The following is a 72,089-nucleotide window of genomic DNA, read 5'->3' as shown; positions in this document are numbered from 1 at the left end:
TTCAACTTGGAGGCATTCAGAGAAATGGTTTGTTTAACCCGCTGAGTAAACTTAGTGGAATTTCTGGATGAATAATCTTTTAGAATTTTGTAGAAGCTTTCTTGGGATACCTATAGTACAGAAAAAAAAAATGTCTTGTTGAATCTTTCGTGGAATTCCTGGTAGATTCTCTCGCAGATATATTGTTGGTTTTCCTTTAAAAAATCTTGTGGTATTTTTTTCATTTGAATAATTCCCAGGAGAAATTTCTAATAACCCTGAAAAAATTCTAAGAAGAGAAACCCTAGTAAAACATTGATTTTTTTCTGGTAGAACTTCTGACGACACGCTGGTAAATTTTTGTGGTGGAAATTTTGGCGAAACTCTGGTGATATTACCAGTGTTAACTCTGGTAAAACTTCTGGGGAAATTACTTTAAAAACTCTTAAATTACTGGTGAAATATTTATAGCAAGACGGGGTTGGTGGTCTGATGGCTACCGCTTCTGCTTCATATGCAGAAGGTCATGGGTTCAATCCCAGGCCCGTTCCTTTCCTCGTACTTTGTAGTTGTATATCTCTCACTTGCTTCTGTCTTCCATTCTAAATCTATCACACTCAAACTATTCGTTCATAGCAAACGCTAGAACTAGAGACGGACAAGAAACCGTTTCCTTAGCGCTTCCTACTTCCACGCACACGCCTTTCTTACGCCTGATACATAGGCAGTCTGCTAACCACAAAAGCAAACCTTTCTGCCATGCCTTTCCCCCAATCCATACACTCCCGCATGAACTGGCGTAGATGCAGTGGAATATACGGTCTACGTGGGAACCAGTTCAATGCATCATCAATTCCTCCCCCTTCCCCTCATTGGTCTGCATTCTGACGTGGCAGGTGCCATTGTTGCCTAAAAATAGAAGATCACCAGCACTTATACACTGAGGATGCCTGTTAGTCCCAAACAGTCATTCGGTTGGTTCCTTGTGTAAGTGCAGCTGATCTGGTGATACTGGAGTAGCTCAAGCTCAAGCTCTTAAATTACTGGTGAAATATTTATAGGAAATTGTGATCGAAAACTTCGAGAAATTCGTTGTAGGATCCTTGGATAATAATTTGACAGAATCCTTGGAATTTTTTTTCATGAATATTTTAGAAGAAGATATTTTGAATTTCCAGGAAAATTACCGGAAAAATATTGATGGAGTTTCTGAAATATATTCCAGTGGGAATATCAGCAGAAAACCTTGGAGGTTTTCATGATGGAAATCCTGGAGAATACTCTGAGCGAATTCTAGATGAAATCCATGGAGGACCCTCTTGTGAAATTCTTAGAGAAATCCTTGGAGGATTTATGTAGAGAGTTTGTAGTTGGAATCCTTAGAGAAATCCTAGCGAAGTTTTTGAAGGAATTCCTGGTGGAGTTACCGAAAGAATTCTTGGAGGAATCCCTGAAGGAATTCCTTTTTTATATCCCATGAGGAACCCCTGTTAAAGTCACTGGAGGGTATAAGAGTGGATTCCCTAATTACTGGCAAAATCTCAATAAGAAATCGCTCTTAAAATCCCTAGAGTAATTCCTGATAACCTTTAAAAATCCCTGGAGATATTCCACGAAAAATTCCAGGAGGAATTCATAGATGACTTCCGCGAGAAATCCTTTGAAAAATTCGGAAGGAATTTCTTGAAGAATTCCGGAGGCGAAACCCTTATTAGAAGGAGAAACAAAAAAGTAGATTGGAGTACCTTGTATCTACCAATTCCGCCCCAATTGCTTCTCTTTGACAGAAACGAGTATTTCGACTACTATTTACATTCGTTTTCAGTGTCAGTTACTCATATCCAATGCAATACAATCAAGGTAAGCAATCAGGGCGGAATTAAATATTACAAGGTACTCCAATCTACTGTCTATTGAGATTCTGCTCAGAATATTAAAATATTTTAAAAAGACTCCTTATAAGAAATATTCTAGTAAAATCCCTGGAGGAGTTCCTTATAACCCTCGAGAATCCTTAAAGATATTCCGGAAGGAATTCTGAGAGGAATTCCTGTATAAATTTTGAGATTATTTGGGATGAATGCCTTAAGAAATTCCGGAAGGACTACCTTAAAGAATTTCTGGAAGAATCTTTTGTAGAGTTCACTAGAGGGACTCTGGAAGAAAAATCTGGTAGAGTCCCAAAATAAATTTCGTGAGTAATTCATGAAAATATGCCTGGCGGAACTCTCTTATAAAATCCCAAGAAGAAACCCTGATGGAATCCCTTGAGGAACCCCTGATATAACTCTAGAGAAATCCCTGAATCTCTGAAGGAACTTGTGGGCTTCGTGGCCGTGCGGTAAGTGTTACCAAGCATTAAACCGCGTTGTGTCAAGGGGTGTGGGTTCGATACCCGCTTCATTCCGGAAATTTTTTTCGTCAGGAATATACTTCGACTGAGCCACTGGGCGTTGCATGCTAGTCCGTTGTCTAGTGCGGTGCTTCCTTCAAAGGGAAAATCGCCCACTGGAAGCATTAACGTGTTGTGTCTTTAACTTTTGATGCAATCCCTGGAGGAACTCCTGTTGTAATCTCAGGAAGAACTTCTGTTGTAAACACTAGAAGAACTTCTGATGTAATTCATGAAGGAGTTCCAGGCGGAAATACTTAGAAGAATTTCTGATGGTATCGCTATAAGAACCCCTATTGAATGAAATCTCTGAAGGAACTCTTGATCGAATCCTTCGAGAAGCTGCTGATAGAATTCCCTAAAGATAATCTTGAAGGAACTCCTGATGTAGTCTATTGAAGAACTTTTGATATAATCTTTGGAGGAATTCCAGGTGGATTTTCCGAAAAAACTCCTGATGGAACTCCTAGAGGAACTTCTGACAAAACCTCTTTGGAATTTCCAGGTGAAATCTCTGAAGGAACTCCTGATGGAATCCCTATAAGAATTATGTAATCCCTGTAGTGATTTACCAACGTGAAAAATAATCATATTCGTGTCACCAAAAAATAGAATGAAAGCGAGAACGACGAAATGAGCACTTTAATAAATATTTTTTTTTCTTTATTAGTATCATTCCAAACATTACATTCATTTCTTATATCTAGGTGTTCTGTGTTATTAGACAACACTGTCATCCTAATTTGGTAAAACAAATTCAAGATTTTATTAACATTTTGTAAACAACATATTACATTTCATTTGCGGTAGCAGTTCAGATTTTTTACAGGTGAGTTGATTTCACCTGCTTATAAGAGAAAAAAAAATAACGTTTTTAATTCACTTGACCTAAACATATAACGCATTAATCGTGGCAGTAGAAGATTGCAACGATTTTTGCCTGAAATTATTAATGGACATTTGTTTCAATGTTTCAACATTGGATATTCTATATAACTCATTGGTACTATACCAGGGAGGAAGCTTCAGAATCATTTTCAAAATTTTATTTTGAATTCTCTGCAGAGCTTTCTTCCTGGTATTACAACAGCTAGTCCATATTGGCACAGCATACAACATGGCTGGCCTGAACATTTGTTTGAATATCGAAAGCTTGTTCTTAAGACAAAATTCTGATTTTCTATTAATAAGGGGATAGAGACATTTTACATATTTATTACATTTGGCTTGAATGCCCTCAATGTGATTTTTGAAAGTTAAATTCTTATCTAGCATGAGCCCTAGATACTTAACTTCATCTGACCAATTTATTGGAACCCCTCTCATCGTGACAACATGTCTACTTGAAGGTTTCAAATAAAGAGCTTTTGGTTTATGTGGGAATATTATTAGTTGAGTTTTGGAAGCATTAGGAGAAATCTTCCATTTTTGCAAGTATGAAGAAAAAATATCCAAACTTTTTTTGCAATCGACTACAGATGACACGCAGGCTTCGTCCTTTGGTGGAGAGGGCTGTTTCATCCGCAAACAAGGATTTTTGACATCCCTGAGGTAACTCAGATAAGTCAGATGTGAAAATATTGTATAATATTGGTCCCAAAATGCTGCCTTGGGGAACACCAGCTCTTACAGGAAGTCTTTCAGATCTGGAGTTCTGATTATTAACCTGAAGTGTACGATTTGACAGATAACTTTGAATTATTCTAACAATGTATGTTGGAAAATTAAAGTTTTTTGATTTTACGATCAAACCTTCATGCCAAACACTGTCGAATGCTTTTTCTATGTCTAGAAGAGCAAGATCAGTAGAATAGCCATCAGATTTGTTTGAACGGATCAAATTTGTTACACGTAAAAGTTGATGAGTGGTCGAATGCCCATGGCGGAACTGTTCAAAAATTGAATTTTCGTTGATGTGGGTCATCATTCTGTTCAAAATGACCTTTTCAAAAAGTTTACTGATGAAAGAAAGCAAACTAATTGGACGATAGCTAGAAGCTTCTGCAGGATTTATGTCTGGTTTTAAAATTGGAGCAACCTTAGCAATTTCCATTTGTCAGGAAATATGCTAATTGAAGACATTTGTTGAATATATCAACTAAAAATGATAAGCTACTTTCTGGAAGTTTCTTGATGAGGATGTTGAAAATTCCATCATCGCCAGTAGCTTTCATATTTTTGAATTTTTTAATAATAGTTCTCACTTCTTCCAAATCAGTCTCCCAGGCATTTTCGAAAACGTTCTCTTGATTGAGAATATTTTCGAACTCCTGAGTAACTTGATTTTCAATTGGACTAGTAAGTCCTAAATTAAAATTGTGCGCGCTTTCAAACTGCATAGCAAGCTTTTGAGCTTTTTCGCAATTAGTTAGTAATAATTTGTTTTCCTCTTTCAATGCCGTTATTGGCTTCTGAGATTTTTTCAAAATTTTAGATAATTTCCAAAAGGGCTTAGAGCCATGGTCCAATTGAGAAATCTTATTTTCAAAATTTTTGTTTCTTAATTGTGCAAAACGTTTCTTGATTTCTTTCTGCAAATCCTGCCATATAATTTTCATAGCAGGATCGCGAGTGCGTTGAAATTGCCTTCTCCTCACGTTTTTAAGACGGATCAAGAGTTTAAGATCATCATATAATCACGGATTCAAATTTTACTTCACATTTTGGAATTGCAATGCTCCTGGCTTCAACAATGGAATTTGTAAAGTTTCAAGAGCATTGTCAATATCAAGTTGAGTTTCTAAAGAAATGTTAACATCAAGATTAGAGTAAACATACGTTTCATATATATTCCAGTCGGCTCGAAAATAATTGAAAGCGGAGCTGATAGGATTGAGAATCGCTTCATGGGATATTTGAAATGTAACAGGGACATGATCAGAATCAAAATCAGCATGAGTAACTAATTGGCTACAAAGCTGACTAGAGTCGGTTAAGACCAAATCAATCGTTGATGGATTTCTAGAAGAGGAAATATACGTAGGGCTATCAGGATATTGAATTGAGAAATATCCTGAAGAGCACTCATCAAATAAAATTCTGCCATTGGAATTACTTTGAGAATTATTCCATGACCGATGTTTGGCATTGAAGTCACCAATGACAAAAATTTTTGACTTATTGCGAGTCAATTTTCGCAGGTCAGTTTGGAGCAAATTAACTTGCTGTCCAGAGATTGAAAAGGAAAATAGGCAGCTATGAAAGTATATTTACCAGACTGTGTTTCAACAGAAACACCTAAAGTTTCAAAAACTTTAGTTTCAAATGACGAAAACAGTTGATGTTTTATACGCCTATGAATGATGATTGCAACTCCCCCACATGCCCCATCAAGTCGATCATTACGATAAACAAAAAAGTTAGGATCTCTTTTGAGTTTAGATCCAGGTTTTAAATACGTTTCGGTAATAACTGCTATATGCATGTTATTAACTGTAAGAAAATTAAACAGCTCGTCCTCTTTACCATTTAAAGAACGAGCATTCCAATTTAAAATATTTAAATTATTATTTGGATCCATTAGAAAAACGTAATCCAATAACAATTTGATTAGTAAATTTTACACCAACTTGGACTGCTTCAGTCATAGTGGTGGCTTTGAACATTTCATCAATCATTAGATTCAATTGTTCAGTTAGAAAATTAAAATCAGAGGCAGACATATCACTTGAAGTGGGTACATTTGATGATTTTCCGTTAGAATTTGCGGTAGACGAAGAGGCGGAGTAGGAGTTACCTGTGGCAGCAGGGCTTTTTTCATTTGATTTGAAACAAGTAGAATGGGTACTCATAGTACGAATAGGGGAGGAGTTCAAATTACCTGCTACGATATCGGACGCCTACCCGACGGATTAAAATTAGGCTGTAAATGAGCATGATTATGATCTTCCTGATGGGTATGAGTCCTAATCAAGCGATCGTTAACTGAAAAATGAGTATTGTTCGATACTCTACCAGGCAAATTCCGGAAACGATCGTTATCGTAACGGATATTATCTTTCCTCTGCCTGGCATGAGCCTCGAAGACTCCCTTTCGCAAAGGGCAGGCCCAAAAAATTAACTTATGATTGTTCCTGCATTTTGAGCATATAAACTTGGTGGTATCTTCCTTCACTGGACAGACGTCCTTAGCATGAGAAGAACCTCCGCAAATCATGCATTTAGCATCCATGCGACAATTTTTTGTACCATGACCCCACTTTTGGCACCGACGGCACTGAGTGGGGTTCTGGTAATTTCCTCCAGGTTTCTGGAAATGTTGACATGGGAACATCGAACAAAAGTTTTGCTTTTTCTAAAGCTTTAATATTATTGAGTAATTCTCGCTGAAACCAGGCCGCCATCGGCACCCATCGTTAGAATTCCAATTTTATGTCACTGATCGCTAGTTTTCGATAAAACTTAATGGTGGTCCTTTCGGTTTTCTCAATTTGGTGGACCCTTCGTACGCCAGCTAGCTAAACAGTTTGCAAAAAAGCGCATTTTTTGATAAATCTTTGGTATTTCTTCACGTGATATGTCTCATATTTCGCTAGGAACACATAGCAAACTTAATGACATCGTATAGAAAAAGGATATAGCTTTCATTTAAACTTTAAAAAAATTTGGCAGTCATTTTGAATTTGGCCGCCACCATTTTTTCACCATTAGCGAACCGCTAGTTTTGAATTCTGAGAAAAAAATCTGAGATCTGAGGAAAAATTGCGTAATATAGGCTACAGAAACTAGGTCAGCAATGGTATTTACCCTATGAAATGAACGATTTTCTAAATCATGTTCTACGATTTTGACGTATATGGCGAGTGCAATCAATGCAAACATTATATTTTGTACAACATAGAAACAAGTTTTTTATCGTGAAATGTTATTTTAAACATGATGCTAAATAAAACTGCCATAATGGTGTTTATTAAATGAGTGAATGTTAGTTGGGAGATGTTCTCCACAGTTTTGCGTATTATGCAAAAAGGGAGGAGAGGTTGTATTTTTGCGTAATGTTCGTGAATGAACTTTCAAGGACGGAAATCCTGGATACGCACGTGCTGTCCGACGCACAGTGGCGGGCTTTCATACAAAGGTCGGACAAAACCTCAAATACGTACCAAATCGCTTGAAAATGGCAATCTATTAACTATCTTGGATACCTGATATCATCCCGTTGGAAAAAAATACCAAATTGAAAATTCGATTTTCTAGTGAAATTTGTCCAAATTATGTTTTGTCATCAAATCGATTAAAAAGTCTATTATTACAAATAAAAATAGTTGTAATTCAGAAATTTGTGTATAAACCTTAACTAGAGATACATATTTGAGTTCCTTGTAGTAATTTCAGTAAAGTTTCAAACGAGTTATGACACATTATACAGATTTAAATGATTAAATAGATAAATTATAATGAAAAATGAAAATGGAATTTTCACCTCTAGGGGCAAAGAGGGGCAAGAAAAATTATTGCACTTCAGAAAGTATGGATGGTTTGCTGCTTCATAGTGAGTGACTCATTTTTTCAAAACACTTCACATAAAACGGACTAAGTTATAAAAACTTATCAAAATTCTGGAGAAGGATCGCAAAAAACATTTTTTGCTACAACTTACAATTCAATGTGTTGATATTTATGTTATTATGGCCAAATCAAAGGCTTAAGTCTACGCTTTCAAATGAAGCCTATTTAGCTTAAATCGGTTATGATTTCATTGAGATACGGATGTTTAAAGTTTGCTAGGCGAACCATAGTTGATAAATTTTTAGCAGTTCAATTTTGCTGACTTTCGCGCACTTACGATGTTGCCAAAAATCGAAAACAAAACAGATCAATCTCAAATTTTGATAAATCGCCACTCAATAGTATAGAAGTCTATAGAAAATATTAACAAGCGATTTTGAGAACATGAATCTTTCAGGTTTTGTCCGGCCATGCGCCACTGTGCGACGGTTGTCCGACGCTGTCTTCTCCTAGGCTATAATCACTTGTGTCCGAAAAACACGTGAATCCGATAAGTACCAGAAATTCTTTCACATATTCCATTAGACTTCTCTTTCGTGGATGATTTTCCATTTGTTTGAATATTTCTTCCAATTTACGACTTGCAATATTCGGATAAAGTTTGTATAGAAATTCTACTACTACAAAATGCTCATTTATATGAGCAATTCTTAATGCTTCGAGTACTTGATCATTGGAAATGTGTCCATTGACATCGTTTTCACATAAAATTCGAACTGCTTCTTTGTGCCCCATACTCGCCGCCATATAAATCGGAACTTCACCCCATTTTGCCGTTGAATTGAGAAGTGCGCCTTTCCTTATCAAAGCCATTATTATGTCCAAATCTCCATTTTCACACGCAAAGTGAAGTGCAGTAAATTTATCATCATCTGACGAGTTGACATCAATACCTTTGTCAATCAATAATTCAACCAAAGCAACGCTATGAAACTCAACTGCAAAATGCACTGCTAGCCGTCCTTTCCTACTTTTATTCTCCAGAAGAGCACCTTTATTTAGCAGCAGTTGCACCATATGTACATGTTTATATATAACGGCTATATGCAATGGAGTTAAGTTATAATCGAACTTGTGATTCACATCTACTGGAACTTTATCAATTAAGTAAGAGCATATTTCACCACAACCTCGTGTTAAAGCAGTGTAAAACATTTCAGGATATTTGAAATCAAAAGACAACTTCCGCTCATATGACAAAATAAATTTCAGCAGATTTATAGCATTAAATTCACATGCCCAAATAGATATTTTTTGTGAAATAAGGTCCTTTTTGGCAAGTGCCATTTGTTGGAATACAATCAAATTATTTTCAATTTTCTCTAATATAATAATTTTTCTGATAATTTCCGACTTGGTCAGAACACGTTCTGCAATTTCATGGTAAATAAAAAAATTATCCCACAAGAACTGTGCAACGAGATTTTCAGGACATTTGTGATGGTAAAAGAACGGTTTATCGTCAACGATTTCAGCAAGAATAGATTTATATGAACGAACATGGCTTTGTTGGATAATATTATTCCACTTTTTTATGTATTGAGGATTGTTATGAACAAAGTTTAGTTCATCAATATTCAGACATTTGAGTGCCATCAATTGATGATCAACAAGAAAACCTTCAATAATTTTATCGTGTGGGTCTTGAATATCGATACCGTTGCACATATCCTTCACTTCCTTCCGCAAAGCTTCCTTAATGAAGGATTCATAGATTTGCTCAATATTTGAAAATTCTCTCTCTAAAGGGCTTACTTCGTCATTGACGCGTGAAGTTTTGTACTGTTCAAAATTAGTTTTGTATTTTACTGCCACCGTTTTGATCATCAATGGATTTCTAAAGAAACCATAGAAGTTTACTTTTAACTGTTCAATCAAAGCCTTGGAAAATTAATAAAATTTTGGGTTCTCATACTCTCCACAATGTTTTTCTTTCCATGATTTTGCTAGATATTCAACGATATTTTGATCGCTAAATGGTGACAATAAGATGGTTTTTACAGTTATTTCATCTCTCTCAAACAATTCACGTAATTCACCTTTCGTACGCTCCTTAGCGCTAATAACCAGATGCAGGTTTTTAGATTTTAGTAACGTTTTGAACATGTTGTTTATACAGCCTTTATTTTCATTAAGAACTTCATCATATCCATCGAAAAATATAGTGATGTCATTATTAGATTTTTTATTTAAAACTTTTTGTATGAGTTCGAAATATTTTTTGGATAGTGCAGTTTTGAGGATACCTATACCTCCTCCATCATCTTCTGAATAAGGTGAATAGTCCTGCAATTTGTTCAAATATAGCAACAAAGCTGTACCAACATTAAGTTTTTGATATTCAAGTGCAATATACTGCAATGATTCAGTTTTGCCCATGCCAGGACCCGCAGTTATAATTATGCTCCGGTAATTCTCAAATTTGCTCTTCAAGACTGTTGCAAATTGTTTATCTGTCATTTCCTCGTTATCTAAGTGAGTATTTGCTGTGATTTTGTTATGTGACCTTTCTCCTTCACGATCATAATAACTATCTGCTTCAACAATCACAATCCTATTTATGAAAAACGGGTTTTTATTTTTCAACTCTGGGTACAATTCTTCAATTCTTGATTTTTGCTTGTTATAAAATTGCTCAACAGTATGCTGATCTAAATATCGCTTCTTCATGTTCGACCGGTCTTTAAGCTGTGTTTCAAAATCGACTTCAAACGCCTTAACAACTGAATGTTCTTGCTCTTCTGTCATTTTTCCGAGAACATCAGGACGTAGCCAAATTCTCATCCAAGAACTTAGTTCACTCATGATAAAGGAACATAAATCACTCGGCTGACGCACTGCTAATGTTAGTTGATCAAAAAAGTGTCTCACGTCCGATGCATCCGCAAGCAATGGTAACCCTCTACTTCGACAAGTTTTCCCAACAAACAGCTTCCGCTTTGTTTTTACCACTTTTTCCATATCCTCCAACTCATTACTCAACATTTTGTACAGCTCAGCAAGGCAAATGACGTCATTGTTGTCTCTGGAAATAAGCTGACCACTGGGGTTTGTTGTGAACAAAATATTCAGTAGTGATTTATACTGTTTCAAGTGTTTTGACACAACTCCCTTTTCAAATAGATTTCTGATGCTGTCTTTAAGCTCCTTAAAGTCACGACTGTCAATTGAAGGACAATTCGTAATCTGATTATCTGATTCCTCAATGACGAGGTCCGGCGGGCATTGAACAGGATTAATGTTTTTGAAATCCTTATGCAATTGAGCAATGCAATTCAGCGAACAGTTGAATGTTTTTTTAAATCTTATTTTATTATTTCCCGATTCGTCCAATATCTTGGTTAAGTCGTATTCGATCAACTCTTTTGTGATGATTCCATCAATAAAAAGGTCCTTGATAGCTTGCTTCAGGGAATAAAAGTCTTTGTTGGCATTCTTGATGATTGATTGTACCACTTCTTCAGTCGGTAGAAGTTTTTTGTGAGTAGCACCTTCATGAGAAAATTGAAGATACTTGTCCACATCTCGATTTTCGAACGTCACACAATCCGTTGAATTCTGCAACTTTTCATCAAGTGTTTTGTTAGTGAATAGCATAAGCCTAATTTTGCCTTTAAATCTAATTCGGATAGTCATGTAGGATTGAAAATATTTGTACAAACTAAAATCGCCCTTTTCACGGTTCATTTTCGGAAGTAATCCATTCTGATCTATCTTGGATTGCTTGCCATCTGCATGCTTGGACTGTATGAGTATCCATTGCCGCGCCATTTTATCGTAAATCCCTACGTCGTCAAACTTATCCGCTGCAGTGAGTTCGTATGCTAATTGAAAATCCATTCTTGCACGTGTCATCCTGAGCAGCAGAGCATGTGCAAGTTGTTTCTGATATATTTCACCATGCGTTCCCGATTTGATAGTGCTCTCATATGACACAAGTGGCTCTATTTCCGGGTTGATTACATCATGTGGCATGTCAAAACTGAAATGAGAAAAACAGAGAATTTGAAACAAAGGAACTACATCGGTGACTTCTTTTGCATAGTGAAAAATGTCAACGGTAGTGGCGTACACAAAAAATCGCTTAAAAGGGGTTTGATTTTTCTCACTGAAGAAAACGGATTCATGAGTAAATATTACTAGTTTGATTCTTCAAGTAGATAAATTTTCATTTAAATTAATAAAACTTGTCATTCAAATTATAAATAAAAACCACGCACATCTACGACAAACCATCAAAAATTCAAAGTCAAAAAAATTTCTTAAACTGTGCAGAACATGAAAGGCAGTATGTTTAAGTGCATTAAAAACATAAATTTGATTGAGAATACCCTTAAAAACATATCGGAACAATTATTCAAAGTTTATATAATTTATTGGTGAGAAATTGACACATTTAACAATTTTTTTTTGAAAGTTCTGCGTCGCAGTTCATTAAGTATCATAAAACTGTCTTATACATTAATCACAAGAGTATTCGGTGGCCTTGGCATGTGCGGGTTTAAGTATTGCAAACTAGCTATTAGTACTATGAAAACTAGTTTTGTTTTTAAAAACAGTCACACTTTTGTGGTGTCGCGTTACGAAAAATGCCTTATTTATGACATTGTAAAATGAATACTTCTCATAGAATTCTTATATTTTGGATTTTCTTAGTACTCATCGAAACACGTGCTTTCGTAAAAAAAGTTTCAAAAACAGACCTTTTTCTCGAAAAGTTACACTAGGTGCAAAGTTATGATGTCGCGTTACGTTAATTTAAGCCGTAAAATTCCGAGAAGAACCAACAATTTTCAAAATGCTCGTTTTCGACAATGCTCTAACCGATTTCCAAATTTTTTGGCTCTTTGTAAAGGAGAAGAGTTTTTTTTTCTTTTAGGGTTAGTGCCCCCTCCCCCTCATTTGGAGATGCAAATATGTTTGTGTTTCTTCCCGTTTTCCACGCAATGCTGAATAAATAGCTCTAGTTTTTGTATGGACTCGTTGGCCAGTGACCCAAATCGTATAAGAGAGGTGCCGTCCAGTGTAGGGATAGTCACACATAAATCAGGCACTACTTGGCTTCGATAGAAAACAACCTGGTTCTCCGAAATATCCGGAAAATCCGTAAAAATGGTCATGTCGTGAAAATCATCCTAGACCACCGCGATTTATTCATTTATTTATTTATGAAATTCATGTTTCATTTGCGAGCAGAGAAGCAAAAGCCTAGAGCTAGCGCCCAGTTAACAACACAAGCTTTGAAGACATCATGGAACAAAAAGCATTTGAACCATTTGATCGACGACGTGACAGTGAAACAAAAAATCTTGCGATACTATGAAACTTGGAAAAGCTTGCAGAAGCACATACTAAGGATGTCGGCGAAAGAAACTGAAAAGAGAAATGAATTCTCTCATTCATTGCGGAACCTTTTCGACATCGCGAAGAAGTATAAACCAAAAACTAAAGAGGAGAAAAAAGCATCTCAGTATTTGCAAGAACAACGAGAACAATCCACTCTTCCAACAACAACTGAGACTGGTCCAACGGAAACTATCTCATGTAGTGATTTTGAGGAGGAAGCTAATCTACAGGCAACAGAAGAGACTAATCCACCAACTAGTGAGCAGAAAGAAGCAAGTCTTCAGCAAAAGAAAACATTGACTGGTAGTGATTTTGAGTTCTCATCTCAAACCCAGAGTGAGTCCTTTACTTCGATCGGTACTATCGGCGAAGATTTACAGATACCAGGTAAGTATGAATTGAATACATTGCAAATATGTTTTAAAATGTTTTTCATGGATTCTAATATTTTTGATTTTTATATTTTCTTCTAGGTCCTTCAAAATCATCTTCAACTCCTAAACCACAATTAAAAAACGTTATTACTGTCGATGTGGCTGCTGCTTTGGACCGCTGCAAAGTGAGTGATCGAAATGCGGTATTTATAATTTCATCTATAGCGAAATCTTTGGGGCACGACGTTTCAACATTATTGTTGAACAAGGAGTCCATTAGATATTCAAGAAAAAAAATTCGTGAGCAAAAGCACCATGAGCTGAAAACAACATTTAAGCCACAGGTTAACTTAACAGTTCACTGGGATTCAAAGCTGCTTCCTAGTATATTGTCGTCTAAAGCCATCCCCAAAACTGAACGATTGGCTATAATTGTATCTGGTGATGGCATCCGTAAGTTGTTAGCTGTTCCCCCCATCCAAAATTCAACAGGAATAGAACAAGCAGTAGCAGTTTATAATGCAGTTGTCGATTGGGGTCTTGAAGACAGGTAAGTTTTTTTAGCTTCAATTTTATTATTGATAATTTCTAAAATATAACGTTCGTTTTTTAGGGTTATGTTTACATCATTTGATACCACTGCATCAAACACTGGTCGAATGAAAGGAGCGTGTCAACATCTAAACAATATGTTTAAAAGACAGCTTATTGGACTTCCCTGTAGACATCACATACACGAGCTGTTAGTTGGCAAGGCATTCAAGGTACTGCAATTTGAAACAGCACAATCTCCAAATGTTGAGATCTTTAGGCGGTTTCAGATGGAATGGCACCGCTTAGAAAAGAGTTCATACCATTCTGGTTTGAATGATGCGTTCGTTAAATCATCAATAACAGACAACGAGAGGGTGATTCTATTAGAATTTTTTGAACGACAACTAATAGAACATCATCACCGCGAAGATTATCGTGAAGTTATTCAGCTTACGATTATATTCTTGGGTGGAAAAATTAATGAAAACTTTAAAATAAGAGCTCCTGGTGCTTTCCATAATGCAAGATGGATGGCTAAAATTATGTATTCTTTAAAAATGTTCCTTTACCGATACACTTTTGCGTTACCTAAGGCAACTAAAGATGGATTAGCACGATTTAATGTATTCATTGTGAAAGTATATCTAAGAAACTGGTTTCTTTCTTCGTGTGCTGCAATGTCTGCAAACAATGACCTCAATTTGTTAAAATCGCTTAAAATTTACGAGGCTGTTGACAAAGAAATTGCCGAAGCAGTAAATAAAGGGTTCTTGAATCATCTGCAGTATTTGGATAGCAATCTCATCGGATTGTGTTTGTTTGACGAAAAGTTGGATGTAGCAGATAAAAAAAGAATTATGGAAGCCTTACATACATCAGGTAAATACTTTGTTTAATTTGTTGTTCCGAGATTATTATTTTTCTAACAATATTTTGATTTTCAGATACCCAAAATATTGTACCTGCTAAATCCATAATCGAATCAAACGATGTTTCAACACTCGAGCTACATTCGTTTGTACAAGGATGTCAGGATACTAAAAAATTGTTCCATGCTCTAGAGATTCCGGAATCCTTGTTGGAAACTGATATTACGCAGTGGAATTGCAAAAAAGTATATGAAGATGCCAAAAGACGTATTCAAAGTTTGGAAGTAGTAAATAACAATGCGGAACGAGGTATTGCATTAATTAAAACATATAATTCGAAATTGTCAACCGATGAAAATCAGAAACAGTACATTTTGCAATTAGTCGAAGAACATCGAAAAATGTATAAAAGTCCAAACAAATCAGATGTAATTAAGGAAATATGATATTTTTTTAATATCACAATTCCTTTCCTCTCCCTTTCGTTGCTTACCTTATTGCTACTAGAACCATTGCAAAATCTAACAGTTCCCCATCTTAAGGGCCCCGGGGTTACAGTTCAGAACCTTCTCACCAATCACTCTGATTTTTTTTATCTGAGCTTGCACAGATGGTACAAAACTGAATTGGAAAGGTCACTGAGGCTCAATGCTTGATCTCTGAGATGAGTGCATCTGAAATCACGAATTAGCAAGCGGATTTTGTATGAGACGAGGACTCCGAACTGGTTCAGCTTAGTGAACTGTTGCATTCCGAATGAAAATCACGCAAAACTTTTCAAAAGGACCTTTCTAACAATGAGAGGCTTTCTAGAAAACTCTTTTGTTGTTAGCTAAGTTACCTTTACATATTTCGTCGAACATTACGCAAATATTATGTAGTAGTCCACACCATATTCTTTCGGTCTGTAGATATTAAGGTTGAAATTTTTACAATGACACCATAATTAAGGAAAGTGGACGAGACTTTTGCGAGAAATCATGGTTTCAAACTATACGAAAAATGATGCACCCTAATGGAAAATGAGAGAAACTCCCTAATGAAATATGTTAACAGTGTCCTACGATGATGTCGCATATCAAATGGAACTAGAGGTGAATGAATTCAGAGGAATTTAAAGCCTCTCTAAACAAAAATGATGACAATGGCCTACGATTATAAAAGAGGTTTTAAAATACTATTGTGCTAAAAAAAAGGATCAAATTCAAAATTTCTTGATTTTTTTTATTTAATTTTCGGCAAACACCAATGGAAAATAAGTGAGCCACCCTAATAAAATATCACGAATCTAATGAAGGAAATGCCCTACGATGATGAAAGAGGTGATAAAATACTATTGTTTTTAATATCCCATTCAAATTATGATTTTTCGACAGAAAGGCCCACCCTAATGGAAAATAAGTGAACCACCCTAATAAAATACCACATATTAAATGTAGAAAATGGCTTACGATAATGTGAGAGATGTTCCAATACTATTGTCTTCAATATTCAATTAAAATTCTTTTTTTTTTAAATTTTTCAACAAAAAGGACCACCCTAATGGAAAGTAAATGAACCACCCTAATGAAATATCACATATAATATGCTTTCAGTGGCCAACAATGATATAGGATACGTTTCAGTACTATTGCCTTGAATTTCTCAGCAATTGAATTCAAATCGTTCATTTCAAATTCAATTCACTCCCCCAACTCAAAAATTTTCTAAGTCCCAAAAGTTCGATTTTTTCAAAAACAATTTTTTCCAGATAACACCAGATCTCGACGTTTCATGCATTACTAAGACATCTGGCATCAAAAAAAAAATTTCGATTTCGGAAATTTCATGAACCTCCCCCTTGGGAGATTTTTCATGGGTCAAAAAAGCCAAACTTTGACCGCTTTGGGGGTCCACTTAATGAAGTCCGATTGAGCTCAAATTTTGCATGGGGACTTTTTTCGAGGAGACAAAACTTTTGAGCACTACTTTTTTTTTGAAATTCGAAAAATCGATTTTCATTGGCACCCTAAATATATATACTGCAATTTTATTTCTTAATTATATCAACTACTTTCTTGTTATCGTCACAGCTCGAAAATTGTCTAACTTCAATTTGTATTTCAGAAATAGGGATAAACGAGTGATATTTCTGAGTGCCTTGAACTGTTTTTGCACTTGAAAATAGTTGGTTAAGTTCTTATGCAATGATATCATATTCCTCAGTAGTTGAATAACAAAAGAAGATTTGTGTAAGCTGCTCTTCTTTCCGATTCTGAGCCCAATCATATAGTTCCTTAGCATTTTTTATCGGATGTTCACGTTCTTTGGCAAGACTGGCTCTGGTAGCCATACGTTTTAGTGTCCCTCCTATGGCATCGCATGGCCCTTTTCCATGTGATGTTGCAAAAAAATGCCATTCAACTTCTATATCATATTTGATTTTAAATTGCCAAAGAGTTGAAAAGTTCTTCCTATTTTTATACTGTGATGCAGCTCCGTCAGACATAAAATATATCTTGTTGACAGTTAATTTGTGATCCAATCGCAAAAAATCTATCATTTTAGATATGAATAAGTTGACAGATACAAAATCGTGGCGCAAATCTTCTGAAATTACAACAAAACTTAAATGATTGACTTTGCCATCTTGACGATAATATATTACAAACGGATGCAAAGTAGCTTGCTAAAAAAATATTGGTTTCCTTTATTTCGATTTTTTTCAAAATTTGTAATATTTTATAAAATTATAACTTTTTTGTCCATAATTCTTCCATTATGAAACATTGTGCAATAAATCACATAAGTTGTCCCCTAAAACATGTCCAAAAATAATAAAAATCACAAATGCATTTTCATAGAAAATCGATTTTAATTTTTTTTATTAAAAAAATCTGTCATCATTTTTTACCGTGCAAATTTTTTTTCAAATAGTCCTAAACAATCCTACAACAATCGCAAAATATATCCAAAAATTTAAAACGTCAATGTTGCGGTTTTTAAGAACTATTAGCTTCAAATTTTCATTTGAAAATTTCGTTTATATTTTTTACCGTGCACTCTTTTTTCAATACTTAAGCATAAATGTTTTGATCAAACGATAAACGATTTAGCTACGATTCGCTCAATCAAAATATTTTTTTTCTGGAATGGAGAAATACGAAATATGCTTGAAAAGGGCCTATTTTTCTTTTTTTATTTGAAAATTTTATATAAATATGAGTATATCTCGAAATTGATGCAACCTAGAAAAAATTTACTTAAGTACTTTTCGATTGCAATTTGTCTGTACTTTCAAATAATCACATAAAAAATTATTGTTTTCCTCTATTTCGATTTTTTTTTCAAAATCTGTAATTTTTTAAAAAATCATAACTTTTTTGTCCATAATTCTTCCATTATGAAACATTGTGCAATAAATCACATAAGCTGTCACCTAAAACATGTCCAAAAATAATAAAAATCACAGATGCATTTTCATAGAAAATCGATTTTATTTTTCTTTATTAAAAAAATCTGTCATTATTTTTTGCCGTGCATATTTTCTTCCAAATAGTCCTAAACAATACCTACAACAACCGCAAAATATATCCAAAAATTAAAAACATCAATGTTGCGGTTTTTAAGAACTATTAGCTTCAAATTTTCATTTGAAAATATCGTTTATATTTTTTACCGTGCACTCTTTTTTCAATACTTAAGCATAAATGTTTTGATCAAACGATAAACGACTCAGCTACGATTCGCTCAATCAAAATATTTTTTTCTGGAATGGAGAAACACGAAATATGCTTGAAAATTTTATATAAATATGAGTATATCTCGAAATTGATGCAACCTAGAAAAAATTCACTTAAGTACTTTTCGATTGCAAGTTTTCTGTACTTTCAAATAATCACATAAAAAAATATTGTTTTCCTCTATTTAGATTTATTTTTCAAAATCTGTAATTTAAAAAAAAATCATAACTTTTTTGTCCATTTTTTGTCCATTTTGAAACATTGTGCAATAAATCACATAAATTGTCCCCTAAAACATATCCAAAAATAAAAAATATCAAAAATGCGTTTCTGGAGAAAATCGATTTAAAAATTTTGTTTTTGAAATTAAAAATAATCTGTAACTTTTTTTTACCGTGCATATTTTTCTCCATATAGTCCTAAGCAATACCTACAACTTTGTAGAAGATCTCAAATCGATCGGACAAACCGTTCTCGAGTTACAGTTTTTTAACGATTTGCCATGCATTTTCCGATACGCCCTTCTCAAAAATAAGGCGAGGTTCAAAATGGCGGTCTGAAAGTGCATAATGGCATTTTTGGTCATAAAGAATCTGTATGCAAATTTTCAGGCGATTCAAAATATACAAAAATAATCGGGTTTGCGAAACGGCGTGGAACCGCTCCATAGTTAAACGTAACGGAAAAAGTAACTAATCTTTCTTCAAAAACTGTTTATTTTAGGAATCGAATTCACCATTCATTCGGGTTAGACAAAGGAGACCGTACGGAATGGAAAAGAGCAAACATGGCCATGTAAAATAAGCTCTTCACGTACCTGCGCAGGATTTTGGCGTTGACTCGATGAAGGCTCGTTGACGGGGAACGAAACGTCGACTCCGCAGACTTGATGATGGCGACGATCGAACTCGGCGATGGCGGTTACGAGATGGCGACCACCGACTTGTCCGTGCTGCAAATTGGCGGGCAGCGAAGAATTGACCCGCGTGCAAAATGGCCGAAGTATCGTTGCGGAGGGAGTGGCGGCTGGAACGGAAGCTTCCGATTTCGGATCTCGAGAGTGAGATGGCGATTTCGCCTATTAATACCCGGGACTATCCGCTCCTTCCAATAGAGAAGCACGTACCCAGCGACCCGGCTTCGCGTACCTGTCCGCTAATCCGAGCGGGGAGTGATGCAGCCCTATCTTTGGGTTAGGATCGAGGTTCGCGGCGTGCAATTGGCGTCACGCTTCAACGAACCAAACTCTCGGAAATGGGTCCACCAGAAATGACGTAATGGGACCTTTATCTTCGGCAATTGGCGTCCGAAGGAGGAAAATTCGCTATAGAAGTACTTTAGCGACTTCACTCGCGCCTCCGTTTAACTACCTTTCAAGGCGGGCCTTTTGCACTGCACACGGGTCTGGACGGTGAACAAATTACCAAATTCTCGATGAACGGACCAAATTCACGATTCGGCGGTGACGGATGCCGAATACCAACGGAAAAAATCCAGCCGTATGGAAAAAGCGCAGGGCGCTGCATGTCCAACGCGAAATCACATTAGTTTTAAGTTTTCATGCAATTAATTAAATATAATTACCTTTTTCCGTGTAAATAAACTGAATAAAACTTTTTGTGCAGAAACGCGAATAATTTATGGACCTCGGTCCTCTAAAGATGGAAGAAACACACAAAACGTTTAACTTAACTTATCACCAAAAACTCACTCACTAACTTTTACCTTTTAATCTCAAACTAACTTCACACCGAAATTCAACTTAAACTTTAACTTCGATTTAACTTAACGTATCAGAATATTCGACTCGCGCACTTCTGCTTTCCAGCCAACTTCGTAGCGAAATGATCGAGTCGAAGAAATTCTTGCGCCAAGAAACTGCCTATTCTGACCGTCCTACTATTCAAACAAAAAGCAACTATTATAGAAAATCGCGTCTTGCTTTTCCATTGCGTATGGTAGGTATGGCGACAAATCTGAATTACGCCTGTAGTCCGCCAAAATGTGCACACTGAGAACAGCGTTGCGCTTGAAAATACTATATCAGAGGGTTAAATTAAATACACAACGCCACTTGATTTGTGCAGACTAAATTCGCATTTGTTTAGAATATTTTGTGCATTCAATTTTACCATGGCACCATTTGTATGGTAAAAATTACTATATCATGGTTAAAAACTTGCAGCAGACCAGGATCGTACCGTGGGTCTGGTGATTGTCAACCGCGAACGCTAACCGCTCGGCTATCGATGCGGTTGGATTAGGAGGGAACAAAACGCAAATAAAAAGCGTTCATGATAGCTCAATCGTGTTTGGAATAGTAAATTTAAAAACACGTTCATGGTTCTCATTACTTCAACGCTTGTTTCAGTGCAGAGAGTGAAATTATCGGTCACGGCGATAACCATAAGCCTATCGCTCAAACCGATTTTCCGGCGAAAAGAGATGTGCGATAATATCCTACCCGTCCAGTACTGCGAGAGTGTGCTCTCACGAGATCTGCAGCAGCGAATTTATATTATCACCAGCAACGAAAAGTTGGCTTCCTTCTTTTCGTCTCTTGTTTCGTCGTTTTGAGTTTCCTTCGCTTCCGCATGTAGCTTTTGTATACCAAATTTCTCTCCCCCTTCGTTCAGCTGGCGTGGCCGAGTGGTTATGGTGCACGCGCGTTTCAAAAACGTTTTTGCTCACGGGCATGGGTTCGAACCCCGTCGGCGGCAAACATTTTTGTTTGCGAGTGATGTGTGGTATTTCACTACCTAAAAAATAATGCGCTCTCGGGCTAGTCATTGGATATAAATAGAAAGCGTTGTGTTTGATTCGGCATCTAATTCTTCCGAAAGAGGTGCACATTGCGAAAGAGGACCACGTGATTATTGAGCTGAAATCGAATTCAGGTTAACTTCTGCGTCCATGAGTCCTCTTGTGGCGTAGGGGTAACGCGCCCTAACTAGAGATCATGGAGTTGTGAGTTCGATTCTCACCGAGAAGACGTGTAACTTTTTCGCAAAACTTCACATCAATTTGTCTTTTTAATTCAATTACAAAGTATATGTAATGTTTAGCTTTTCAGTAGTTGTTGAATCTACTCAGCTATATTTAAGCTGTGTTGGCAGCTCTTACGCATACTAATCATTGCTTTGTCCCGACTGTTATAGGACAAGTAGCTGTATAACATCTTCGAAAGGCGCTCTTTCAACCATTTCGCAACTGTAAAATAATGTTTATACAGCTTCATTGTATTATCGAATAAATATTATTTCCAAGCTGTTTCACAGCTTACGGAGCTCAATTCATACGTATCTGAATTTAATGTTCGCATCGTTACATAGTTTATTTATTTATTTGCAGTACATGCCATCGCTTGGGATTGAACTTACGATCATGTGTCGCGACGCTATCATTCCTGCCACCACAGTATATATCAAAGGCAAAGACAAAACACCGTTTTGTTCTACATCGAAAACGATCCATATAATACTTTATAATGATGTTATAAGATTTCATAACCAGGCTTACACCATCTCAACGAGCTGTAAAAGTGTGTGAAACGTCAAAACTAATGTTTACATCCAACACGCTGAGTAGATGCACGACGTGTTGTTATTATACAGCTTTCTGCTATATGTGCACTGCATAAGAAACGACAAAGCGCTTTTCATTTATATATTATGAAGCATAACAAAACATATTGCATAGAAGCAGCCGCATGAATAATGGGGACTTTTCTTTCATAACATTAGGTTGCTACTGTTTAAGGGGTTGTGTTAAAACTTTGTAAAAACAGCAAAAGCGATAAATGACGAAATACAGTCAGCTAAGATTTGTAGCTGCAAAATGTTTGCATTATAGATGTATTAACGCTAATCGTTCTATTTTTGACAGGTTTCATATTTTGCAGCATTCAATTCAACTGTTATACAGCAGAAAGCAAATAATCTTGGTTTATTGCGCTAAAATTGTTAGTTGGGTTTCACATTTAGGATCAACAAAAAAGTGTTAAAATTAGGATTTTTTAAACAATTGTGAATTGATTCCTGCAATAAACATTGACAGTATCCCTGAAAGAATCCCTAGAGAAGTGTTATTCCTGTAGAAATTTTAAAACGAAATATAAGAGATGCAATCTTGAGAAATTGCATGTAGCGGTATTTTGGGCATAATGAACACTCGAGGCGAAATGGACATCCCCTTTTTCTCTGAGAAAATGCAAATTTCAATGAAGTTTTATACACTGAATCAAAGTTTGGTGTGTGCACAACCAAATTTCTTCCAAATCACTTCAAATTTTTTGAGACTGATTTGTATTATAATTGACCACCAGGAATCTCTTTGCTTGCAATTTATTGAGATGTTCCCCAGGGTATCCTCCGGAAATCCTTCTAGGGAATTTTCAATAAGTTCTCCTATGAATTCCTACTGGTATCTCTAAAGGGAGATTTTTTTCAGAAATTACTTCAAGAATAAATTCATTAATTCCTTCGGTAATTCCTCCAATCTCAAGAATTGATTCATGGATTTGCAGAAAAATTTCCAAAAACAATCTTCCTAGTTACTTAAGGGATTCAACTTGGAGGCATTCAGAGAAATGTTTTGTTAGACCCGCTGAGTAAATTTAGTGGAATTTCTGGATGAATAATCTTTTAGAATTTTGTAGAAGCTTTCTTGGGATACCTATAGTACAGAAAGAAAGAATGTCTTGTTGAATCTTTCGTGGAATTCCTGGTAGATTCTCTCGCAGATATATTGTTGGTTTTTCTTTAAGAAAATCTTGTGGTATTTTTTTCATTTGAATAATTCGCTGGAGAAATTTCTAATTACCCCTAAAAAATTCTAAGAAGAGAAACCCTAGTAAAACATTGACGTTTTTTCTGGTAGAACTTCTGACGACACGCTGGTAAATTTTTGTGGTGGAAATTTTGGCGAAACTCTGGTGATATTACCAGTGTTAACCCTGGTAAAACTTCTGGGGAAATTACTTTGAAAACTCTTAAATTACTGGTGAAATATTTATAGGAAATTGTGATCGAAACCTTCGAGAAATTCGTTGTAGGATCCTTGGATAATAATTTGGCAGAATCCTTGAAATTTTTTTTTCATGAATATTTTATAAGAAGATATTTTGAATTTCCAGGAAAATTACCGGAAAAATATTGATGGAGTTTCTGAAATATATTCCAGTGGGATACCTATGAGAATTTCAGCAGAAAAACTTGGAGGTTTTTATGATGGAAATCCTGGAGAATACTCTGAGCGAATTCTAGAAGAAATCCATGGAGGACCCTCTGGTGAAATTCTTAGAGAAATCCTTGGAGGATTTATGTAGGGAGTTTGTAGTTGGAATCCTTAGAGAAATCCTAGAAATCCCTGAAGGAATTCCTTTTTGTATCCCATCCCTGTTAAAGTGCCTGGAGGGTATAAGAGTGGATTCCCTAATTACTGGCAAAATCTCAATAAGAAATCGCTCTTAAAACCCCTAGAGTAATTCCTGATAACCTTTGACAATCCCTGGAGATATTCCACGAAAAATTCCAGGAGGAATCCATAGATGACTTCCGCGAGAAATCCTTTGAAAAATTCCGGTAGGAATTTCCTGAAGAATTCCGGAGGCGAAACCCTTATTAGAAGGAGAAACAAAAAAGTAGATTGGAGTACCTTGTACCTACCAATTCCGCCCTAATTGCTTATCTTTGACAAAAACGCGTATTTAGACTACTATTTACATTCTTTTTCAGTGTCAGTTACTCATATCCAATGCAATCCAATCAAGGTAATCAATCAGGGCGGAAATAAATATTACAAGGTACTCCAATCTACTGTCTATTGAGATTCTGCTCAGAATATTAAAATATTTTAAAAAGACTCCTTATAAGAAATATTCTAGTAAAATCCCTGGAGGAGTTCCTTATAACCTTCGAGAATCCCTAAAGATATTCCGGAAGGAATTCCGAGAGGAATTCCCTTAGAAATTTTGAGATTATTTGGGAGGAATGCCTTAAGAAATTCCGGAAGGACTACCTTAAAGAATTTCTGGAAGAATCTTTTGTAGAGTTCACTAGAGGGACTCTGGAAGAAAACTCTGGAAGAGTCCCAAAATACATTTCGTGAGTAATCCATGAAAATATGCCTGGCGGAACTCTCTTATAAAATCCCAAGAAAAAACCCTGATGGAATCCCTTGAGGAACCCCTGATATAACTCTAGAGGAATGCCAGGTGGAATCTCTGAAGGAACTTGTGGGCTTCGTGGCCGTGCGGTAAGTGTTACCAAGCATTAAACCGCATCGTGTCAAGGGGTGATGTTAACTCCTGATGTAATCTATTGAAGAACTTTTGATATAATCTTTGGAGGAATTCCAGGTGGATTTTCCGAAAAAACTTCTGATGGAACTCCTAGAGGAACTTCTGACAAAACCTCTTTGGAATTTCCAGGTGAAATCTCTGAAGGAACTCCTGATGGAATCCCTATAAGAATTATGTAATTCCTGTAGTGATTTACCAACGTGAAAAATAATCATATTCGTGTCACCAAAAAAATAGAATGAAAGCGAGAACGACGAAATGAGCTCTTTAATATTTTTTTTTTATTTCTTCATTAGTATCATTCCAAACATTACATTCATTTCTTATATCTAGGTGTTCTGTGTTATTAGACAACACTGTCATCCTAATTTGGTAAAACAAATTCAAGATTTTATTAACATTTTGTAAACAACATATTACATTTCATTTGCGGTAGCAGTTCAGATTTTTTACAGGTGAGTTGATTTCACCTGCTTATAAGAGAAAAAAAAATAACGTTTTTAATTCACTTAACCTAACTTAATCTAAACATATAACGCATTAATCGTGGCAGTAGAAGATTGCAACGATTTTTGCCTGAAATTATTGATGATTTTATTTGACATTTGTTTCAATGTTTCAACATTCGATATTCTATGTTACTCATTAGTACTATACCAGGGAGGAAGCTTCAGAATCATTTTCAAAATTTTATTTTGAATTCTCTGCAGAGCTTTCTTCCTGGTATTACAACAGCTAGTCCATATTGGCACAGCATACAACATGGCTGGCCTGAACATTTGTTTGAATATCGAAAGCTTGTTCTTAAGACAAAATTCTGATTTTCTATTAATAAGGGGATAGAGACATTTTACATATTTATTACATTTGGCTTGAATGCCCTCAATGTGATTTTTGAAAGTTAAATTCTTATCTAGCATGAGCCCTAGATACTTAACTTCATCTGACCAATTTATTGGAACCCCTCTCATCGTGACAACATGTCTACTTGAAGGTTTCAAATAAAGAGCTTTTGGTTTATGTGGGAATATTATTAGTTGAGTTTTGGAAGCATTAGGAGAAATCTTCCATTTTTGCAAGTATGAAGAAAAAATATCCAAACTTTTTTTGCAATCGACTACAGATGACACGCAGGCTTCGTCCTTTGGTGGAGAGGGCTGTTTCATCCGCAAACAAGGATTTTTGACATCCCTGAGGTAACTCAGATAAGTCAGATGTGAAAATATTGTATAATATTGGTCCCAAAATGCTGCCTTGGGGAACACCAGCTCTTACAGGAAGTCTTTCAGATCTGGAGTTCTGATTATTAACCTGAAGTGTACGATTTGACAGATAACTTTGAATTATTCTAACAATGTATGTTGGAAAATTAAAGTTTTTTTGATTTTACGATCAAACCTTCATGCCAAACACTGTCGAATGCTTTTTCTATGTCTAGAAGAGCAAGATCAGTAGAATAGCCATCAGATTTGTTTGAACGGATCAAATTTGTTACACGTAAAAGTTGATGAGTGGTCGAATGCCCATGGCGGAACTGTTCAAAAATTGAATTTTCGTTGATGTGGGTCATCATTCTGTTCAAAATGACCTTTTCAAAAAGTTTACTGATGAAAGAAAGCAAACTAATTGGACGATAGCTAGAAGCTTCTGCAGGATTTATGTCTGGTTTTAAAATTGGAGCAACCTTAGCAATTTCCATTTGTCAGGAAATATGCTAATTGAAGACATTTGTTGAATATATCAACTAAAAATGATAAGCTACTTTCTGGAAGTTTCTTGATGAGGATGTAGAAAATTCCATCATCGCCAGTAGCTTTCATATTTTTGAATTTTTTAATAATAGTTCTCACTTCTTCCAAATCAGTCTCCCAGGCATTTTCGAAAACGTTCTCTTGATTGAGAATATTTTCGAACTCCTGAGTAACTTGATTTTCAATTGGACTAGTAAGTCCTAAATTAAAATTGTGCGCGCTTTCAAACTGCATAGCAAGTTTTTGAGCTTTTTCGCAATTAGTTAGTAATAATTTGTTTTCCTCTTTCAATGCCGGTATTGGCTTCTGAGAATTTTTCAAAATTTTAGATAATTTCCAAAAGGGCTTAGAGCCATGGTCCAATTGAGAAATCTTATTTTCAAAATTTTTGTTTCTTAATTGTGCAAAACGTTTCTTGATTTCTTTCTGCAAATCCTGCCATATAATTTTCATAGCAGGATCGCGAGTGCGTTGAAATTGCCTTCTCCTCACGTTTTTAAGACGGATCAAGAGTTTAAGATCATCATATAATCACGGATTCAAATTTTACTTCACATTTTGGAATTGCAATGCTCCTGGCTTCAACAATGGAATTTGTAAAGTTTCAAGAGCATTGTCAATATCAAGTTGAGTTTCTAAAGAAATGTTAACATCAAGATTAGAGTCAACATACGTTTCATATATATTCCAGTCGGCTCGAAAATAATTGAAAGCGGAGCTGATAGGATTGAGAATCGCTTCATGGGATATTTGAAATGTAACAGGGACATGATCAGAATCAAAATCAGCATGAGTAACTAATTGGCTACAAAGCTGACTAGAGTCGGTTAAGACCAAATCAATCGTTGATGGATTTCTAGAAGAGGAAATACACGTAGGGCTATCAGGGTATTGAATTGAGAAATATCCTGAAGAGCACTCATCAAATAAAATTCTGCCGTTGGAATTACTTTGAGAATTATTCCACGACTGATGTTTGGCATTTAAGTCACCAATGACAAAAAATTTTGACTTATTGCGAGTCAATTTTCGCAAGTCAGTTTGGAGCAAATTAACTTGCTGTCCAGAGCATTGAAAAGGCAAATAGGCAGCTATGAAAATATATTTACCAAGCTGTGTTTCAACTGAAACACCTAAAGTTTCAAAAACTTTAGTTTCAAATGACGAAAACAGTTGATGTTTTATACGCCTATGAATGATGATTGCAACTCCCCCACATGCCCCATCAAGTCGATCATTACGATAAACAAAAAAGTTAGGATCTCTTTTGAGTTTAGATCCAGGTTTTAAATACGTTTCGGTAATAACTGCTATATGCATGTTATTAACTGTAAGAAAATTAAACAGCTCGTCCTCTTTACCATTCAAAGAACGAGCATTCCAATTTAAAATATTTAAATTATTATTTGGATCCATTAGAAAAACGTAATCCAATAACAATTTGATTAGTAAATTTTACACCAACTTGGACTGCTTCAGTCATAGTGGTGGCTTTGAACATTTCATCAATCATTAGATTCAATTGTTCAGTTAGAAAATTAAAATCAGAGGCAGACATATCACTTGAAGTGGGTACATTTGATGATTTTCCGTTAGAATTTGCGGTAGACGAAGAGGCGGAGTAGGAGTTACCTGTGGCAGCAGGGCTTTTTTCATTTGATTTGAAACAAGTAGAATGGGTACTCATAGTACGAATAGGGGAGGAGTTCAAATTACCTGCTACGATATCGGACGCCTACCCGACGGATTAAAATTAGGCTGTAAATGAGCATGATTATGATCTTCCTGATGGGTATGAGTCCTAATCAAGCGATCGTTAACTGAAAAATGAGTATTGTTCGATACTCTACCAGGCAAATTCCGGAAACGATCGTTATCGTAACGGATATTATCTTTCCTCTGCCTGGCATGAGCCTCGAAGACTCCCTTTCGCAAAGGGCAGGCCCAAAAAATTAACTTATGATTGTTCCTGCATTTTGAGCATATAAACTTGGTGGTATCTTCCTTCACTGGACAGACGTCCTTAGCATGAGAAGAACCTCCGCAAATCATGCATTTAGCATCCATGCGACAATTTTTTGTACCATGACCCCACTTTTGGCACCGACGGCACTGAGTGGGGTTCTGGTAATTTCCTCCAGGTTTCTGGAAATGTTGACATGGGAACATCGAACAAAAGTTTTGCTTTTTCTAAAGCTTTAATATTATTGAGTAATTCTCGCTGAAACCAGGCCGCCATCGGCACCCATCGTTAGAATTCCAATTTTATGTCACTGATCGCTAGTTTTCGATAAAACTTAATGGTGGTCCTTTCGGTTTTCTCAATTTGGTGGACCCTTCGTACGCCAGCTAGCTAAACAATTTGCAAAAAAGCCCATTTTTTGATAAATCTTTGGTATTTCTTCACGTGATATGTCTCATATTTCGCTTGGAACACATAGCAAACTTAATGGCATCGTATAGAGAAAGGATATAGCTTTCATTTAAACTTAAAAAAAAATTTGGCAGCCATTTGGAATTTGGCAGCCATTTTGAATTTTGTTAGAAAAATCGTTTTTTCACCATTAGCGCACCGCTAGTTTTGAATTCTGAGATCACCATCAGAAATCTGAGGAAAAATTGCGTAATATAGGCTACAGAAACTAGGTGAGCAATCATGTTCTACGATTTTGACGTATATGGCGAGTGCAATTAATGCAAACATTATATTTTGAACAAAACAGAAACAAGTTTTCAATCGTGAAATGTTATTTTAAAAATGATAATAAATAATCTGCCATAATGGTGTTTATTAAATGAGTGAATGTTAGTTGGGAGATGTTCTCCACAGTTCCACGTATTATGCAAAAAGGGGGGAGAGGTTGTATTTTTGCGTAAAATTCGTGAATGAAATTTCAAGGACGGAAATCCTGGCTACGCACGTGCTGTCCGATGCCTGTCCGACGCTGTCCTTATGTTGAGGTCTTCCTCTAGGCTATAATCACTTGTGTCCGAAAAACACGTGAATCCGATAAGTACCAGAAATTCTGTCACATATTCCATCAGACTTCTCTTTCGTGGATGATTTCCCATTTGTTTGCATATTTCTTCTAATTTACGACTGCCACCATTCGGATAAAGTTTGTATAGAAATTCTACTACTACAAAATGCCCATTTCTATGAGCAATTCTTAATGCTTCGAGTAATTGATCATTGGAAATGTGTCCTTTGACATCGTTTTCACATAAAATTCGAACTGCTTCTTTGTGCCCCATACTCGCCGCCATATAAATCGGAACTTCACCCCCTTTTGCCGTTGGATTGAGAAGTGCGCCTTTCCTTATCAAAGCCATTATTATGTCCAAATCTCCATTTTCACACGCAAAGTGAAGTGCAGTAAATTTATCATCATCTGACGAATTGACATCAATACCTTTGTCAATCAATAATTCAACCAAAGCAACGCTATGAAACTCAACTGCAAAATGCACTGCTAGCCGTCCTTTGCTACTTCTATTCTCCAGATGAGCACCTTTATTTAGCAGCAGATGCACCATATGTTCATGTTTATATATAACGGCTATATGCAATGGAGTTAAGTTATAATCGAACTTGTGATTCACATCTACTCGACCTTTATCAATTAAGTAAGAGCATATTTTATCACAACCTCGTATTAAAGCAGTGTAAAACATTTCAGGATATTTGAAATCAAAAGACAACTTCCGCTCATATGACAAAATGAATTTCAGCAGATTTATAGCATTAAATTCACATGCCCAAATAGGTATTTTTTCCGAAATAAGGTCCTTTTTGGCAAGTGCCATTTGATGGAATACAATCATATTATTTTCAATTTTCTCTGATATAACAATTTTTCTGATAATTTCCGACTTGGTCAGAACACGTTCTACAATTTCATGGTAATCAGAAAAATTATTCCACAAGAACTGTGCAACGAAATTTTCAGGACTTTTGTGATGGTAAAAGAACGGTTCATCGTTAACGATTTCGGCAAGAATAGATTTTTCTGAGCGAACAAGGCTTTGTTGGATAATATTATTCCACTTTTTTATGCATTGAGGATTCTTATGAACAAAGTTTAGTTCATCAATATTCAGACATTTGAGTGCCATCAATTGATGATCGACATACAAACCTTCAATAATTTTATCGTGTGGGTCTTGAATATCGATACCGTTGCACATATCCTTCACTTCCTTCCGCAAAGCTTCCTTAATGAAGGATTCAAAGATTTGCTCAATATCTGAAAATTCTTCGTCATTGACGCGTGAAGTTTTGTACTGTTCAAAATTAGTTTTGTATTTTACTGCCACCGTTTTGATCATCAATGGATTTCTAAACAAATCATAGAAGTATACTTTTAACTGTTCAATCAAAGCCTTGGAAAATAAATAAAATTTTGGGTTCTCATACTCTCCACAATGTTTTTCTTTCCATGATTTTGCTAGATATTCAACGATATTTTGATCGCTAAATGGTGACAATAAGATGGTTTTTACAGTTATTTCATCTCTCTCAAACAATTCACGTAATTCACCTTTCGTACGCTCCTTAGCGCTAATAACCAGATGCAGGTTTTTAGATTTTAGTAACGTTTTGAACATGTTGTTTATACAGCCTCTATTTTCATTAAGAACTTTATCATATCCATCGAAAAATATAGTGATGTCATTATTAGATTTTTTATTTAAAACTTTTTGTATGAGTTCGAAATATTTTTTGGATAGTGCAGTTTTGAGGATACCTATACCTCCTCCATCATCTTCTGAATAAGGTGAATAGTCCTGCAATTTGTTCAAATGGTTTAGGGACAAAATGTCGAAAGACAAAACGTCGAAACCCAAAACGTCGAATGCCAAAACGTCGAATCCCAAAACGTCGAACGGGACAAAACGTCGAAGAGACAAAACGTCGAAAGCAGTTATTTTTCTAGCGAGGGTTTTTGGAACTAGCGTTGCTAAAGAAAGGAACCGTTGCGATGCGAACGGTGTTGGAAACAGCAAAATTTACAATTTTCATCAAAGTAAGCATGAAAGAAATTTGCAGTGCAATGTCAATATAATATCCATTTCTGACCAGAGAGGAAGCAATGAAGCATTTCGAAGAACAAATTGGCCGAACCTCTGGAGTCTCATAACGGCAAAGAGAGAATCTCACAATCAGTGTAAGGTACACTGAGGCAAGTTGAAACGGGTGGAGCAGAATGAAATCATGCAAGGGTTTTGAATAAGATATCAATAGATGTGAGCAGATGTTTCTTCCTTAAAATTTTGTTTCATTTCTCAACAAATGTTGCTATACTGAAAGCTCTCATCTTCATTAAATTTCACTCTGATACCTTATCAATTCATCTAACCCCAACCGTGTAAACTCTCCCCGATGTACTTCACATTATACCTTTTGTGCACAATTCATGGGAGAGCAAAATTTTAATTTCCACCAAAGCAATACGCCTCAGTATGTGGGAATTCCAACCGTTTCGTATATTTGGAGTGTAAGCGATTTGCGCTGGATTGATTTGCTTTTATTTGAAACGAAATCTTTTTACCTCAATACGCTCAAATGTTTTGTTTTCTGCTTTAATTTTTGAACTTCTCAAAAATCAATACAGCGATTGCATGAAGGTGTCTTGTTTATTTTTATAAGATACACCTATTCCTTCAACAAACTAGTGACTTAAATTTTATCAAATATACAACTGTATTTTTGATCACTAGTGAATTCTTTATTCTTCAAAAAAATATTCATTCTTTTATTAAAAAGGTACAATTCAATCAATTTATTAATTTACTTTTCGGTAACAGATTTTCAGTGTCAGACTGTCACTTTGATGAGATACTTCAATAGTTATTTCATAACCCGAAGATTAGTTTTTTTTTAGCAATTTGACAAGTTTCAGCAATTTTAAATTTGATTACTTTTCATCCCTTCCAAGACCAGCTTTATAGGGGGTTTAGGGGCATAATGAACACACGGGGCGAAATAGACATCACCTTATTCTCTGAGAAAATGCATATTTCATTGAAATTTATATATGGTATGAAATCTGTATTGTATATGCACTGTTTGACGGTATAAAAATTTATGGTTTGTTTAAATCTCCTCTGAAATTTAACTCTCATATTTGCTCAGCATCACGTTGATTTATGAGCGGCGGTGGAAGAATCTTGCTAATGTTATAGAGGGGATCCCTTTTACCTATCAGAACGTTTGACAACCACTAATAATAAAGTTTTCACTAAATACATAAGCATTTGCTTGATGTGTTCGTTATGTTCCTAATCATCCTGAATTACGATACCACGGTGTTATTACAAAAAAAAAACATTTTTCAATGCCTCAACTGTTTGAAACATTGTTTAGTGTTTGAATGCAACATTTTCTTTTTTTTCCGACGTTTTGAAATTTGACATTTCGTCTTTCGACGTTTTGTCATTTCGACGTTTTGTCCTTTCGACGTTTTATAATTCGACATTTTGTCATTCGACTTTTTGTCTTTCGACATTTTGTCTTTCGACGTTTTGTCCCTTCGACGTTTTGTCCTTTCGACATTTTGGCATTCGACGTTTTGGCATTCGACATTTTGTCTTTCGACGTTTTGTCACCCAACCTTGCCCATGCCAGGACCCGCAGTTATAATTATGCTCCGGTAATTCTCAAATTTGCTCTTCAAGACTGTTGCAAATTGTTTATCTGTCATTTCCTCGTTGTCTAAGTGAGTATTTGCTGTGATTTTGTTAAGTGACCTTTCTCCTTCACGATCATAATAACTATCTGCTTCAACAATCACAATCCTATTTATGAAAAACGGGTTTTTATTTTTCAACTCTGGGTACAATTCTTCAATTCTTGATTTTTGCTTGTTATAAAATTGCTCAACAGTATGCTGATCTAAATATCGCTTCTTCATGTTCGACCGGTCTTTAAGCTGTGTTTCAAAATCGACTTCAAACGCCTTAACAACTGAATGTTCTTGCTCTTCTGTCATTTTTCCGAGAACATCAGGACGTAGCCAAATTCTCATCCAAGAACTTAGTTCACTCATGATAAAGGAACATAAATCACTCGGCTGACGCACTGCTAATGTTAGTTGATCAAAAAAGTGTCTCACGTCCGATGCATCCGCAAGCAATGGTAACCCTCTACTTCGACAAGTTTTCCCAACAAACAGCTTCCGCTTTGTTTTTACCACTTTTTCCATATCCTCCAACTCATTACTCAACATTTTGTACAGCTCAGCAAGGCAAATGACGTCATTGTTGTCTCTGGAAATAAGCTGACCACTGGGGTTTGTTGTGAACAAAATATTCAGTAGTGATTTATACTGTTTCAAGTGTTTTGACACAACTCCCTTTCCAAATAGATTTCTGATGCTGTCTTTAAGCTCCTTAAAGTCACGACTGTCAATTGAAGGACAATTCGTAATCTGATTATCTGATTCCTCAATGACGAGGTCCGGCGGGCATTGAACAGGATTAATGTTTTTGAAATCCTTATGCAATTGAGCAATGCAATTCAGCGAACAGTTGAATGTTTTTTTAAATCTTATTTTATTATTTCCCGATTCGTCCAATATCTTGGTTAAGTCGTATTCGATCAACTCTTTTGTGATGATTCCATCAATAAAAAGGTCCTTGATAGCTTGCTTCAGGGAATAAAAGTCTTTGTTGGCATTCTTGATGATTGATTGTACCACTTCTTCAGTCGGTAGAAGTTTTTTGTGAGTAGCACCTTCATGAGAAAATTGAAGATACTTGTCCACATCTCGATTTTCGAACGTCACACAATCCGTTGAATTCTGCAACTTTTCATCAAGTGTTTTGTTAGTGAATAGCATAAGCCTAATTTTGCCTTTAAATCTAATTCGGATAGTCATGTAGGATTGAAAATATTTGTACAAACTAAAATCGCCCTTTTCACGGTTCATTTTCGGAAGTAATCCATTCTGATCTATCTTGGATTGCTTGCCATCTGCATGCTTGGACTGTATGAGTATCCATTGCCGCGCCATTTTATCGTAAATCCCTACGTCGTCAAACTTATCCGCTGCAGTGAGTTCGTATGCTAATTGAAAATCCATTCTTGCACGTGTCATCCTGAGCAGCAGAGCATGTGCAAGTTGTTTCTGATATATTTCACCATGCGTTCCCGATTTGATAGTGCTCTCATATGACACAAGTGGCTCTATTTCCGGGTTGATTACATCATGTGGCATGTCAAAACTGAAATGAGAAAAACAGAGAATTTGAAACAAAGGAACTACATCGGTGACTTCTTTTGCATAGTGAAAAATGTCAACGGTAGTGGCGTACACAAAAAATCGCTTAAAAGGGGTTTGATTTTTCTCACTGAAGAAAACGGATTCATGAGTAAATATTACTAGTTTGATTCTTCAAGTAGATAAATTTTCATTTAAATTAATAAAACTTGTCATTCAAATTATAAATAAAAACCACGCACATCTACGACAAACCATCAAAAATTCAAAGTCAAAAAAATTTCTTAAACTGTGCAGAACATGAAAGGCAGTATGTTTAAGTGCATTAAAAACATAAATTTGATTGAGAATACCCTTAAAAACATATCGGAACAATTATTCAAAGTTTATATAATTTATTGGTGAGAAATTGACACATTTAACAATTTTTTTTGAAAGTTCTGCGTCGCAGTTCATTAAGTATCATAAAACTGTCTTATACATTAATCACAAGGGTATTCGGTGGCCTTGGCATGTGCGGGTTTAAGTATTGCAAACTAGCTATTAGTACTATGAAAACTAGTTTTGTTTTTAAAAACAGTCACACTTTTGTGGTGTCGCGTTACGAAAAATGCCTTATTTATGACATTGTAAAATGAATACTTCTCATAGAATTCTCATATTTTGGATTTTCTTAGTACTCATCGAAACACGTGCTTTCGTAAAAAAAGTTTCAAAAACAGACCTTTTTCTCGAAAAGTTACACTAGGTGCAAAGTTATGATGTCGCGTTACGTTAATTTAAGCCGTAAAATTCCGAGAAGAACCAACAATTTTCAAAATGCTCGTTTTCGACAATGCTCTAACCGATTTCCAAATTTTTTGGCTCTTTGTAAAGGAGAAGAGTTTTTTTTTCTTTTAGGGTTAGTGCCCCCTCCCCCTCATTTGGAGATGCAAATATGTTTGTGTTTCTTCCCGTTTTCCACGCAATGCTGAATAAATAGCTCTAGTTTTTGTATAGACTCGTTGGCCAGTGACCCAAATCGTATAAGAGAGGTGCCGTCCAGTGTAGGGATAGTCACACATAAATCAGGCACTACTTGGCTTCGATAGAAAACAACCTGGTTCTCCGAAATATCCGGAAAATCCGTAAAAATGGTCATGTCGTGAAAATCATCCTAGACCACCGCGATTTTTTCAATCAATTCAAGTATCATAATTATAGAGAATAGAGGATGATTTGGATTATTCATGGACATAAGAGGCCATTATGAAGCCTCCGCAAGTTTAGGAATTACCGTATAAGAACGTCATATTTTTGGTTTTGTCGTAAGAAGAAGAAACATATGCTGTCATATTACTACAACTTCAGCAGAGTATTTTCTGATCCACAAAAATGTTCTCACCAGGAGCAGCAATTGAATGCGCACCTTGTAACCGTTCGTAAAACTTTACTAGAGATTATTAGCAAACTCGGTGGCTTAAGCGCCACTCTCAATGAGAGACCACCAGTCGTGTTCAGATTTGCCCGACGTTTAGAGACTTTTCTCTCTGGGAGAGTTTTGAACGGTTCTTGGTAAACAACTCTGGAAAATCTAACGCAAGAATGACTTTTACTCCTCCACAGCCTTAAAGTTTTAGGGAATTCAGAAGAGGATGCTTACTCAAATGAGCTAATGAACGGAACGAAACGTAATGTAAGTTAGCGAGTAGTTTTATTTAAGCATAGAGCAATTCCACCGAACATGACAAATTTTTTTTTAAATTTAATTTTTGTATATTTTGAATCGCCTGAAAATTTGCATACAGATTCTTTATGACCAAAAATGCCATTTTGCACTTTCAGACCGCCATTTTGAACCTCGCCTTATTTTTGAGAAGGGCGTATCGAAAAATGCATAGCAAATCTTTAAAAAACTGTAACTCGAAAACGGTTTGTCCGATTGATTTGAGATCTTCTACAAAGTTGTAGGTATTGATTAGGACTATATGGAGAAAAATATGCACGGTAAAAAAAAGTTACAGATTATTTTTAATTTCAAAAACAAAATTTTAAAATCGATTTTCTCCAGAAACGCATTTTTGATATTTTTTATTTTTGGATATGTTTTAGGGGACAACTTATGTGATTTATTGCACAATGTTTCAAAATGGACAAAAAATGGACAAAAAAGTTATGATATTTTAAAAAATTACAGATTTTGAAAAAAAAATCGAAATAGAGAAAAACAATATTTTTTTATGTGATTATTTGAAAGTACAGAAAAATTGCAAACGAAAAGTACTTAAGTAAATTTTTTCTAGGTTGGATCAATTTCGAGATATACTCATATTTATATAAAATTTTCAAATAAAAAAAGTAAAATAGGCCCTTTTCAAACATATATCGTGTTTCTCCATTCCAGAAATATTTTATTTTGATTGAGTGAATCGTAGCTGAATTGTTTATTGTTTGATCAAAACCTATATACTAAAGTATTTAAAAAAGTATGCACGGTAAAAAAAATATAAACGAAATTATCAAATGGAAATCTGAAGTTCATTGTTCTTAAAAACCGCAAAATTTATGTTTTCAATTTTTGCAGCATATTGTTTGTAATTTCTTGCACAATGCCTCGAAACGGAAAATTTTTGGATAAAAAAAAATTATTAAAAAAAAAAAACTAAAACGAATTTATGTAAAACGATATTTTTGGTGAGTTTTTTTGAGTACAGAAAAATAACTATATATTTTTAAATATGAAAAATTTGTATCGTAAAATACTCAAGTAAAATTTAGCTGAGATGCATCATTTCCGAGATATACACGGTAAATCTAAACGTGGCATTAAAAATGTGATTTTATCACAACGGTGTACCTTTGGTCTCCAGGGCTAAGCCCGGCTAATGGGTAAAGCCCTCTCATCGCGGCAAGATCGTACAATCATAGAGAAGGTGTTTTTTTTTTGTTTTTTTTTAAAGCATCGTTTTTCTTTTATTCATTTACCATGTCCAAATGTATGGGTATGGGAAAAACGTGTTTGTTCATCATACCTACTAACACAGGCAAAAGTGATGAAAACCCTTGTGGAGCCTGTTTAGTAGAATGCCTGTAAATATACGAAAAGATGAGTAGTACTGTTCCTTTCAATTCTACTATTTCAACCTCAACTGTAAAGCCGTCTTCAGTGTTGTGTACTTGACTTGACTTGGTTTGTGTTGTTGAAATCAAAATAAAATTTTCCGGAATGGAGAAACACGAAATATGTTTGAAAAGGGCCTATTTTTCTTTTTTTATTTGAAAATTTTATATATTAGGGGGGTCTGTAGCCTTGAGGTTACGCTTCCGCTTCATAAGCGGAAGGTCATGGGTTCGATTCCCAGCCCCTCCACGAAAAACCCGTCCAGCCACCAGAAGACGCCTCACGGAGGACCGTGCTTTGGGGAGCACCTCCATCCTCCGTCAGTATCAGATGGTGACTGAGACAAACTGACCCTCTTCGCAGGCTGCTAGCCTCACTAACAGCAGAGCTCTCTCCTACCTGCTCGGTGTGAGAGTAAAAGAGTAGGAGAGAGTGAAAGTAAGATGTAAATATAGATAAGTTGAAAATAGATCTGTATCGATAAAGAAGAAGCTACAGATCAACTGATTCCGGCACAGTAGTGGCCACAAGCACAGAGCGCCTTAAAAAAATATATATAAGTATGAGTATATCTCGAAATTGATGCAACCTAGAAAAATTTTACTTAAGTACTCTTCCAATGCATTTTCTGTACTATCAAATAAACACATAAAAAAAAATTGTTTTCCTTTATTCCGATTTTTTTCAAAATTTGTAATATTTTATAAAATTATAACTTTTTTGTCCATAATTCTTCCATTATGAAACATTGTGCAATAAATCACATAAGCTGTCACCTAAAACATGTCCAAAAATAATAAAAATCACAGATGCATTTTCATAGAAAATCGATTTTATTTTTCTTTATTAAAAAAATCTGTCATTATTTTTTGCCGTGCATATTTCCTTCCAAATAGTCCTAAACAATACCTACAACAACCGCAAAATATATCCAAAAATTAAAAACATCAATGTTGCGGTTTTTAAGAACTATTAGCTTCAAATTTTCATTTGAAAATATCGTTTATATTTTTTACCGTGCACTCTTTTTTCAATACTTAAGCATAAATGTTTTGATCAAACGATAAACGACTCAGCTACGATTCGCTCAATCAAAATATTTTTTTCTGGAATGGAGAAACACGAAATATGCTTGAAAAGGGCCTATTTTTCTTTTTTATTTGAAAATTTTATGTAAATATGAGTATATCTCGAAATTGATGCAACCTAGAAAAAATTCACTTAAGTACTTTTCGATTGCAAGTTTTCTGTACTTTCAAATAATCACATAAAAAAATATTGTTTTCCTCTATTTAGATTTATTTTTCAAAATCTGTAATTTTTAAAAAAATCATAACTTTTTTGTCAATTTTTTGTCCATTTTGAAACATTGTGCAATAAATCACATAAGTTGTCCCCTAAAACATATCCAAAAATAAAAAATATCAAAAATGCGTTTCTGGAGAAAATCGATTTTAAAATTTTGTTTTTGAAATTAAAAATAATCTGTAACTTTTTTTTACCGTGCATATTTTTCTCCATATAGTCCTACCTACAACTTTGTAGAAGATCTCAAATCGATCGGACAAACCGTTCTCGAGTTACAGTTTTTTAACGATTTGCCATGCATTTTCCGATACGCCCTTCTCAAAAATAAGGCGAGGTTCAAAATGGCGGTCTGAAAGTGCATAGTGGCATTTTTGGTCATAAAGAATCTGTATGCAAATTTTCAGGCGATTCAAAATATACAAAAATAATCGGGTTTGCGAAACGGCGTGGAACCGCTCCATAGTTAAACGTAACGGAAAAAGTAACTAACACAGCGTAACAAAAATGACACTTTTGCGTGTCTCAAGGATCAAATTATGTGTCTCTAGTAGATTTTGGGTCGCTGAATCTGATGCCGTTCTCAGAAATGTTCCAGCACGTCAGAATTTTTAGCTACAGGTCGCCAAAGTTGTATAAAACACTGGTTTTATTGATGTTTACATGAAATTTAAAGTATGATTTATAAAACTTTTTTGTGATATAATCTACCAAACATGCTAAATAGGACTTGAACTTTCAATTTAGATACAAATCAGTTGAAATTTTACGATAAAATTTAGGTTAAATCGATTTTTTTCAACATGCTTGCAGTTTTCATATAAAATTCTTTGTTTCTCTTATATGGCATAATACAATACTTTTCTGAACCACCAAAAAATAACATTTTACCATCGAAAATACTATGAACTTCGTTGATAATTATTGTTCTATACATAAAGTTTGAATTCTGTGACAAATTGAGCAAATAAATTGCCGAACAAGTTGGAAAACTTGCATGCAAGTTGGCTGAAACAGTCAAATTTAGCATTTTCAACAGTCAATATCTCAAAAACTAGACGTGCCATGATATTTTTGAAAACGGCAATGGACTCAGCAACCCTTAATTTAGTAAATAGCGGTATTTTGGATCTTGTGACAAAACCGTGTTCCGCAGTGTAATCTTTCTTCAAAAACTGTTTATTTTTGGAATCGAATTCACCATTCATTCGGGTTAGACAAAGGAGACCGTACGGAATGGAAAAGAGCAAACATGGCCATGTAAAATAAGCTCTTCACGTACCTGCGCAGGATTTTGGCGTTGACTCGATGAAGGCTCGTTGACGGGGAACGAAACGTCGACTCCGCAGACTTGATGATGGCGACGATCGAACTCGGCGATGGCGGTTACGAGATGGCGACCACCGACTTGTCCGTGCTGCAAATTGGCGGGCAGCGAAGAATTGACCCGCGTGCAAAATGGCCGAAGTATCGTTGCGGAGGGAGTGGCGGCTGGAACGGAAGCTTCCGATTTCGGATCTCGAGAGTGAGATGGCGATTTCGCCTATTAATACCCGGGACTATCCGCTCCTTCCAATAGAGAAGCACGTACCCAGCGACCCGGCTTCGCGTACCTGTCCGCTAATCCGAGCGGGGAGTGATGCAGCCCTATCTTTGGGTTAGGATCGAGGTTCGCGGCGTGCAATTGGCGTCACGCTTCAACGAACCAAACTCTCGGAAATGGGTCCACCAGAAATGACGTAATGGGACCTTTATCTTCGGCAATTGGCGTCCGAAGGAGGAAAATTCGCTATAGAAGTACTTTAGCGACTTCACTCGCGCCTCCGTTTAACTACCTTTCAAGGCGGGCCTTTTGCACTGCACACGGGTCTGGACGGTGAACAAATTACCAAATTCTCGATGAACGGACCAAATTCACGATTCGGCGGTGACGGATGCCGAATACCAACGGAAAAAATCCAGCCGTATGGAAAAAGCGCAGGGCGCTGCATGTCCAACGCGAAATCACATTAGTTTTAAGTTTTCATGCAATTAATTAAATATAATTACCTTTTTCCGTGTAAATAAACTGAATAAAACTTTTTGTGCAGAAACGCGAATAATTTATGGACCTCGGTCCTCTAAAGATGGAAGAAACACACAAAACGTTTAACTTAACTTATCACCAAAAACTCACTCACTAACTTTTACCTTTTAATCTCAAACTAACTTCACACCGAAATTCAACTTAAACTTTAACTTCGATTTAACTAAACGTATCAGAATATTCGACTCGCGCACTTCTGCTTTCCAGCCAACTTCGTAGCGAAATGATCGAGTCGAAGAAATTCTTGCGCCAAGAAACTGCCTATTCTGACCGTAATTCAAACAAAAGGCAACTATTATAGAAAATCGCGTCAACTGCTTATGCATGGCGTATGGTAGGTATGGCGACAAATCTGAATTACGCCTTTCATATATTCCTGATTTTTCCTCAGCAGGAACCTTGTCCTTCAAATTACATAAATGATCCTTCAGTGTGTTGCCGCTTTTATACACCACATTAATACCATGGCGTTTCAAAGCCGCCTGAATAGGGTTTGTCATTTGGGGATAAAACGGAAGACTTATCCTTTTTATTTCTTCTTTGTCAGGGTGAAGAGTTGTGGCAGTCTGTCTGTGCTTTTTTCGTTCATGTTTACGGAGGATTTTGTCAACGAAGTCTTTACCGTATCCATTCATTTCGGCTGCAGAGTGAATTCTTTTCCGTTCTGCCACAAAATCCTCTTTTTCCATCGGTAAAAAATGTCCGAAAAGCTTCACACCTCAACGCATGGGAGTCTATGTATATAGCTACCGCTGATCGCCCTCTCATGAATGAGGACGATCCCCCAATAATATCAGCCCTCTTCACCTTGACGAAACGGATGACCTAGCAATAAACTGTTCATTTAAGTAAGTGGACACGTATTTTTTAAAGCAAACTGTTTATTTTCGAACAAATTCATGAGTTCTCTTGAAATACATGGAAATCAAAGTAATCTCGACCAAATTCACATAAGTTTGAACATTTATTGAGCATTCCTGGATAATGCTCTGACTTTTCTCTTGATGCCTCCCATCGAATTCTGCACAACTTTCTTCGTAACTTTTCTCTGTGTTGCTTACCAATTTTTCTTGAAAAAATCCATGGAACTTGCTTATCTTCCATCCTTTTTAAGATGTTGTTTGATTATTGCCCAATATTTCCAAATGGGGCGTAGTTATGGGCAATTTGGTAGAATCTGACATGTTTCAACAAATTCGACTTTTTCCTTCTTGATCATCTCCAAAGTAGCTGAAGCATAGTGAGTCGATGCCAGGCCTGGCCAAAACAATGGAGGCTTTTTATACTTTCGGTAGATGGGCAGAAGACGTTTTTAAATGCATTCCGTTCTGTAATTTTCGCCGTTGATTGAACCCGTTGTGAAAAATGTAGTACTTTTCATACCGCAGGAGCAAATTGCTTGCTATAAAAAACTTTTTTCCCAAATTTTTCGGTTCGGATGTATTGCACGTCGTCATAAGCATCTGTTTTCGATACAGTGTAGAAAAAAATAGAATTTGGACACTCCGCGATTTAAGCCAAATCTCGGAACGACAGCTTTTCTGAACACCATTTGTGCAGAATAAATCTGCGTATCGCCATGTTAAACCGACCTATCGCTTGGAATTTACAACTGTTTGATGGGGATTTTTTTTATTACCGTACGGGTTTGGGCCGAAGGGTCTCAGATTTTCATGAAACTTTTTCCACAGGCAGGGCTCATGGATATATGAATAAAAAAAATTGAGAAAAATTCTGGGTCGCCTATTTTTCCGGAAAACTCAGGTGGAAATTTTTTGTTTTCCCTTGACACTACTTACTTTGAAAAATCATAACTCAAGAACGAAGCATCGTAGAAACAAAGTTTTTATATGAAAACTTAAGCAAATTTTCTCAAAAATCCAAAAAAAATATAACCTGGAAAAATTTTCCACCGTTGGGGAAATTCATAAAGAAAACCTGGAAAATCTATGCCCGAACCCGCGGAAATTTTTTAATAAAATATTTTTAAGAAATAAACTTTATAAACTTAAATTCTGGTAACTTTTAGGATGTACTTTTCTTTAGTTCCTGATCTATGGTCAATTTTGTAAAAAATGCAAAGATTTGCCATACATGCCTTTTCGTTAAAAAATCATGACTCAAGACTTGTCATGACTTGTCGAACCGGATTCAAATTATCTCAAAAATATGAAATTTTTGAAATGGAATCAGTTTCCCAGGACATTTTTCACTGTTTATGAAAACAAATAATGAAAACCCGATTAGCTATTCCAGCTTTCAAACAAAGTATATTTGAAAAGAGCGATCAATAAGATCCAATCCTACAATATTTTTCAATACGCTCATTTTTCGTTCCTAAAACATGATCAAATATTGCTAGGATGAGCTGTTTGAACCATATATTTACAAATTTATAAGTTCATAAACAAAATTTCTTAAGAACAAAACTACATAGAAACAAAGTTTTCTTCAATCAGAATGTAGGCAATTTTTTCCTGTTAGGTAACTACAAAATTGACAGTTAAATGCATGGGTAGACAATATGACAAATAGGTATTTACCAATTCAAGTTTAAAGCGTTGAAATGGCTTGAGAATCATAAGTTTACCAAAAACTAACAAAGAGCAGTGAGAAAGTGCAAGTGTTGTCTATCAGCTGTATATTCCTCGTTATTATTTTTTGTAAAGTGAAAAAAGTTTTCCCGAAGCTGTTGAAATGGACAAATTTCAATATTACGAATACAATTCTTTATGCTGTAACCCCTTCGGACTGGACGGCCACAAATCAGTAAGGACAAATCTACGATCGATCAGCCAAGGCCTCATCAGTAAGCTTCATTCGAATGGAGTTACGTCCATTTGTAATTTATTACAAAGACAAATCTTCGATCAAAGTCTTAAATTTTGTTGTAATTGCTGACATAAAAAAGCATAACACGACATCAGTTTATGCTTTTCAAACAAAACTAATTTCAAGATTGAAAAATAAATTTCCTGAGCTTGAAAAAATCATTTATCTTTCTGATGGTTGCAGAGAGCAGTACAAAAATAAATCAAATTTCAAAAATGTATGCAACCATGAAAATGATTTTAAAATTAGAGCAGAATGGAACTTTTTCCCAACCTCACATGGAAAAGGTCCATGTGATGGTATCGGTGGCAATATTAAGCGAATGGCTAGAGATGCTAGTATTAGAAAGTCAGCGGAAATTAATAACGCCAAACAATTTTTTGACTGGGGTGTGTCGCAAAAGGTGAAAGACCAATTTAAAAAAGATTGGGTATTCATCTATGCAACTGAAAATGACTATTCAGAGGCTGAAAAATTACTTCAGGAGATATTTTCTAACCTTGTTCCAATTCCTGTAACAAAAAAATATAATTCATTTATTCCAAAAGACGAACGAAGCATTTTTGCGAGTGAACACACTTAAACAGACACTCGGAGTTCGGTAAAATAAATTACCGGAATAAATCGGTGAACTAGAAATTCACTGATGATTCGGTATTTGATAGCCTGATTACCGACATCCGTAAATTAAAAGACGAACGGTCTGTGAATTCTCACAAATTTACCGAACACGGTGAAATATTTTACAGATTAACCTGTAAATCAGCGATTTTACCGAAATCTGTAAAACTATTAGCTGAGTTTCGGTAAATCGTGTCCGTCATTACCGAAATCGGTAACCTGGACAGCGAGAAACGTCAATTCCACCATATTATGTTTCCGTTCAGCTCTCGTGTTACGATCTAATGTTTTTGAGTGATAAAACCGGGTGTTAGAGGCAATTTTCATTAATATCATGAACATAATTTATGCCAAATATAAGCAGCCACGCTATACGGTAAGATCTCTTAGAGAGAAATTATTTGGTCCTATATTCACGAAGCATAACATGTCTTTTTTCAGATTTATGATGACTACTTGCACTCGACACTCTCTGCACTCTGCACTCTCTGGACATAATTGCGTATATGGCAAAACAAATTCAAGCGCCCGATTTCTACTGCATAAATATCGTAAATTCATTTCCTGCTCCGCAAACGCTATGTTTCTACATGCAACTGTAAAATGTTACCTTGGTATTAGCTGAAGCACGAGCAGACGGATGCCACTGGATGATGATTTTGGGATTACCATAAATATCAACGAGAGCAAGATTATGCCGAACAAGTGAATAATGAAATAGAAAACATGATTGTATGTCTTTTCTTGCGAATAGAAATCCGCCAGTGATTTTTTATTTCCACAATAAAAATACAGTTTTTCTGTAAAATAAATTACAAACCACACTTTTTCTTTCGGTAAACGTTACCGATCAGTCGGTAAATTTGACAGTTGCAGCGTCAGTCCTAGCTTACAGATGTGTCGGTAAATTTTTCGTTTACCGAAACGATTACCGACCGTTCAGCTGTTGAGATTTCGGTAAACGAATCACCGAAGTCGGTAATTTTTCCTTAGTGTGAATTCTCAGATGCACATGAAAACCAAGAAAATACAGTTTTGTTCTTAATACTACAAAGAAACGAAAATCTTCTGGTGGTAGCAACCAAAGGCAATCTTCCCGGTTAAAAAAATAGATAGTTTTAAGATAAAATGTAAGTTATGTACTGAATAATTGAATAAAAAAAAATAAAGAAAAATATAAAAAGAATCTTATTTGTTCCATAGAAAAGAAAGAATCCCTTGGAATGGAAAAGAAACATTTTTTCCAGCTTTGCTTAACGGTGTAATGTTTCATGAAAAATATAATCCAATCCGACTTATACTTCATTAAAACCAATCCCATATCGTTTCTTTCAGATCTTTTAGAAAATTTGCAATTGCTTTGATAAAAAACCTTGTTTTTCTGATGCTTCGATTGAAATATGGGTTTTCAAAGAAAAGGCTAATATGGTCATTTTTCACAAAATTGACTACAACTCAGGAACGAAAAAAAAGTACATCCTAAAAGTTACTAGAATTGAAGTTTATAAAGTTTCCTTCTCAAAAATATTTTAATATAAATTTTCCGCGAGTTCGGGCATAGATTTTTCAGCTTTTCTTTAGGAATTTCCCTGACGGTGAAAAATTTTGTGGAAAACTTTTTCCAGTTCATATTTTTTTTTTGGATTTTTGAGAAAATTTGCTTAAATTTTCATATAAAAACTTTGTTTCTACGATGCTTCGTTCTTGAGGTTATGATTTTTCAAAGTAAGTAGTGTCAAGGGAAAACAAAAAATTTCCACCTGAGTTTTCCGGAAAAATAGGCGACCCTGAATTTTTCTCAATTTTTTTTATTCATATATCCATGAGCCCTGCCTGTGGAAAAAGTTTCATGAAAATCTGAGACCCTTCGGCCCAATTTGTACGATAATAAAAAAAAATCCCCTGATGTCAACTGTCTTCTACTGTCAAAATAAACACTTGAGTACACACTGAAACAAAATTTGAATTTTTTCCTTGGAATTTTCACACCAAAATGTTAACAATCAGGTGTCTACTTTCTTTAATGAACAGTCCTTAGTGTAAATGTATATGTGTACACGCAGTGAACAGTTTCCTCTCGAGGATGTCCTACGCATTGTTTTTCATACTTTGATTTCAAATTTCCAGACGGAACGAACGTGAATCGCTAGGACTCTGTTAACAATTTAGTCGCCGTCAATAACACAGCGTAACAAAAATGACAATTTTGCGTGTCTCAAGAATCAAATTATGTGTCTCTTGTATATTTGGAATTGCTAAATCTGATGCCGTTCTCAGAAATGTTCCAGCACGTCACAATTTTTAGCTATAGGTCGCCAAAGTTGCATAAAACACTGGTTTTATTGATGTTTACATACAATTTAAAGTATGCTATATCATTGTTTTCTGAGATCTTTTCCCCTAACCATATAAAATAGGGCTTTAACTTTCATTTTAAATATAATTTGGTTGAAATTGAACGATAACATTAAGATTAAATCGATTTTTTCACCATGCTTGCAGTCTCCATACAAAACTCTTCGTTTCTCTTATATGGCAAAATACAATACTTTTCTGAAACACACTGAAAACGGATCTTCGTATTTTATTCAAAATCCATTTCGTAAAACACTGTTTCGTACATATCACGCTATTTTCATTCATCATACGAATCATTTGTACTTGACAAAATTTCGCGATTCAGTAACTTTACGAAATATTCGTAAGTAAGATGCACGATTCACAATTCGTAAATGAGCGCTTTCGTAGTTTTTGCGTTTGTCTTTCACTTACCCTTCTCGCACTAGATGAAATTTCTCGAATACTTATTGAAACAGTCGTAAGTCGTAAGAGTAAATAAACTTAGATTTCACTCTTAACCAACTCGATTTTCACTTTTATAACGTTTAATTTTCGGAATCGCGACGTAACTACAAATTAAAACAAATCAATACTTGAGTCAATCTTACACTGCACAGTGGTCCAGAAAAGAGATTTTCGCGGAAAGATGTATTTAGAGCTTTGGAATGAAAACTGTCTTATACTAATTTTTTTTTTAGTAAGGCCCTTTGCTTGAAGTTATTCCGAATAAGAATGGTCTACATTTTAATATAATAGCAACAGCCAACTTTCTTATTTGATTTTTTTTAGCTCAAATTGAGGGATTTATAGCCATTTTTCCTATGTTCACATAGTGTGGTCCACAGAATATTAGTTTTTTGGCTCCAGCGTTTTCTTTTCTAATATCTCATCAAAGTAGTCTATGAACTACTTTTGGAAATTTGAAAAATACGTAATTATTGCCCTTCAGGAGCTATCGTTGTTTTATTCGCAAAAACACACCTTATTTGAATGTGAATATCTTTGATTGGGGCAAATGAACAAAATATATGTTGACTACATTCGAAAAGCAGAATGATTTTCTCTATTATATAAAAAAATACAGCTGATTTATTTCTCTATCATGCATTAAAAACAAAAACTTTTATCAGCAAAATTTTAATTACTTTTGAAATAAAATAGATATTAAACAAAATTGTAAAAATTTGCGTATTTTTATGTTTTAAAAGTTGTTCATTCGACGAGAAAGTGATAGAAAAATAAAATATTTTACAGATTTAAATTGTTTGTTCTTTATGACTTTGCACTTTGAGCATGAAAATAGAATTTTAGACAAAAACAAACTTCTTCAAAATTATTCCTAAGTTATAGCCTTTTATTACGTATTATGTACAACAATATCACTTACATAATATGATAATCTTTCTTATTTGCTCAAATACTGATATATAATCTTTTGCAAAGATCTTCTCTTCTTTCTTCTTTCTGGCGTTACGTCCCAACTGGGACAAAGCCTGCTTCTCAGATTAGTGTTCTTATGATCACTTCCACAGTTATTAACAGAGAACTTTCTTTGCCGATTGACCATTTTTGCATGTGTATATCGTGTGGCAGGAACGAAGATACTATATGCCCTGGGAATCGAGAAAATTTTCTTTACGAAAAGATCCTCGACCAGCGGGATTCGAACCCACGACCCTCAGCATGATCATGCTGAATAGCTGCGCCTTTAACCGCTACGGCTGAGAAGCAGGCTCTGTCCCAGTGGGGACGTAACGCCAGAAAGAAGAAGAAGATATCCACAAAATCTTAATTTTTGCTTTATAACTCAACTATTCCATCTTCACAAAAATTCATGCAGATTAAATTTTAAACACGATATTTCTGGTTAGTTACTCATTTTTACATAGACTATTATTGTGGATATGTCAAACATTCAAACGACAGCTTCTTCATATCGTGCAAATCGCTCCCCGCGGAGATATTTTGCACTAATGCTCTTTTAAGTTTAAGGAATCGGTTGGAGAACAATGTTCTTGCCTGGGATCGAATCCCATCCCCGAGATAGTCACAAAAAAATTTCAGTGACGACTTCCTTCGGAAGGGAAGTAAAGCCGTTGGTCCCGAGATGAACTAGCCCAGGGTTAAAAATCTCGTTAATAAAGATAGAAAAAAAATGTTCTTGCCTAAGTTTGCCTAGGCATTTGTTTTTTGTAAAAGTTAAGAGTCTTAAAATTTATGAAAAACAGCAATTTCGTTAAGATTTGAAAACCGTAAAATAATGACTTTGCCTAAGCAACATATAAGAGTTTGAAGGTATTTACTCGCCTTACTAGTGATTTTAAGTATTTGATTATTTCGTTTGCAAAAGTGAAATGAAGTTCATTTAGTAGTTTTTCTTAAACATACTCTAATAATCTCTTCATAAATCTTAAAAAATGTAATTAATGCGTAATTTTTGCCATGATTTTTCATACCTGGACCACTGTTCGTGAGCTGCTTGCATGTAAAGTTTTTATGTTACTCATAAAAAATATCGAAATGTAGATTTATTTTAAAATCGATTTAGAAAAAAATAACATCTCAATTACTATTTTTTCTCCAAAACCGTGAGAAAGTTATCTACGTCGATTTGAAAAAGTAATCGATAATTGTTAAGTATTACCAGGGGGGTGGCATGAGCCAATATTTACCAACCCAACATCAATTCAACATGGCGTCCAGTGTTTTTGTTTTGAATATTTTGGGAGGGACAAAACATATGTTTTTATGGGTAGGAGACATCAATGGTACCTCACTGATGCGTAAAACATTGAACAAAATGATGAACTAATGAAAAGCGTCATCAAATACGACGATTCAATGCGATATGTTTAATTGCCATAATCTGGCACAAGCAGCGTATGAGCCGTATACTCGAAAATCAGGAGCAAAGTTAGGGCAAACCGACCAGAAAGTGGGTACCAAAACGCGAAGTACCAAAACGATGTGAGGAAGAGCCGAAATGTATGCAGGATGACAGCCGTGTCGGCCCTCTGAGTATTACGAAACTGATTGTTTGATCTACGAAATCATTCGTTGTTTTCTGCAACGAAATGTTTCGTAAGCACATTTCGTAAAATTGAGGCATAGGTCTTTTCATGTGACAGGTCCGTCTATGCATTTGTTTACATCGGTGGAGGACCGGTGCTACACGAGGCTGTCATTTTCATAGAAGAACTGTCAAAGAGTTTCCCGATCAGCTGTTTTGGAACGTCATGTGAATAGGCCTGTTGTACCTCGAGAAAAAAAAAGAAACAAAACAAAAACACAACAAGTCGTGTGAAGTGCGCGTTTCGAATGTTTACCTACCGTGTGCGTATTTGTACCAGCTCCTGGACATAAACATCTGGATCTGGTGCCGTGTCAAACCAATGAGAATATATACTAAGGTGTTGAAGAAGAAGCAATGGCTGTGTATTAGTGAAGAGAAAAAACGTAAACAAAAATAACTACGTCACTAATTAACACGTCTTCTTACACGCTCGTTCAAATCTACTCAAAAGAGAGTAACTTTGACTCACTTTTGAAGTTTCAAGTTAGCTGTCAGAAGTGAGTAACTTTATTTTATCGAAGTGAGTAACTTTTTACTCAACCATGAAAGAAAACGACCTTACTCACTTTTGAGTAAACACAAACATATTTGACTCACTTTGTAAACGTCAAAGACTTGTGAAAATTTTGCGCGCTCGAACTGACAAATCCTCCGTTGTGGTGAAATTTCTTCCGTCGACGTGATGTCGGACTGTTTTCAGTCCGTCGAGACAAAAGCCGAGCCGGCACAGCAATGAAGTTAGTTTGCTTGAAACTCCGCTTCGGAAGTCCAACCGGCGAATTCCAGATTAGTGCTGCGAAGTCAATAATCCTGATATCAAGTGAAGCGAGGTCGGAGTGAAAATGACCAAGTCCTGGTTTTGATCGAACAACCGCAAGAAAAAAATATAGACAGTAAGTTTTACCGTCGTACTTTTTATTGGACTTATTATCAATTCTTTACAGTCTAACTGGGAAGGCTCCTGGCTCGGTCAAACTACAACCTCCATGACTTTCATCAATCCCCCAGAGATTTATAACATCCGATGATCCATTCCAGAGCAGCGAAAATTTCAACACAAATATCAATTTCTTTACTTGTTATCATGCATTATTTATATAGTTATGTAAGAGATAATAAATAAATGTTATGTTTTTGTATATTTCTTTTGATTTTATGAATAACATAATACATTTATTTTCAAAAACATTATTTCCTGAAGTGAGTGACATCTACTCACTTTCGCAAATTTCAGATTAAACGAAGTGAGTAAGTGTTACTCCCATATTGACATTTGACAATGTTACTCTAAAGTGAGAAACGATGGTGTTACTCACTTTTGAGCAGTTCTCGCGTAACTTTTCAAAACGGCCTATCTAACAATTCACACATTTCGAGTAAATCGAGCTTGAAGGTTGTGAAAATATATTTTGAAACTGTATCAAAATGAAACAATTTTTCCCCACTGTGTTGCTAATAGAGGGAAGCAGTGTAATAGAGTTCAACGTAAGAAATGAAATTTTGTCAATTTATTTGGAAATTACACTGAAATCTATAAAAACATCAGATATGACGTTTTGACCAAAAATATGTACATGGGATAAATCACATAGGTCGTTCTGTTTCAACAATTGTTACATTGGACATTCACTTCGGTCATTTTGTTTCAGTTATGGTAACATCGGACATTTTGATTTGAGCACACAGCAAGCATGTTTTATTTCATTTTGTATCCACGTGCGATGAACTGCTTCAACATTCAAGTTGAACTGCTCATTTTGTTGCAGTGTGATAATCGCAGGCACCAGCTGTGCTTTGTTTTGATTCATTTGAAGAAGGGACGAATGACCTTCGGGTTAAAGTCCCTCACTAACAACAACAATTTGATTCATTCAATGCCACTCCGTCACTTTTTCCCCTCCGTCTATGTGTCCTATGTAACAACAGAAGGAGGGGAAACGTTGAGCTGTACATGGGACTTTTTGCTTTCTCGCTGTTTCTCTCTCAATCTTCCCCCTCGTTTCAATGCTGGTTTCGCCCACACTTGTTCGTGTGTGAGTTACCCACTGCACGACGGGTGGTGACGACTGTGTTGCATTCGGCACTAGCCGTCGGCGCAAACAAGAAATAGGCCAGGGGAAGTGGTTCACCTAGAGTGAATTTATGTCAGAGAAAAAGTAGATTTTGTATGAGCATTGACAGAAAAATGAATGACAAATTCATCCACTTCTCCTGGCCTATAGCGGTGGGAAATGATTACGATGACGGCGCCGTCGATTGTGTTGTAGGAAACCAATGCCAAACAAATACATACAGCTTCTCCGCTCTTCGGTGAATGATTGCTCTGCAAATATATGTGCGCAAGTCGCGCATGCACGTTGCTCGTGTTGCTGCCGTGCCAAAATACAGTTTTGTGTACCTCGTTCTCTTTTTGTTATTTATTTGAACGTATTCAATATTGCGAGGCAGAGCGACTCTGAAAATATCGACATTTTGTTGCGGTGTGCTAATCGGAGACACCAGCTGTGCTTTGTTTTGATTCATTCAATCCCACGACGTCACTTCTTCCCTCCGTCTATGTGTCCTATGTAACAACAGAAGGAGGGGAAACGTTGAGCTGTATGTAGGACATTTTGCTCTCTCACTGATTCTCCCTCAATTTTCCCCCCGTTTTTATGACGGTTTCGCCCACATGATCATGTGTGAGTTTCCCACTGCATGACGTGGTGGTGGTGACGGCTGTGTTGCAATCAGCACAAGCCGTCGGTTGAAACAAGAAATTGCGGTGGGGAATGATGACGATGACGACGCCGTCCATCTTGTTGTAGGAACTTGAGAAAGGAGCCCACGCCTAACAAATACATACAGCTTCTCCTCCCTTCGGTGATTGATCGCTCTGAAAATATGTGTGAGCAAGTCGCGCATGTACGTTGCTCGTGTTGCTGCCGGGACGCATATTTATATGCTTGATCGATCATGCATCTGAATCAGATTGATACAATGACATCATGATGCTCAATCTTGTGCTCAATATCATTCCCCTATATGCACGCAATGCGCTAATAATATGAAAAGAGAAGTTACAGCAGATCCAATCCAGCGAAACGGTAAAACATGGTTTGGCAAAAAGACCAAAATACAGTTTTGTGTAACTCATTCTCTTTTTGTCACTTGAGCGTTTTCAATTTTGCGAGGCAGTGCGACTCTGAAAATATCGACTGAAATAATTGAGAAGCATTTATTATGGCATTCTATACATCTAAGCTGGGTGCTGCGAATTGAATCCCTTTTTATTTTCAAGCAAATCTTGAAACATGCTTCTTGTGCAGAATTGAGATTGTCGTATTAGTCCCTCAAACGTCACTTTGAGTTCTCTGTTTATCAAATTTCGCTTTCTGATCTCTCTCTGGAGAGCTTGAATGCGTCCTAGCTCGAATGACTTTCTCATTGTAAAATCGGCTAATAGTGGGTCTGCTAGAAGTTTGTGGATCTATTCCATTTTTATGTGACTGTGCCTTTGGATTACAACGCTGAGTTCGTTGAAAAGTTGCCGGAGGAGCAATTGAAAGGACCATGTCGATGGTTTTATTATTTCGGCCGTAGCATACCCTCTCAATCAAGAAGGTGGGCTAATAAGATGTATAAACTCGATTCCTAGCATCCAACCGAATAACATCGAAAACGACGATTCTGATTAATCAATTTCGGAAACACCGATGGCGTCAGCATCTCGAACGCTTCAATTTTAAAGATTATTTGGGTGGCCAAAAGCCAAAAGAAGAAGAAATACTCAACCGACAAAATGTTGCGCATGGAGTGTCAAGTATTTATCCTTGTGTGAATATTAGGTACACTGTTGTTGAAATAAGTCTTAAATATTATTAAGACTATTAAGGCTAAGTAGCCCGTCATTCGTTTTGGTAACAATGATGACTTTTCAGCTTGCATTTCAAATTGATAATACAAAACCTCGATATTTTATACTGACTTGAAAAAATATCACTGTACGCGCTAAAATGCATAAAGTATGCTGATGCTTTTTTAGGCGTATCAGTGCAAAACCAACTGATTTTCTTTGATTCGAAATTGTGAGATGAATCAGCAACAGTCATCAACGACGCGTACACATTTCAATGACGGCCTACTTCGCCTTAAACAATTTGTTGCAATATAAAGAAAATAACATAAATAAATATATTTTTTATCTCTGAGATTACAATACTTTCTCCCGAGATCACATTATTCTCTCACAAGTAACATAACCACAATCTGGAATGTTTGGCTCCGACAATCAGGCTCCCGCTTGACAAGCAAATTGAGTCAGACCGCAGCACCCAGCATCTAAGTAGTGTCTCAGACACGCTTCTACAAATCATTCTACCTTTTAAAGTCCATTCCAAAGCTTTATTCAGGAATGTCCAATGTAACATTAGAATCGTGTTGATTCATAAATGTTACATACGACATGTGGTTGGTTCTCTGATCAAAGGTCCAATGTAACAATTGATTAAAAGTGATGCAGTTTTGAACATTGGTCATTTTGTTAAGCTTTTAATAGATTAATTTATTGTTAATATATCAGAACGAGTGTTCTAGTGTGCTGCTAAGTGGTGCAACGCAAATGATTTGCAATGATAATCTTGATTTGTTTACATTTGTTACTTAGGACGTTTTGAAAAGTTACGCGAGAGTTCCACTTTGTTCCGAAGTGAGTCGAAATCTACTCACTTTTGAGTAGATCTGAACGAGCGTGTATGGGAGCTCGCTCGCTTGTATTGGTGAAACATTTTGCACCGTACACAGATGTCACGCACACTGAATGTCCTTTCCTCACCTCGGTATATATTTTCATTGGTGTCAAACGTCGTCTAATCCATGGAACCCGCAGGAAGCCGTAGCTCTGATGAAGAAGCTGCGTAAGGTCAAGTGAACGACCCCTCAAATGAGCAAGACCCATCGAAAGATTTTCAACCAATTTAAAATCAAGCCGGAAATGATCGGCCATCCTGGAGGAGCTGCAATCCGGTTGGGCACGGAAGACCAGGCATCGGTGCCACCCACAGCCACAGCTCCCGTTTAATTCCTCTAAATTATCCTCATGTTACATGTAAGTAGCCCGAATTCAAGGTGAAGAATATTCAATACGGAGTGTACAGTGACTGAAACTCATATTTGTACAGTACACTGTTTTAACATCAAGTTGGTAAAAAGCAAGCAAATGATATAACGACTTTGAAATGATCCATCATTAATTAATCGTTATGATTGAGAAAGTATATGAAATTTAATATATCATTTAATCAGTATTTGCCAACTTGATTTGAAAGCAGTGTGCTGTATAAATATGAATGTGAGTCACTGTAATCATAAGCAAATTGTATATTTTGTGAAATGTACGAACCCATTTTGTAGAATGCACTAAGGCTTTAGTACTGCTTTTACGAATGATTCGTACATCGTATAATACAATATACAATGTATATTCACGTTCGTTGTCAACACGAAATAATCGAGTTTCGATTACAAAATGATTGTTACAATACAACAATATGATTGTTTGTTTGATTTGGAGCTTGATTTTTTTTTACGAAGCTGGTTTCATACATCCTACGAATCTGTTTCTTTGCAGAAAACAACGAATAATTTCGTTATCCAAACTAATGATTTCGTATTAAAAAACAATATATATATTTTCAGTGCATCTTTTGAGCATCGACAGTATTATAAACCTTGTTGATAAGTATTGTTATACACATGAACTTTGAATTGTGTGGCAAATTAAGCAAATACATTGCCTTACAAGCTGGCAAACTTGCATGCAAGTTGGCTGAAATAGTCAAATTTTGCATTTTCAACAACAAGACGTGCTATGATATTTTTGAAAACGACAATGGATTCAGCATATCTTAATTTAGTAAGTAGCGGTATTTTGGTGCTTGAGACAAAAACGTGTTCCGCAGTGTAATGGGCAGTAATAATGGAGAAAATGTTGATCCAAAACCACTGCTGAACGGATGAGGCTTTATCGTGAAAGGTAAAAGGAGAAGCTGCTAAATACTGACTCGGATAGACAGCGGAAGACTACAGCAAGTATAAATCAAAGGGCAAAGTTGTCTTTCTCACAGAAACAGCTACTCAATTTCAAAAGACGACAAAGCCGCTCAAACACAAGGTGAAATCGAGTCACCAGGATCGTCTAAATACGTGCTCAAAAATCCATACTGTGCTGCGAGCACCGCAGGTGAGCTTAAACCAAAATTTTCAAAAGGAGAAGGTACGTTTCGGCATCAATTCCAATTCCCGTCATTAAATGGTACACTGCGGAACACGTTTTTGTCTCCAGCACCAAAATACCGCTATTCACTTTGTTGGACATCAGGTCCGTTTATCTATGGTTGGATCGAATGTCCATTACCAACGTGGGCACTCATCGCGCTCCATCAATCGGCGAGCGGTCAGTTAACACATGGATTGGACTGATCTGCCTGTGTGAGACGATGTTCGCAAAATATATCAACCACATCTACGTCAACTATGACCAGCATAGATGAGAGAGGGATCATTGCATGCTATACCCACACTGTTGGCTTCGATCATACACTCTGTCCGAGGCAGTGTTGATCTATCCTCCATCATCATCGGGAGCGTAATTTTTACTCGGGCTGTCCTAGTTGTATCGCCGTTATTTTGTTATGTTTCGTGTAGTCAGTAGTTTAAGCACAGACAAACAGACGTCACACTCTTATCATTGTCCATCGACCACCTTTTTAACGGTCGATTCAAAAATATAGTAGGTGGCCAATCCACCACCCGCAGCGCTCGCATAGTTTTTGTTCGCGTTTGACGTTTACACACTACCGCCATCTGTTGGCCCGTCGGCCAAACACACTAGTTTTAGCATTGGGCATACATGTCCTCGTGACTATGATTTTTGCGATTTGTTCTAAGTGTTACGCCTGTTTGTCTGTGGTTTAAGTTCCAATTTAATAAATTTAGAATATCGGTAGTTTTAAGAATAAATTTGCAACTATCTTCGTCGCTCCAATAAACTAATGTGTTGAAGTGCACCAGTTAAACCTCATATTTGACAAAGGGAAGAAATTTCTAGTGCAAAGGGGACGGCCTGATTGTTCCACAAATAGACCCACGAAAGAACAACAGTTTGATTCACTTTATGTACAAGAGTTCCAGGTCTGATTTATTTCATATTAAAGAGATTTAGGATTATTACAGTGATTTATGTTTGATTCGCTTCATATCCAAGTGATTCATGTCGGACTCGCTCCATATTCAAGTGATTCAGGTTTGATTCGCTTTATATTCAAGTGCTGCAGGTCTAAATCACTTCATATTCACCTATTTCAAGTACGAATTACTTGATATTCAAGTTGTTCAGGTTTGATTAATCTAGAATGTAGGTGCATTTTCCACTTTTTCAGATATGACTCCATGCTCATGCTGGTTAGGGCTGGTGATGTTTGATTTTTGAAGTAAATTTAAGGCATTCAGGTCTCATTCACTTTATATTCAAGTGTTTCAGATTTAATTAGCTTCATATCCAAGTGACTCATGTCCAATTCAATTCATATTCAAGTGTTTCAGGTGAGATTCACTTCATGCCTTTGACTTTCTGAACAACCCTAGCTTTGGATCACAAGCGAGAACTTTTTTGAAATTCTTAATTTTACATGGTCACTACCGCCACCTAGCGGCAAAATTAAATTATTTGTCTTCCGGCAAACTAAACTATTTGTCTTCCGGATGTCCTTGATCCTCTGAACAACTTTGCCGAAGACCCGAACTTACTATCTCTTGTGCATCACAAGCTAGAACTAGTTTAAAATGCTCAATTTTACATGCTCACTACCGCCACCTAGCGGCAAAATCGCGAACCAAACTGCTTGTCTTCCGGATGTCCTTGATCTTCTGAACAACTTTGCCGAAGACCCGAACTTTCTATCTCTTGTGGATCACAAGCTAGAGCTAGTTTATAATGCTCAATTTTACATCCTCACTAGCGGCAAAATCACGAACCAAAATGTTTGCCTTCCGGATGTCCTTGATCCCCTGAACAACTTTGCTAAAGATCGCTTCTTTGCAAGTCGTAAGGATCTCGAGATATAGCAATGTGAATTTACCTGTTTTGAGGTGATGCTAAACTTTTCAGGGTGATTCAATATTCAGCTGAGTGTTGCAATACTTATTTTAGTGAGTCCGTATTTATGACGGGTAGTGTACGTTTAGTAAGTTTTTTTTTTCACAAAACTTTTTCTAGAAGAGAATTTAATGGGGTATAGATAAGGTTGTTACTTTTCAATGTTTGCAATACTGTTGTGATACCTTTCAAACCACAAAAATCCGTCGAATTGTTAGACGGAGTTGGTTTTCTCATAGGCAGAGGCAAAGTCCATTGATTGCCTTCATTTAAAAAACATAATCACTGTATAATTCCGTTTTTTAAATATTCTCAATAAAAAATACAATCTATTTTCTGATTCAAACTCATTTATCACTTGAAAACACGATCATATTTGACGGTTTAAAACAAAATCTTTGAAAAAAAATATGCTTAATTTGCAATGTATGGACGACTTTTAGTAAATTTAATTACGAAACTTTTTGCTTAAGGATGATCAAAATCTGAAATGGCCGTTTTTTTAAAATCGACTTTAAAGTTTTGAATATTTTTTTTTCAGTGTAAAATATGTGTTTTTATTTGTTTCAATATATTTCTCTAAAACTTCAGGAAATTTCACGACAGTCCCCCATACAACACTTTTTTGTAGGTCTTACCGTTTTCGAGTTATACGGGTTTATAAAAAAAGTTAAAAAATACTTTGACCCTTTCCAAATGTTAGTCTAGATCGATTTTGAAAAAACAAAGTATGTAAAGTATCTTAGTTTCACATAGTCTTCACACCCAGAAAGTTTCATTGAATTCTGAAGGGGTGCTGCCAATCCCTTAGTCGAGTTGGCGTGAAATCCGTCTGGAATTAAATGGTATATGTAGTACTAAATTCGGTTTTTTCATCTACTTATAGGTATTCTACTAAACAGCTCGAAGATTTATTATCATTATACGTAGGGTTTTGCTACTCACCTTGGGTTTTTCCTTTGTAGTGTACTCTGTTTTGAAACTCTTACATTCATCGCAGTTTGTTCCTTTTCGAGATTTATGTCTAGAAATATACACCGAGGAATTCCGTAAAACCAAGCATTAAGTCCACGATCTCTGGAATACGAATTGGAACTCGGTCATTAGACGAATAATGCACTGTTAGTAGTTAAAGTTGGTATAGTTTGCATTTAGAAAAAATATTTTATATATATATACAGCCATTCCATGAAAAACCGATCTAGTGGGGCACCGAATTCCGTGAAAATATGCTATTTTGTTCCTTATCCGAAATGAGGATACACGTATTTTTTAATTTTTTGATTAGGGTGACCATTTCCGAAATAGGGTGACCAGAAAAATCGCGATTTCGCAAAATTTTTATTTTTTAAAAAATTATAACTTTTGAACCGTTCGACCGATTTTCAATCTTTTTGGACGAAATGGAAAAAAAAAATTTTTCAAAGTTTTCTATTTTTTTCTATTTTTTCTGAAAAGTTGAAATTTTATGCTTTCATTCCATAAAAAAAGATTGAAAATCGGTTAAGCTGTTCAAAAGTTATGATTTTTTTTTAAATAAACAATCTAATGCGCTGAGACCTACAGTGCACTGTGTTTTATTTTCTCGATTTCATGCGCTTTTTGAATAGCGCCCAAACCGTTGATTTTAGCGATATAGTTTGTTCGGAGAAGTTTTTTGGTATATTGAAGCGCATCTTTTGACGAAAAAAGTTTTGTGATCAATCCACCTAGCAGTGAGATAGAAAAACTATTTTTTTCAAAATATTTAGATAGCCAATATGGTATCTTCGGCAAAGTTGTAGAATTGGCAATTTGAAACAACTTTGTCGAAGACACGATTTTTCTATCTCTTATACTTTTTGAGATATATGCCGTTGTATGTGAATGGCCCCTAAAAATCATACTTTTTATCATAACTTTTTTCCAAGATTTTTAAAATTTTTTGTGTTTTCTACAAAGTTGTTTGTCATGAAAAAAAAACCGTGTTTTTGTTGAACATATCATCGCCCTATCTTTTGAAGTAACAAAGTTATTCATGAATTACTCTTTTTTCAAGGGATTGTTTAGGCCTCTATAACTGGCTTCGGCGCAAAATGGCGCAGACAACTCTTACAAATCATGAAAGTACCATATTTCCCCTTTCGGCATATGATAAAAACTTTTGTCTATAAGCGTCTTTGCATGGGTTTTTACTATCAAACAAATAAGCCTTATTAAAACGAGTTCGACTGATAATTATTTTACTATAAGAGATAGAGAGTTGCGATGTTCAGCAAAAACAAGCGTTTTAAGATGTTGAACAATTTTGTAGAACACATGAAAAATGTTAAAAATTTAAGTAAAAAGTTATGAACAAAAATGATTTTCAACGAGTTTTTTCATACAAATTTGTGTACTTTATAATAAAAAAATCGTAACTCTTTAACAAGATTTTTAACATTTTTCATGTCTTCTACAAAGTTGTTGAACATCTTGGAACGCGTGTTTTTGCTGAACATCACACCTCTCTATCTCTTAAAGTAAAAGAATTATCAGTCGAATTCGTTTTGATAAGGCTCATTTGTTTGATAGTAAAAACCCATGCAAAGACGCTTATAGACAAAAGTTTTTATCATATGCCGAAAGGGGAAATATGGTACTTTCATGATTTGTAAGAGTTGTCTGCGCCATTTTGCGCCGAAGCCAGTTATAGAGGCCTAAACAATCCCTTGAAAAAAGAGTAATTCATGAATAACTTTGTTACTTCAAAAGATAGGGCGATGATATGTTCAACAAAAACACGGGTTTTTTCATGACAAACAACTTTGTAGAAAACACAAAAAATGTTAAAAATCTTGGAAAAAAGTTATGATAAAAAGTATGATTTTTAGAGGCCATTTACATACAACGGCATATATCTCAAAAAGTACGAGAGATAGAAAAATCGTGTCTTCGACAAAGTTGTTTCAAATTGCCAATTCTACAACTTTGCCGAAGACACCATATGTCTATCTAAATATTTTGAAAAAATAGTTTTTCTATCTCACTGCTAGGTGGATTGATCACAAAATTTTTTTCGTCAAAAGATGCGCTTTAGTATACCAAGAAACTTCTCCCAACAAACTATATCGCTAAAATAAACGGTTTGGGCGCTATTCAAAAAGCGCATGATATCGAGAAAATAAAACACAGAGCAGTGTGTGCCGATGAAAAATGACTGATTTTTTATTTTCAAAAAAATATATCTCAAAAACTAAAAAATATACATCAGTGAAAATTTGACAGTAAACGTAAAATTTTCTGAACTTTCAAGAAAAAATGAGAACAGCAATAGCCCCTTTGGTCCCGAGGCCTTCAAAACAAGAAAAAAACGGAAACTATTGAGTTTTTTGCATGTAAAAACACAATTTTTGTGAAATTTTATATTTTTTCTGAAAAGACAAAATCTTTAGCCAAAATAGCAAATTTTCACGGAATTCGGAGACCCACTAGATCGGTTTTTCATGGAATGGCTGTATATATATATATATATATATATATATATATATATATATATATATATATATATATATATATATATATATATATATATATATATATATATATATATATATTTACGGTATATATATTGTATATATATATACCGTAAAACGGGGTAACTTTGATAGTGCGAGACCCACAACATATTAAACGAAATAACGAAGTTTCTGTTAATCAGTTAAGCAAAACGAATTCAAAAGTAAAGAGTATTAGTATGACACTTCATGTAAAAGCTGTTTTCGTTGGAATCAAGTGCATTTGAGGATTTATATGCAAATATTAAAAATTTATAAGATTTTCGCATTTTTGCAACGCTTACAAACAATCTGTTCTACGATCACTATTTGATGAAGTCATAATGAGTTCGTCACTTATCCTTGACAGCCTAGTTGTAGTAGAACATGAATTCGATCTCAAATCTCTTAACGAAAACCATTTTTACAAACTGGAACCATTTTTGTAATCTAAGTCAGACATTTCTATATAGCGTTTAATGCCTGGAGGTATGCAACGCCCTATAAATGTTCCGTAATTCATTCAATTTTGTTCGATTTATACTCCACTATCAAAGTTACCCCAAAACAGAAAACCGACTTTCAATAATATGAAAAATAATATATCCATTCAGAATAAATCTTTCAGCAATCTATCAAGTGCAATCGATAGCTAGGATGTCAGTACTTGTTTTAAAAATATAAATTGTAATTCTTTGAAACAGAATGCATAAATATTGAAGATTTCATAGAAAAAACTGTCAAAGTTACCCCGTTTTACGGTATATATATATATATATATATATATATATATATATATATATATATATATATATATATATATATATATATATATATATATATATATATATATATATATATATATATATATATATATATATATATATATATATATATATATATATATATATATATATATATATATATATATATATATATATATATATATATATATATATATATATATATATATATATATATATATATATATATATATATATATATATATATATATATATATATATATATATATATATATATATATATATATATATATATATATATACATATATATATATATATATATATATCAGGGTGCCAATGGAATGTATGGGAAAAATTTTGCCATCGAATTTCAAAAAAAGGTAGTGCTCAAAAGTTTTGTCTCCTCGAAAAAAGTCCCCATGCAAAATTTGAGCTCAATCGGACTTCATTAAGTGGACCCCCAAAGCGGTCAAAGTTTGGCTTTTTTGACCCATGAAAAATCTCCAAAGGGGGGGGTACATGAAATTTCCGAAATCGAAATTTTTTTTTTGATGCCAGATGTCTTAGAAATGCATGAAACGCCGAGATCTGGTGTTATTTGGAAATTTTTTTTTTTTGAAAAAATCGACCTTTTGGGACTTAGTAATTTTTTGAGTTGGGGGAGTGGATTGAATTTGAAATGAACGATTTGAATTCAATTGCTTAGAAATTCAAGGCAATAGTATTGAAACATATCCTATATCATTGTTGGCCACTGAAAGCATATTATATGTGATATTTCATTAGGGTGGTTCATTTACTTTCCATTAGGGTGGTCCTTTTTGTTAAAAAATAAAAAAAAATAAAAAATAGAATTTTAATTGAATATTGAAGACAATAGTATTGGAACATCTCTCACATTATCGTAAGCCATTTTCTACATTTAATATGTGGTATTATATTAGGGTGGTTCACTTGTTTTCCATTAGGGTGGGCCTTTCTATAGAAAAATCATAATTTGAATGGGATATTAAAAACAATAGTATTTTATCACCTCTTTCATCATCGTAGGGCATTTCCTTCATTACATTCGTGATATTTTATTAGGGTGGCTCACTTATATTCCATTACGGTGGTCCTTTAAAAAAAAATTGAGAATTTGAATGGAATAGAAAATATAAGAGTAATTAAACAACTCCTATGTCATCGTAGGCCACTGTAAACATATAATATGTGATATTTCATTGGGGCTATTGTCCTCAGTTTTGCATAAGGGAGATCATTTAATTTGTAAATAAAAAAAAAATATTCTCAACAGATCTAAAAAATCAACTTTGTTTGTATAGTTTTGAATCATGATTCTTCATTGGCATGCAACTCTTCGTTAAAATATTTTCATTAAGGTTTTCTTTTGAATAGTTAAAATAAAACGTTCCAATAACAATAATCAGTGAATTCAGTGAAGCACAACTCTAACTGCCATATTCAAAATACAGATAAAATAGGAATGAAACAATTTTTGACGTATTCAAATTATGATAATAGCTTGATGGGCGACGATGAAGGGCAACAAAAGTGTTTAGTTTATATTTTCAAAAGAGATTCTCAGCCTTGAGCTCCTTCATTCCCGAACCAAAAGTACGTTGCCTTCTGTTTGCTATAGTACACGCGATTCGGTTGTGACAACGTAGGCAATTCCAGTTTTAACAAACAGTTCTCGTTTATTCTTCAAAGATGTAACAAAGTTCCTTATAGAAATTTCGTCGGAATTTCATATGGATTTTTTCGTTGGAGTTTTCAACGGAATTTTCTTTGGATTTTCTTTTGGAATTTTAATCGGAATTTCCTTCGAAATTCCTTTTAAAGTTTTTTATTGGACTTTTCTACGAAATTTTCTTTGAAATTTTCTACGGAATTTTCATCAAAATTGGAAATTTATCCTGAATTTGCTTCGGAATATCCTGTGGAATTTTCGTCGGTATCATTAGAAGTGCCCTGTTCAATTTTCTGTGGTATTTCCTTCGAAATTTCCTATGTAGTGTCCTTTGGAATTTCATTCTGAACTTTTCATTGGAATTTTCTTCGGAGTTTCTTTTTGAGTTTCCTTTGAAATTTGCTTTGGAATTTTCTTTGGAGTTTCCTTCCGAATTTCTACTAGAGTTTGTTTCGGAATTTCCTGTGTAATTATCTTTGGAGCTTCCTTCAGAATTGTATTCGAAATATTATTTGGAATTTCTTTTGAAGCATTGGAATTTACTTTGAAATTTTCTTTGGAGCTTTCTTCGGAATTTCATTTGGGATTTCGTTTGGACCTTCGAAATTTAGTGCGGAATATTCTTAGAAATTTCCTTTACAATTTTCTTTGGAATTTCTACAGAGTTTTCTTGAGAATTTCCTTACAAATTTGCTTTGGATATTCCATAGAAAATTGCTTAGTTATTTTCATCGAAATTTACTTTGCCATTTGCTTCGGAATTTCTTCTGGAGTTTCCTTCGGAATTCCTTTTGGAACTTCATGCTAAATTTGATTCGGAATTTCATTTGGAATTTCTTTTGAAGCTTTGAAATTATTTCGGAATTTTCTTCGGAAGTACCTCTACAATTTTCGTTTCCTCGGTTTCCTTCGGAATTTTCTCTGGAATTTTCTCTGGAATTTCCTTCGGAATTTTCTCTGGAATTTCCTTCGGAATATCCTCTGGAATTTCCTTCTGAATTACCTCTGGAATTTCCTTCGGAACTTCCTCTGGAATTTCATTCGGAATTTCCTTTGGAATTTCCTTCCGTATTTCCCCTAGAATTTTCTTCGAAATTATCTCTGAAATTTCCTTTGGAATTTCCTCTGGAATTTCTTTCGGGATTTTCTCTGGAATTTCCTTCCAAATTTTCTCTGGAATTTCCTTCAGAATTTTCTCTAGAATTTCCTCTGGAATTTCCTTCGGAATTTTCTTTAGAATTTCCTGCGAAATATCCTCTGTGTTGCATTCCGAATGAAAATCACGCAAAACTTTTCAAAAGGACCTTTCTAACAATGAGAGGCTTTCTAGAAAACTCTTTTGTTGTTAACTAAGTTACCTTTACATTTTTCGTCGAACATTACGCAAATATTATGTAGTAGTCCACACCATAATCTTTCGCTCTGTAGATATTAAGGTTGAAATTTTTACAATGACACCATAATTAAGGAAAGTGAACGAGACTTTTGCGAGAAATCATAGTTTCAAACTATTCGAAAAATGAGGCACCCTAATGGAAAATGAGAGAAACTCCCTAATGAAATATGTTAACAGTGTCCAAATGGAACTAGAGGCGCATGAATTCAGAGGAATTTAAAACCTCTCAAAACAAAAATGAAGACAATGGCCTACGATTATAAAAGAGGTGTTAAAATACTATTGTGCTAAAAAAAGGATCAAATTCAAAATTTCTTGATTTTTATTTTTAATTTTCGGCAAACACTAATGGAAAAAAGTGATAATAAAATATCACGAAAGTAATGAAGGAAATGCCCTACGATGATGAAAGAGGTGATAAAATACTATTGTTTTTAATATCCCATTCAAATTATGATTTTTCGACAGAAAGCCTAAGGGAAAATAAGTGAACCACCCTAATAAAATACCACAATTTAAATGTAGAAAATGGCTTACGATAATGTGAGAGATGTTCCAATACTATTGTCTTCAATATTCAATTAAAATTCTATTTCTTATTTTTTTTATTTTTTAACAAAAAGGACCACCCTAATGGAAAGTAAATGAACCACCCTAATGAAATATCACATATAATATGCTTTCAGTGGCCAACAATGATATAGGATATGTTTCAATACTATTGCCTTGAATTTCTAAGCAATTGAATTCAAATTGTTCATTTCAAATTCAATTCACTCCCCCAACTCAAAAAATTACTAAGTCCCAAAAGGTCGATTTTTTCAAAAAATTTTTTTTCCAAATAACACCAGATCTCGGCGTTTCATGCATTTCTAAGACATCTGGCATCAAAAAAAAAATTTCGATTTCGGAAATTTCATGTACCCCCCCCTTTGGAGATTTTTCATGGGTCAAAAAAGCCAAACTTTGACCGCTTTGGGGGTCCACTTAATGAAGTCCGATTGAGCTCAAATTTTGCATGGGGACTTTTTTCGAGGAGACAAAACTTTTGAGCACTACCTTTTTTTGAAATTCGAAAAATCGGTTTTCATTGGCACCCTAATATATATATATATATATATATATATATATATATATATATATATATATATATATATATATATATATATATATATATATATATATATATATATATATATATATATATATATATCAGTTAACGAAAACTCCTCATCAAACAAACCCACACGGACGCCAACACCTTTGCAGAGTCAGGAGCGTTAGGGAAATAGGTAGGTCCAACTCAGACTAGAGAAGGAAGCAATAAATCAATTCGTGTCTGTACGTTGTGGAGTGCACTTGTGATTCCGAATCCTCCTGTTAAATTAGACTTAGTTTTTTAAAAAGTCTTTTCAGAAGACAAATGACTTAAGTGGCGCAGTCGTGCGGATTTTTTTTAAAGTATCGTAACTCGGAATAGTCCATCCACGAACGCATATCGTAGATTAGTGGTTACATCGTTAAAAAAGTTCGCGAACCTTACGTAGAAAAACCCAGTGCTACCCGGAATTTCCTCCAAGATCTAACGGATATCGATCTTTTGCGGTAAGTCACCCTTTTTCCTATTAACTATCTAACTTCCTTCTTGTGTATAAAAATCTTTTAAAAAAAAATCTTAAAATCTGAGGATTGACGTTTTCTGGAAAAAAATAAAAACGTCATTCCTTTGAACAAAAAAATAAACCATACTAATTCAGAGAGAGGAGGACCGACCCACGGTATCCGAATCCCTAAAATATCACAAACCAAGAAAGAAAAACTAACTTAAAACCCAACAAAAAAATAAAAGCTGATAGTGATAGTGATAGTGATAGTGATAAATACAGGGAGATGCCAGAAACAAGAAACAGGAAAATGGCCTCTATCGAAGAGGAACATTCTAACCTAAGTAACGAAGATACTGGAATCTCTGAAAGTGAGCAATTCGCCCGTCTAAGCGAAGGGCCTTCCTCGCGGACGGAGCACCAAACAACAATTGATGCATTGAAGAGAGAGGTGGCTCATCTTACAGCCCAGCTGAGCCTCCTCAGCTCAAAATTATTAGACAATACTCCTAACAACAACACTGTTGCTAGGATCAGAAATGTGATGGCAGACGAGGACGTTTTCAAAAGCCTCCAAACGCCATCGACATTGAGAGATTTGATTCCGTTTGATGGGAATCCAATAAAACTGAACCAATTTCTCAAGGCTGTGGATAGGATTATGCCTATCCTAGAGCAAGCGAGAGATACACCTCAGTTTGACGTATGGATGCAAACCATACGATCGAAAATATTCGGTGACGCCGACACAATTCTTGAGCTGTACGGCACCGAGTTGGATTGGGACGAGATTAAGAATAATCTCATAGCCCATTATCACGACAAGAGAGATGAGGTTTCTCTAATTAGAGACCTTTTCTTGCTGAAGCAAACGGGAACGGTGCAGGAACTTTATGAAAAAATTTCCCACATAACTTCCCTACTTATGAACCAGTTAAATCTGAATGAGAAAAATACCAATGTTAGGCTTGCAAAACAGCAGAATTATCAAGCCATAGGCTTAAAAGTGTTTGTGGCAGGGCTATTTCCTCCATTAGGTCCAATCATCAGGGCACGACAACCAAAAACATTAAAGGAAGCTTTACGTTTTTGTAGTGAAGAAGACAATTATAACTATGTTCAAAACTTTTCAAAATCGTTTAATAAAATACCTGCTAGTTCGACGCAAAATCAACAGAAACCGCCCACGTCTCCATTTAAACAATCACCTCATTCGAATTTTAAACCACCAGGCTTTTTCAACAAACCAGTCTACTTCGAAACAAAACAGTTTAATCCACCCCATCAGATTAAACCACCTGGCTTCTCTAGTAATTCAAACCCAAATCCATTTTATAGATCAAATAATAATAATACTCAATCTAACGGGTTTTCTCCTAACAAATTTGGCAAAAATCAGCAACAAAGTCCATCGGGCGCAAGGCCATATCAAAACTTCTATAAAAAACCTCTATCAGGTAGAACACATGGAGGGTATCAAAATCAAAACCCAAACTTCCAAATAGAAGAGGAACACTCTCAATGTAACGAACCTTGTAATACTCAGTATGATGGAGCTTATTACTACAATGACCAAGATCAACCTTATTCGAACTACGATGAAATGGAAGCTAACCCACAACATTTTTACTCACATAACACAAACGTAGCTCCCTGCGAACCCGATACTCCAGAAGATGAATTAAATTTTCATATAGCCGAGGAAGCAGCGATGAAAAGATAAACAATTTCTTACCGTTTATCAAAATATTTACGAATAAAGGACCCCTGAAATTTTTAGTTGACACTGGTGCTAATAGAAATTACATTAGCCCCAAACACGTCAATTGGGACAAATGTAGACAAACTCAGCCAGTGAAAATCAAAAACATTAGTGGTAACCATCTCACTAACAAATATGTGGAGCTTGACCCTTTTCCAACTATTCCAGGTTCAAGCAAACAAAAATTCCTTGTCTTCGACTTTCACGATTACTTTGACGGTCTCATTGGATATGAGACGCTAAGATCTTTGAAAGCAGATATTCTTACAAACGAAAACAAACTTCAATTCCCCACCGGCGAGGTAAACATGTATAGAAAATATCCAGACTCAGCGGTCGTACAACTAAATTGCAACGAAACTCGAGTCGTGTGTTTACCAACAGACGAGAGTGATGGTGAATTTTACTTGGAGGAAGATATCTCACTAACGCCTCAAGTAATAATTCATGCCGGAGTGTATAGTTGCTCAGACAATCGCGTCTTTGCCACTGTATCAAATATCTCAAATGAGCCAACTAAGGTTGTGATTAATGACCCACTGATAGTGGAGTTGAATAATTTCACCACAACTCAAGCAACCCCAGATGAAAATTTGGATGGAAGTAGAGGCCGAGTCTTTGATCAATTGAGACTAGATCACCTCAATTGTGAGGAAAAGATCAACCTATTGAAATTGATAGCTGAATATGAACATATCTTTTATGCCGAAAATCAGCAATTAACGTTTACAAATGCCATTAAACATAAGATCAATACTAAAGATGAGATACCTATACACACTAAGTCTTACCGGTACCCGTTCTGTCACAGAGCGGAAGTACAGAGACAAATTTCAAAGATGCTCGATCAGGGAATAATAAGGCCCTCGAGTAGCCCTTGGACGTCCCCTGTTTGGATCGTTCCAAAAAAATTGGACGCATCAGGGAACAGGAAATGGCGGTTAGTCATTGACTACCGTAAATTGAATGAGAAAACGATTGACGATCGTTATCCCATTCCAAATATAACGGATATTCTAGACAAGCTAGGACGTTGTATGTATTTTACAACCCTAGATCTCGCGTCGGGTTTCCACCAAATTGAAGTTGACCCGCGCGATATTGCGAAAACTGCCTTCAACGTCGAAAATGGGCATTATGAGTTTTTGAGGATGCCTTTCGGCCTCAAAAATGCCCCCTCGACTTTCCAACGCGTTATGGATAACGTGTTACGAGAACACATTGGTGTTCGGTGTCTTGTCTATATGGACGACATCATAGTGTTCTCGACCAGCCTTAAAGAACATCTCGACAATCTGCGACTAATATTCGCGAGTTTACAAAAGTATAATATGAAAATACAACCCGATAAAAGCGAATTTCGAAGGAGTGAAACCCAACCAAGATAAAATTGACATTATCAGAAATTGGCCACTCCCGAAGAATGAAAAGGAACTTAGAGGGTTCCTAGGTGTTTTGGGCTATTATCGAAAGTTCATCCGGGACTCCGTTAACCCAAACATTGAGGAAGGGAGAGAAAATCATACACACTAAGAATTTCATAGACGCATTTGAACGTTGTAGAAATATCTTAACGTCAAGTGATATTCTCCAATATCCCGATCTGGAAAAACCATTCATTCTAACAACAGACGCCTCCAATTACGCCGTTGGCGCTGTCTTATCGCAAGGCATAATTGGCAAGGACAAGCCAGTCGCTTTTGCTTCTAGGACTCTCAATAAGTCAGAGGAGAAATACTCTGCCATTGAGAAAGAACTATTGGCAATTGTCTGGGCTTGTAGATATTTCAGGCCGTATCTTTACGGGCGAAAATTTACGCTATATACGGACCATCAACCGTTGACCTACGGACTAAATCTAAAAGATACAAACCACAGGCTCATTCACTGGAGGTTATCTCTAGAAGAATTCAATTACGACATAAAATATAGACCCGGAAAGCAAAACATTGTGGCTGACGGTCTTTCTAGGGTTCGAGAAGAATTGAATGCAAACGACATGGATGAAACATCTTCTAACGAATCTTCATCTGAAGATGACTCCGCAGAAACAGTACACTCCGCTGACACGGACGATTCTGCCTTCATACCATGTACGGTACACCCACTCAATAAATTCAGTAATCAAATTATTTTAAAATTAGGAGTCAATGAAAATGAAACCTACGAGGAAATATTTCCTCGAATGTTTAGGCGTACCATCACAAAAATTAATTTTGGAGTACCCTATTTAATAAAAATGTTCAAAGAATACATGGACGTAAAAAGATCCAATTGTATTTTCTGTCCAGAGAGCGTTATTAAAACATTGCAAATAGTTTACAAAAATTACTTCAGTAGGGGGAAACCATTTAAAGTCTGCATTAGTCAAAAACTACTGATAGACCTAAAAACCTTGGAAGACCAAAACCTGGTAATAGAGCAAACACATACCAACGGACACCGCAGCGTCTGGGAGAATAACCAACAGATAGCCAGTCGCTATTATTTCCCATCAATGAAAACCACAATCCAACGGTTTATACGGCTCTGTCGAATTTGTAATAAAAACAAATACGAGAGACACCCTTACAAGATAAAGTATGGTTCCACACCTAATCCAAAAAAATCATTAGAAATAGTACATTTAGATATTTTTATAAAAAACCCTAATATATTTTTATCTTTCGTAGACAAATTTTCCCGATTTGCAACGATCATACCGATCAAGTCCCGCAACATAAACGATGTAAGAAATGGGCTTACGAAATACTTTTCCTTGATTGGTACTCCAAATTTGCTTATATCAGATAATGAACCTGCAATGCGTTCTTTCGAGATAAGAACCCTTTTGGAAAATCTAAATGTCCAAATACATTTCACTCC

The sequence above is a fragment of the Aedes aegypti genome, chromosome 1 (assembly GCF_002204515.2).
Source record: "Aedes aegypti strain LVP_AGWG chromosome 1, AaegL5.0 Primary Assembly, whole genome shotgun sequence".
NCBI classification, from domain to species: Eukaryota; Metazoa; Arthropoda; class Insecta; order Diptera; family Culicidae; genus Aedes; species Aedes aegypti.
This window is presented reverse-complemented; position numbering follows the sequence as displayed.